The 70,093-nt window shown below is 51.6% G+C and overlaps 2 protein-coding genes across 13 annotated transcripts; one reads left to right on the forward strand and one right to left on the reverse strand.

Moving 5' to 3' along the window:
- Positions 1 to 1,175: 1,175 nt before the first annotated feature.
- Positions 1,176 to 18,104, forward strand: LOC105470601 (Z-DNA binding protein 1). 12 transcript variants are annotated; one of them, XR_011613211.1, is made up of 9 exons: positions 1,177 to 1,449; positions 5,229 to 5,453; positions 6,114 to 6,182; positions 6,637 to 6,810; positions 8,372 to 8,539; positions 9,776 to 9,979; positions 11,319 to 11,537; positions 14,074 to 14,585; positions 16,609 to 16,692. XR_011613211.1 is itself a non-coding variant. In XM_011722752.3 (8 exons), the coding sequence occupies exons 1-8, from the start codon at positions 1,416 to 1,418 to the stop codon at positions 16,776 to 16,778; spliced, it is 1,263 nt and encodes a 420-aa protein (XP_011721054.2). In that variant the 5' UTR covers positions 1,181 to 1,415; the 3' UTR covers positions 16,779 to 18,104. The 12 variants fall into 12 exon arrangements, 2 of the variants coding, with proteins under 2 accessions (XP_011721054.2, XP_011721061.2); XR_011613212.1 differs by having other exon boundaries at positions 14,074 to 14,432; positions 16,609 to 16,689; XR_011613214.1 differs by having other exon boundaries at positions 1,178 to 4,836.
- A 38,288-nt stretch (positions 18,105 to 56,392) lies between these two features.
- LOC105470606 (phosphoenolpyruvate carboxykinase 1) lies at positions 56,393 to 62,080 on the reverse strand. The gene is made up of 10 exons (XM_011722760.3): positions 61,943 to 62,080; positions 61,511 to 61,774; positions 60,892 to 61,073; positions 60,245 to 60,448; positions 59,927 to 60,114; positions 59,086 to 59,248; positions 58,422 to 58,646; positions 58,202 to 58,333; positions 57,680 to 57,775; positions 56,393 to 57,473 (listed from the first exon to the last, which is right to left on the reverse strand). The coding sequence occupies exons 2-10, from the start codon at positions 61,732 to 61,734 to the stop codon at positions 57,019 to 57,021; spliced, it is 1,869 nt and encodes a 622-aa protein (XP_011721062.1). The 5' UTR covers positions 61,735 to 61,774; positions 61,943 to 62,080; the 3' UTR covers positions 56,393 to 57,018.
- Between the last annotated feature and the right edge of the window lie 8,013 nt (positions 62,081 to 70,093).

Below are 70,093 nucleotides of genomic sequence, written 5' to 3' on the forward strand. Positions count from 1 at the left end.
CCAAACATGCTGATCGCAGGCTTGCATTCCGAACCACTCAGCTGCCGGTTCTCAGATGCTGACCCCAGGCATCTGACTCTGGAATTAATAAGCCAGTTTTATGATGAGGCTGGGAACTCCATGCCATCTGTGCACTAAGGGTGATTCACCAATGACTTCTAGGTGTTACAGATCAGGAAACACAACTGGGGAATGGACAGGACAAGCTCTGCCATGGACTCTGTGTGGACTTGGACAAGTGATCTTGCCTTTCTAGCCTCAGTTTCCCCCCTGAGAAGAAGTCAGAACTGGCCCCTACCCTGTAGATGGGTTGGAGGAGCACTTGCGATTGGAAAGCACATAGTAGGTGTTCATTAAAGACACTCACGTGGATACATACAAGAACAATCTCAGGGCACTCACCCACCTAAATGTTCTGCCCCTAGTGTGAGCAAGGGAAATAAACTGGGTAGAAGACAAGAAAAGCCACTGAGAGCTGGGGATGGTGCCTCTGTAGCACCTGTGAGTCCCCGGGGAGGAAGCACCACAGGAACCAGGGGGGCCGGGTGTGGGGGCTCACGCCTGGAATCCCAGCACTGTGGGAGGCCAAGGCAGGCAGATCGCTTGAGCCCAGGAGTTTGAGACCAGCCTGGGCAACATGATGAAACCCCATCTCTACAGAAAATACAAAAATTTGCCGGGAAGGGTGGTTTAGGCCTGTGGTCCCAGCTACTAAGGAGTCTGAGAGGTGGGCGGATCGCTGGAGTCCGGGAGGTCGAGGCCGCCGTGAGCCATGGTCACGCCACTGCACTCCAGCCTGGGTGACAGAAACCCTGCCTCAAAAACAAACAAAAACACAGAAACCGGGAAACCAGCCCCAGCTCCTGACATCATCAGAGTGATGCCACGCCCTGACATCCCCCCTCCAGATGGTGCATGCTCTTTTTTTTTTTTTTTTTTTTAATTCTCTGATGCTGATTCAGAAAATAAAAATGTGGAGGTCCAGGTGGGCTGTGTCTGGAACTGGGAAGGTGAGGGAAGTCCTCTGTCTCAAAGGCCTCTTCAGAGGATGCTCTGGTCTTGCCAAGTTTACAGCTCCTCCCTGTCAACATCAAGTCAGGGCCCCAACTCTGTCTTGCTCATCCACCCAGCTTCCAATTGTCTTTCTTTCAAAAGACACACAGAGAAGTTTCATTTTCTTTTTCTCCTGAAACCTAATCTGGCCGGCCTGGCTAGGCATCTATTTCCGGACTGTAAGCAGCTGACACCCGCCCGGTGGAAGTTGGCGTCCCTTCCTTTGCGGGTTCAGAGCTGCAAGAAGCACCAGGCTTGGCCACTTAAGCCCCAGCCTTGATCTAGCCCACCCTCTCAAGGCCACAGTGCAGAAGCCTGCACCACCTGCCAAGTCTCCCCGGCTCCTTGCAGCTGCTGTCAGCATGGCCCAGGCTCCTGCTGACCCGGGCAGAGAAGGTACAGTACTCCTTCCTTCCAAGGACCAGCGGTGGCTCCCGGGGTGAGATTTCCACTTCTCTTTCTTCCTGTTGTGCTTGGCCCAGATCATGATGACAATACCGGTATCCTAAAGAATAGTAGACCAACTGGGCATGGTGGCCCACGCCAGTAATTCCAGCACTTTGAGAGGCAAGGTAGGTGGACTGGTTGAGCTCAGGAGTTTGAGACTAGCCTGGCCAACGTGGTGAAACCCCGTCTCTACTAAAAATACAAAAATGAACCAGGCATGGTGGTGCATGCCTGTGATTCCAGCTACTCAGAAGGCTGAGACTGGAGAATCGCTTGAACCCGGGAGGTGGAGGCTGTAGTGAGCTGAGATGGCGCCATTGCACTCCAGCCTGGGTGATAAGAGTAAGACTTCATTTCAAGAAAAAAAAAAAGAAAAGTAGAAAGCTGTCGTTCGACAGCTGACTATGCCCCGGGCACCTCAAAACAAGCTTCGCAAGCATTTCTCAATGGCCTGCAGGGACAAGTGCCATGTCATTCCCATTTTATAGATAACTGAGGCCCTGAGAGGTGAAATGACACTCTCGGGGTAGCACAGCTGGCGAGCACTGGTGCTAGCGTTTGAACACCCATGTCACAGTCATATCGAGAACAAAGCAGTTTGCTTTGATGAGGTACATGTATGCCTTTGTTCCTTGTTGTTGCATTCTTTCCTCAACTAACATTTCATTCATTTTATTCCTGGAAGAGCTGCAATGAAAGCCAATAGTGTATCGAGCAATTGCTGTTCTCTAGGGTCTCCACGAAGCGCTGTGGACTGTAGGTGAAGTGTGGTTTTGCAGTTTGGGGGATGGGTTTGTTTTGTTTTTAATCCTCACCGCAATCTTTGAAGTAGTTATTATTGTCTCCATTTCACAGAAGGGGAACCTGAAGCCGGGGGAAGGTCACATAGCTAGTAGTTGTCAGGGCTAGGAGCTCAAACCCAGGAAATCAGCCATCAAAACTTTAAAAAACCAACCCAGACTGTGCCCCTGGTGGGCTAATGTCAGGGTGTGGCCAGGAGCCGCGCTGGCCACCGAGTTCCTGTGGTGCTTCCTCTTCGGGGACTCACAGGTGCTGACAGAGGTTCCGGACTCAGCCCTCGCTGGCTTTCCTTGTCTTCCTCCCCAGTTGATTTTCCTTTTGTGACCAAATTGCTGCCTACACCTGCTCCATTTTACAATTTCCCATTTTCAGACATAGGAGCCTGGGACTTAGCGGTCGAGTCCAGCCCAGCACCCGGGCTTGTCCTGCATCCACACCTCTGACCCCCATCTCCTCTTGGATCTGTGGAGCAGAGGTGGTGGCTCCCTAGGGTCAGCCTTCCAGAATCAAAACTCTGCAGCCGGGCACAGTGGCTCACGCCTGTAATCCCAGCACTTTGGGGGGCCAAGTTGGGGGGATCACCTAAGGTCAGGAGTTCGACACCAGCCTGGCCAACAAAGGGAAACCCTGTCTCTACTAAAAATACAAAAATTAGCCGGGTGTAGTGGTGCGTGCCTGTCATCCCAGCTACTTGAGAGGCTGAGGCAGGAGAATTGCTTGAACCCGGTGCGTGTCTGTAATCCCAGCTACTTAAGAGGCTGAGGCAGAAGAATTGCTTGAACCCAGGAGGTGGAGGTTGCGGTGAGCCGAGATCATGCCACTGCAGCTGCAGACTGGGCAACAAGAATGAATCTCTGTCTCAACAACAAAAAACTCCGAGAGACAAGGCGAAGCCAGGTGTGAAGTCAGGTGCACGGGGATGCTGCTGGCTGCCGGTGGGGGAGTTTGGTAGGCGCAGGAGTGGGAATTCCCAGGTCTTCTAATTTCTCTTCACCTGCACACGGTAGCCTGTCAGCATTGTAGCCATCAGGGCGAGGCACAAACTGATTTTTCCCTCCCCTACAAGTGCTGCGACCGAAGATCCCTGGGCAAACCTAGAGAATCCTCTGAACAGGAAGAAAGCCCAGATGACAAGGACTGAGTCACTGTCCTGGAAGGGGAACTCGGGTCTTTCCCAGAAGAGCTCTCCCACGCACTGCCCTCGGGTTCCTTGAAGCAGAACCTTCTGGTGACAGGTGGGGCCCCCCCCCACCGTGGCTCTCCCAGGCTGCTGGCTGCAGGTGCTGCCTGTACCCTGTGTCTGCCCCAGCCTCATCTCTGGGCAGAGCAGCTGGCTTTGATTTTTTAATCATTGTGTGAGCTAATGGTTTTGATTTTTAAGAGCTGCCTCAGGAGGAGCAGGGGCCATTTGGAGAATTCCTCCTTGAATCTCTTGGGGTCCTGCTTAGGGCTCATTAAACTCAGGGCAGGAAACAGCAGCACCTGCCAACTGACCAAGGAGGAGCTGCCTGGGTCTATTGAGTAAATGTCTGTCCCTAGAGACAGACACTCACTTACTCAGTCCTTTTTTTTTTTTCCCAGAGATGGGGTCTTGCTCTGTTGCCCAGGCTGGAGTACAGCGGTGCATTCATAGCTCACTGCAGCTGCAACCTCCTAGACTCAAGCGATCCTCCCATTTCAGCCTCGTGAGCATCTGGAACTACAGGCACGTGCCATCATACCTACCTGATTTTTTTTCTGTTTTTGTAGAGATGGGGGTCTCACTATGTTGCCCAGGCTGGTCTAGAACTCTTGGCCTCTAGGGGTCCTCCAATCTCAGCCTCCTGACATGCTAGGATTACAAGTGTGAGCCACCACTCCTGGTCCCATTCATTCATTCATTCATTCAGTCACTCATACATTCAACTGCCATTTCCTGAGCACGTCCTGTGTGCCCAGCACTGTGCTAGATGCTGACAGTACAACAGTGAGCCACGCAAGTACAGCAGGGGACACTAGGGGACCCACACACAAGCAGATCCCAGCGACTCTGGAACACAGGGACAGGCTTCCCCAAGGAAGTGGCATGTGAGGAGGCTGGAGGTTGAGTAGACATCATACAGGTTGGGATGTGGGGGAAGGGTGTTCCTGGCAGCCGGAACAGTGTGTGCAAAGGGGCTGGGGTGAGTGGGGCTAAAGGGAGCACAAACAGGCCAGCACTTGGAGGGAAGTTGGGAGCAGGTGCAGGTCAAGCTGGGTGGTCAGCAGAGCCAGATCTGGAGGGTACCCGACTGGAACTGGTGGGCCAACCGGGAGACTATTGCTGCACCCAGGAGATGGTGGTGAGGAAGCGGGTGGTGCCGGCAGAAGAGAGGAGTGGGGCAATTCCAGAAAATCCAAGAATGGCATTTCCAGGGCTCCACGACTGGGCATTGGGGGAAAGGTCTGTTTCTGATGTCTGGTCGGTTTCTGGCTTCGATGGATAATGGCACCATGGAAGGATGGTGAGCTGAGAAGAGGCGATTGATTCCCAGGGAGGATGGCAATGGGCATCAGGTACACCCAGGCAGGACTTGCCTTTGTGCTCCCAGGTCCCCCTGCCTCCCTCTGGCTCCGTCCTTCTGCCCTCTACTCCCCTCTGCCCTGAGGACACCTGAGAGCTGAGGAACCCCACTGCCCCCTGGCACCCACACCCGGGGAGGGCACAGGCGAGGCGGCACCTCCTCTGGCTGCCAGGCCATTTCTGATCAGCCTGCATGCCTCTCTCTGGGCAGGGGCAGCTGCTCTGCGGCTCTTAGGGGGCATCTGCTGGGGTCTTTGCCCTCTCCTCTGCCCTGGACACCTCTCAAAAAGGGGCCTCACGTGCCTCTTGGAGCCTCCAGCCTGGGCTCATCTGTGGGGACCCGGGAGACTCAGTCCCTAACTCTGTCCCCCGCTCACTCCCCCAGGCCACCTTGAACAGAGGATCCTGCAGGTGCTGACAGAGGCTGGCTCCCCAGTGAAGCTTGCCCAGCTGGTGAAGGAATGCCAAGCACCCAAGAGGGAGCTCAACCAAGTCCTCTACCGAATGCTAAAGGAGCTGAAAGTCTCCCTCACAGCCCCCGCCACCTGGCGCTTGGGCGGGACTGGTCCTGGAGGCGAGGGTCCTGCAGAGCTGGCCCTGTCCAGCCCTGGTAACTGCCACCCTGGGGAGGTGGGTCTGACCAGGCAGGGACCATCCTGGCAATGGACAAGCACAGATCTGAGCCTGGGTTCGAATCTGAGTTCTGCCACTTGGGAGCTCACGGGTTTCATCTCTGTGCCTTGGTTTCTTTTTCTGGTTGATGGAGCTGACAGCAGGGCTGCTTGGTAGGGGTTGCTGAGAGAAGGCCTTGCATCAGGCTCAGCCCAGCCCTGCACACAGAAAGTACTCAGCGGAACACTAACAATTATAACAGAAAATCATCATGATGGAAACAGCAATGACATGATGGTCCTAATCACAGAACACACTCAGTCCCACCAGCCCCCCTTTTCTAGCTTTACAGCCCACAGCCAGAAAGAGCTGCCATTTGTCATGCACTTAAGATTAGCTGGGCACTGTTTCAGGGTTCACCCAGCCCTCACACAACCCCAGGAGGCAAAGGAGGTTGAGCCCCGGAGAAGTAAACCAGCAGGAAGCCGCAGCTGCCAGGGCACAGGCAGGACTTGATGTCAAGTGTGTTTAACTCTGGAGTCTGAGTTTGCAACTACCGGCGTTGCAGCTCACCCTAGGGTGCTGCCCACCTTTGTGGGGTGGAGCCCTGGTGCTGTTTTCTGTCCCCCCCCCCTCTGACCCGTCTTTCTTTCTCCAGCCGAGAGGCCCCAGCAATGTGTAGCTACAGTTCCAGAGACCCCTAGCCCTCAGTTCAGCCAACAGCGGGGTAAGTCATTGCCTGCCCCTTCAGCTCCCGGGACACAGGATCCCACTCCTCAGGAACCCCAGGCCCTCCTTGAGGGTACGAGATCTCACCAGTGTTCAGGGGCCCTGTCCCACCCACCAGGTGGCTCCCAAACAGTGTTCAGAGCCAAGACCCAGCCCTGACAGCGGGAGAATCTGAATGTCGAGCAATGATTTCTCCAGTCAGACAATAGCTGACCCTCACCATGCACCCACCATGTGCCAGGCCCAGGGCAGAGCACTGCGTGCACATCCCCCACCCTCAGGGCACCTCTGCAGTGCGTCATCATGACCCCGTTATCGTGGTGCCCATTTTACAGATGAGGAAACAAGGCCTCGAGGGGCTGGGTCCAGGGCCACACAGCTAGAAAGCGGTGGGTGAGGCAGATGCAAATTCTAGGACTCCTCTCTAACCACGTGGCCGTCCTGCCTCCCAGAGGAAGACATCTACAGGTTTCTCAAAGACAATGGTCCCCAGAGGGCCCTGGTCATCGCCCAGGCACTGGGAATGAGGACAGCAAAAGATGTGAACCCAGACTTGTACAGGATGAAGAGCAGGCACCTTCTGGACGTGGATGAGCAGTCCAAAGTGTGGACGATTTACCACCCAGGTAGGCCCCCAGCTGCCTGCACCTGGGCTGCAGAGGGAAACCATGACACTAGCGCTTGGTCTTTGCTGGGTGCTCTGCTGAGCAGCTCACCAGAAACTGCCAGAAGCTTCTGGAGGTCCCACTGACAGTTCACTGCAAGGGCTTCCAGGAGGAAGGGGTGTGCTGGCAGGATTAACCAGGAACAGCTTCCTGGAGTCGTGGCCCAAGGGCTGCAGTTGCAGAAGGCCAGCGAATGGGATGGAGGTGGCCCATTCCCAATGTTCTCAGCTCTGAGGTGCAGGTATCAGTCTGGGTTTGGGAATAGTTTTCTTTGAGCACTTTGCCCAAGTTGGGGTTTTAAAGTTGGCAGAAGAGAAGGCAAGACTAGGCTCAGACCCCTACTGGGTGGAGCCCCAGGGTCGTCTTCCCTGTGAGATCTAATAGGCGCAGGGCCAAGATCCAACAGGCCCATGGCACTCTTAGGGGTCCTTGAAAATGTTTTAATTTTAATTTCATTTAAAATCAGAAGAAATGAATACTATAATAATAATGAATATCTAAAAATGGACCAGGCGTGGTCGCTCATGCCGGTAATCCTAGCACTTTGGGAGGCTGAGGCAGGCGGATCACCTGAGGTCAGCCTGGCCAACATGGCAAAACCCTGTCTCTACTAAAAATACAAAAATTAGCCAGGCCTGGTGGCCGGCGCCTGTAATCCCAGCTACTCGGGAGGCTGAGGTAGGAGAATAGCTTGAACCTGGGAGGCAGAGGTTGCAGTGAGCTGAGATCACACCACTGCACTCCAGCCTGGGCAACAAAAGTGAAACTCTGTCTCAAAAGAAAATTAAATTAAATTTAATTTAATTTAAAAATCCAGCCTGGGTTATCCTTGACATACAATGTAATTTAAATATTTGTGTATGGGGGAAGGGCCCACAAAGGCACAGGAGCCGAGACCCCAGAGGGTGGTGATGGGCCCCACACAGTCTGGGCAGGTGCCTGCCTCGACCGCCATAGGGCGAGTCTGCTACTCACGATGGGTGTCCGAGGGGGTCTCAGCATCCTAGGGCTGCTATAAGGAAGGAATAATGCATGACAGTCACCAGATTTTAAACACTAGTGACAAATTCAAATATCTAAAATGTCATGGGTGCGAAGCACAACTGATCTGGCCAATGGGCTGCTGTCTCTCGGCCACTACTCAAGGGAGAAGGGCAATGGTGCAGGTGCTCGGGGGTCGGGCTGTGGCTGCCCCCCAGGGAGAGCAGTGTGGGGCCCCTGCAGTCCTCCCAGCCAGCAATCATGGCGGCCTCCCAGCCAGCAATCATGGCGGCCCAGCCATGGGGGCAGCAAAGGACACAGGTAGGGTGACTCACAGGGCTATTTTCAAGCGAGGCTTCCTCTGAGGTACCTGGGGTGTCTGTTAAACACTCAGCTCTGGCCTCCCACTTGGCCCTACTGACTCGGAACACCCAGGGTATTTTAACAAGCTCCCCAGGAGAATTTGGTGCTGCCGACTGGTATTGGGAACCCCTGACCCATAGAGAGGGGCGAAGGGATAGAGTTGAATATTATTTTGCAGAAGGTTCTGGAAGAAGAGCAGAGTCGGCCTCAATTATTTACCAGCACAATCCAATCAACATGATCTGCCAGAATGGACCGAATGGCCGGATTTCCATTGCAAACTCCGAAGCCATCCAGATTGGACACGGGAACATCATTACAAGACACACAGCCTCCCGGGAGGATGGTGAGTCACCCGAGAGAGCCCGGGGAGGGGACCTCGGTGGGAGGCCACCTGATCCACTGGGTGGGGGCAAAGGGTAGGGATGGGGAATGGGGGAATTCAGCCCTCCAAGGGGAAAGGGTTGCTTCCAGATCCCCACAGTCCACCTTTGTGGCCGTCCTGAGAATGAGGACGCCCGGATCAAAGCTCTCCTGATTTCCCTGTATTCTGATACCTTCTACGTCATTTTAAAATTTTATTTTATTTTTATTTTTTAATAAAATTTTAAAATTAAGATGGGGTAGCTCTGTGTTGCACCTGACCTTGTGCCTCATTTTCAATGGGGTCCGGTGTTTTTCATGAGAAACGACTCAATTTCCTCTCCCTCCGGGGAATGCCACAGGGGAGGTGATCATAGCACAGTATTTGTTCTGAGACACGCAACTTTCCCCCACATTTTAACAGGCTGGAAACTGGGGTGCATCTCACCACCTGTGCCATCCTGGTTTGGATGAAATGCGGTGTTGCACTTTGAGCCCTTACCCTGTGCTGGGCACTGTGGCAAGAGGGAACAGAGCCACCTGTCAGCCCAGCCTTGTCACCTGTGAGTGACAGCTTCAGCCCCAAAGTCGGGACACTCCCTGTAACCTTGGGAGAACCTTTCCCCTCTGTCAGCCTCAGTTTCCCCAATTGTGAAACTAGGAACTTTGTTCTAGAATCTAGATCATAGTTTCCCCAGCTTTAATCCTCTGAGCCCCACATTCCCGATTCTGGCCATACCCATGTCTGATTATTTAATTAATGTTGAGTAGTGCACATTTTTAAAATTTTATTTTAAAACAATTTTATAGTATTATTTTAAATGAAAACCATTAAAATCACCATAAAAATAAATGTTGTCCCTGGCAGTTAAAACACTGCAGGAGGCTCTGAGCCTTTGGTGTTAGCACCAAAGGAGACTTTGTCTCTATGAGATCAGAAGGCTCGGGAATGACGGAATCAGAACGAGGAGCTCATTGTTTGGGTTTGTGAGTGTCCCTGCAACATCCAGGCACCAGCCCCAGTCCTGAGAACCCAGGGAGCCCCAAAATGAGCTATTCTGCCAGGTACTCTTGCTGTCTAAGCCAGAGCCTGAAGTCTTTGGCCCCCAGTTTGATGGTGTCTAGGAAGAATTCAGAGGACAGGACTGTGGGTGGTGGTGAGGAGGGGGAAGAAGCCTGCAGTAATCTCTGGTGAGGCTGTGCCACTGTCCCCTGCCAGGTTCTACTGGTCTCCGCCACCTCCCTTCAATGGCACCAGGTCATTCCTCAACTCAGGGGACCCTGAATGATCCTTGGGGGCCCCAGGACATCCACATGGAGCGGTCCATGCTCAGACGGGTGCAGCTGGGACACAGCAATGAGATGAGGCTTCACGGCGTGCTGTCCGAGGGCCCTGCCCACAGCCCCCCTAGCAGCCCTCCAGGTAACTGGGGATCTAGAGGCCAGACCCACCCCTGTCACCCCGTGGGTCCTCACTGGAAGGAACTGGAGCCAGAATCTTTGTGGGCAGAGAAGCATGATGGGAAATTCCTTTCCTTCCACCAGGCAGCTGAACCAGAGCAGAGCAGATGGGGTTTTTAAAGCTAGCACTCTAGGCTGGACACAGTGGCTCCCACCTGTAATCTTAGCACTTTGGGAAGCCAAAGTGGGTGGATCACCTGAGGTGAGGAGTTCGAGACCAACCTGACCAATATGGTGAAACCATGTCTCTACCAAAAATACCAAAAAAAAAAAAAAAAAAAAAAAGTACTGGGCATGGTGACATGTGCCTGCAATCCCAGCCACTCAGAAGGCTGAGGTAGGAGAATTGCTTCAACCTGGGAGGCAGAGGTTGCAGTGAACGGAGATCGCACCACTGCACTCCAGTCTGAGTGACAGAGTGAGACTCCATTTCAATAAATAAATAAATAAAATAAAGCTAGCACTCTGGATCCCCATCCCCTACAACCCACTGCAGGAAACCTCAGTTTCCTCATTTGTAAAATGGGCAGAGAAGCAGAGGCTGGGCCAGCTGGAGTAGGGTGATGGTTTGATACTGGAATGGTGTTTAGGGAGGTTGGAAGACAGGTGCCCTACTAGGTGCTGTGGCTGCAGTGACCAGAGGGCCCCGGGCAAAGGCCTCCCCCGCAGTGGGAATGCAGAGATGGGCTGGGGGAGAAGAACCAGCAGGGAAGCCAGAGAGGGAGGAGGAAAGCAGAGGCCCCGGGAAAGGAGTCACCAGAGAGCGGCCAGGCTGGCGAGCCCAGGGAAGCATCTGTGGGGTTCAGCGAGAGGGGTCGTGGTGACCTTGCGGGGGTGGTTTCTGGGAACCAGGGAGCAGAAGGGGTCTGGGGAGTGGAGGAGGTGAGACTCAGTGTGGATGGTTCTTCAGAAGTTTGGGTGGGAAAGGGCAGAGCCAGATGACAGGGGCTGGGGCCAGGCTGGGAGCCCCCATAAGATTTCAACCAAAAGTGGGGGCCAGTGTTCCAGTGCAGTGGGAAGCAGGCAGCAGAGGAGAGAGGAGCTGAATCCCAGAAGACACTGGCGTCCAGATCAGCTGGGCAGGATCAGTGGGGCAGACCCACCAGCTGGTGGAAAGACGCTTCCCAGGCAGCCCAACAGCACGTGTGGAGGTGTGGTGGGCAGGCACAGGCTGTGCGCCTGGGATGGTGTGGGCCGCTGGTGGGAGGTCTGGGGAGGAGGGTGAGTCAGTCTGGGGGTCAGGGCTCCGGGCCACTATCCAGCTGCTCCTGGCTCCAGGCCTGTCTCCCTTTGACCCACAGTCTCTGCCACTGCTGCCGGCCCAGAAGCTTTGTTTGAAGCAAGAATGCCTAGTCCAAGAACTCACCCCAAGGGGGATGCCGCCCAGAGAATCTACATGAAATCATGCTTTCTCGAGGATGCCACCATCGGCAACAGCAACAAAATGTCTATCAGCCCAGGGGTGGCTGGCCCAGGAGGAGTCGCAGGGTCTGGAGACAGGCAGCCAAGGGAGGACGCAGGTGAGCTGGGGTACCGAGTGGACCCCTGTGTGTTCTCTTTCTCTCCCCACCTTCCACTCATTCATTCATTCATTCTCATCGATCATTCGCTAATCTCTGGTTTCCCAGAGTCTGGAGGCAATGCTCACCCATAGCGAGGAGCAGCAGCTCTACAGTCAGAGCTCGAGGCTCCGTCCGCCTAGTGGAGGGGCCCACCCAAGTCACTTCACCCGGGAGCCTCTGTCTCCTTAGCTGGAAAGTGGGATGGTAAGAATAGCCTGAAGCAACCCCTACAGTGGTTGCAAGGCTGAGATAAAATCTGAAGGCAGAGCTCAGCCCTGCACCAGCCCTGCCAGCATTCAGGAGAGAGGAGTGTTATTGCTGTCATGATTGTTTTGGGCCCAGAAAGGTGCTGGGTTGCCATGCAAATAAGGTTCTGCATCAGGGCACAGGCTGACCTGCCGCAGTGGAGACGCCACACATGGTGGCCCCGCCTGCTCGAAGCCCAGGTCTCATGTCTGGGTGAGGGTAGCAGACCAGGGATTCTTTTACCTCAGGGATGAGTTGTCCCTGGGGCTCTATCCTCATCTGTGGGGTTGAACTTGGCACCAGCAAGCAGAGGGGCAAGACAGGGTACAGAGAGCCGCTGTTGTTTTTGACCAAGCCCACCGACCGCATCTGCGCTGTTCCGAGGGCCAGCACTTAGCCACGGGGGATCTGGGAAGTGCCGCCTGTGTCGAGGCAGCCTAAGCTCAGCAGAGACTGAGGGGAGGGGCTCCACTGCCAACAGGAAGAGGGGAGAGGGGACACCAGCGCGGTTCACCTTCCCAGCCACAGTTCTGCCCCTGGAAGCTGCACAGGCTGGTTGCAGAGCCCGAGGATCCCAACTCTGCAGAAGGGAGCTCGGGGCCTGGGGTAGGGGCAGCTGGAGAGTAGGGCAGGTCCATACAAGGTGGATCCATACAGGGCAGGTGTACCTGGTGGGTGGAACAGTGTGGACAATGGCCTGGAGGTGAGGACATGACAGTACAGGAACCCACAGGGGTCTGAGGGTGACCTGAGTGTGGAGAGCAGAGCCAGGGTCTAGCTCCAGGCGGCAGTCGATGCTAAGGCAACTGGGAGCCATGGGGGCCTTGAGCAGGAGAGGGGCAGGATGAGATTTATGCCTCCCATATGAAGAAAGAATTAGAAGGAGGATTTGCACTCCTACCCTTTTGGGATCTGGAATAAGGGGTCACACCCAATCCCACCAGTGGGTAGAAAACGTGGATTCACAGAATCTGGAGGATTGGCCAGCATCCACCTTCCAGTGCCTGAAGGCCCAGGGGACGCATGTCCTGGAAGTCCAGAGGGTCTCCTCACCCCAAGGGCCATGTCCTTGCTGTCCCGGCACACTGAGGAGACCCTGGCCCCACGTGCCTTGCCTTCAAACTCTCCCTCCAGGACCCCTGGGAGCCCCATGTGACACCTGCGGAACGGGGGCCAGGAGCACAGGCCAGGAGCACAGGCCATGAGCATCTGGGAGCACGGACTCCCTTCCAGCAGCAAAGGGAGTCTCAGAAACCTCCAAGGCCACTGGGCACCCCCAGGAGGGTATGTGCCACCAGTCCTCCATCCCCCACCTGGCTTAGGACCCCACAGCACAGGCCGTCTGCAGAGCCCTGTGGGTCTCAAGCCAGACCACTGAAGACTCCTTTTTCTGGAAAGAACACAGCTCTGTGTTGTTAAAAAATGACCACACGCCCAAATTTGTCCTGCCACATCCTGACGTTCTTCTCTGAGGTTCCAGCAGAGGAGCTGATGACATCCTTACCCCTTGTCCTGACCCACCCACCTCTCTTTGTTGCCAAGAGACATCTATAGGCATAGCTCAGAGATATTATGGGTCAGCTCCAGACCACCCCAATAAAGCAAGTCATGCAAATTTTTGATTTCCCAGTGCACATACAAGTTATAGTCACACGAGGCTGTAGTCTATTAGGTATGCACTCAATCACATTGTATCTAAAAAACAATGTATATACCTTAATGTGAAAATACCTTATTGCTAAAAGTGCTAAACATCATCTGTCTTCTGCCAGTCATCTTCTCTATGCTGGTGGAGGTCTTGCCTCGATGTTGATGGCTGCTGACTGATCAGGGTGGCAGTTACTGAAGGTTGAGGCAGCTGTGGCAATTTCTTAAAATGAAGTCCAACAATAAAGTCCGCTGCAGCAATGGACTCTCCCTTTCACGAAAGCTTTCTCTGTAGCATGCAATGCTGTTTGATGGCATTTTACTCATACTAGAACTTCTTTCAAAATTGGAACCAAGCCCAACCCTGCTGCTGCTTTACCAACTAGGTTTATATAACAGTCTAAATCCTTTGTTGTCATTTCAACAATGTTCGCAGTATCTTCACCAGGAATAGATTCCATCTCAAGAAACCACTTTCTTTGCTCATCCGTAAGAAGCAACTCATCTGTTCAAGCTTTCTCATGAGATTGCGGCAATTCGGTCCCATCTTCATATTCCATTTCTAATTCGAGTTTTCCTCCTATTTCCACCACATCTGCAGTTGCTGTCTTCACTGAAGTCTTGAACCCCTCAAAGTCATTCATGAAAGTTGGAATCAACTTCTTCCAGACTCCTGTGAATGTTGATATTTTGACCTTCTCCCGTGAATCACAAGTGTTCTTAATGGCATTTAGATTGATGATTTTTTCCAGACAATTTTCAATTTACTTTGCCCAGATCCATCTGAGGAATCACTCTGTATTGCACTTATGCCTTTGTAAAATGTATTTATTGAAGAATAAGAAGTGAATGTTGAAGTTACTCCTTAATCCGTGGGCTGCAGAATGGATGCTGTGCTAGCAGGCATGAAAACAACATTAACTCTTTTTTACATCTCCATCAGAGCCCTTGGATGAACAGGTGCATTGTCAATGAGCAGGAAAAAAACAAACAAACAAACAAACAAAAAAACTTTTTTTTTTTTTGGCCTTTAGCCCAGGATCCTGAACACCCAGCTCCTGTGGTATGGACGATGAGCAGTAAAATGTTCAAAGGAATATTTTTTTCTGAGCAGTAAGTCTCAATGCTAGGCTTAAAATATTCAGTAAACCATGCTATAAACAGAGGTGCTGTCATCTAGCTTTGTTGCTTCATTCACAGAACACAGGCAGAGTCGATTTAGCATCGTTCTTAAGGGCCCTAGAATTTCCAAAATGGTAACTGAGGAAAGGCTTCAGCTGAAAGTCACCAGCTGCATTAGTCCCCAACAAGAGAGCCTGCCCCTTTGAAGCTTTGAAGTCAGGCATTGACATCTCCTCTCGAGCTATGAAAGTTCTAGATGATATCTTTTCTCAATAGAAGGCTGTTTCATCTACATTGAGAACCTGCTCTGTCATGCAGTCGTGCTCATCAATGATCTTAGCTAGAGCTTCCGGGTAACCTGCTGCAGCTTCTCCATTAGCACGTGCTGCCTCACCTTGTACTTTCACGTTATGGGGATGGCTTCTTTCCTTAAACCTCATGAACCAACCTCTGCTTACTTCCAACTTTTCTTCTGCAGCTTCCTCACTTCTCTCAGCCTTTAGAATTGAATAGAGCAAGGGCCTTGCCCAGGATGAGGTATAGGCTTCAGAGACTATTGTGGCTGGTCAGTCCTCCATCCAGACCACTAAAACTTTCTCCACACCAGCTGCAAGGCTGGTTCACTTTCTCATCACTCATGTGTTTGCTGAAGTAGCACTTTTAATGTCCTTCAAGAACTTTTCCTCTGCCTTCACAATTTGATTAACTTTTGACCTAGCTTTCAACTTGTCTTAGCTTTGGACCTGCCTCTCTCACCAAGCTTAATCATTTCTAGCTTTTGATTTAAAGTGAGAGACATGCAACTCTTCCTTTCACTTTAGCACATAGACGCCATTTGGGGTTCTTTTTTATTTTTATTTTATTGAGATGGAGTTTCACTCTTGTTGTCTAGGCTGGAGTGCAATGGCGCAATCTTGGCTTACTGCAACCTCCACCTCCCAGGTTCAAGCGATTCTTTTACCTCAGCCTCCTGGGTAGCTGAGATTACAGGCCTGCACCACCACACCCGGCTAATTTTGTATTTTTAGTAGAGACAAGTTTCTCCATGTTGGTCAGGCTGGTCTCGAACTCCCAACCTCAGGTGATTCGCCCGCCTCGGCCTCCCAAAGTGTTGGGATTCCAGGCATGAGCCATGGCACCTGGCCCATTGTAGGGTTATGAATTTTCCTAATTGCAATATTGTTGCGTCTCACGGAATAGGGAGGCCTGAGGAGAGGGAGAGAGAGGAGGAGACGGCTGAGCAGTGACAGGTCAGAACACATAGATTTATTAATTAACTTCATCATCTTATACAGGTGATATTTGTGGCACCCCAAAGCAAAGCAATTACAATAACAACATCAAAGACCACCAATCACAGACCACCATAACACATATAATCAAAATGAAAAAGTGTGAAATATTGTGAGGATTACCAAAATACGACACAGAGACAGGAAGTGAGCATATGCTGCTGGAAAAATTGGCACTGATAGACTCGCTCCATGCAGGGTGCCACAGACCTTCAACTCGTGAAAAACAAATACAATATCTATGCAGTGTAATAAACCAAAGTACAACAAGGCAAAGTGCGATAAAATGAGGTCTGCCTGTCACTTCCTCCTTGAGTGGCAGGCAGGACCTTATCCTGAGAGGTGTAAGGCCTGGAATGTTTTTGTTTTGTTTTGTTTTGTTTTGTTTGAGGAAATTGCTGATCAGAGACTGTCAGTGCCAGGGCATGGAGAGCCATCCTTTGGGGCCCCTGGGAGGACTGGGAGAGCCCTGGGATGGGGGCTTTCTGGTATCATTTCTGCTCCTCCATTTCACTGCTGTGAAACTAGGACAGGACTGGCTACATGATCTGGGGGCCCAATGCACAGTGAAAAGGTGGGGCTCCCTGTTCAAGACTTAGTACAAATCTAGACAGTAACAACAAAGGCTCAAGCTGAGCTTGAGATCCTTCCAAGAGCGGGTCCCTGTGGAAACGCCCAGGCCACGTGCCCATGAAGCTGACCCCCCATCTTCTCTTCCCCAGGTCCTCATCCCACAGACACACAATCCAGAAGTCACTTTCCTCAAGACATTGGTCAGCCCATCACTCGAAACTCCTCGAAGCTCACCCCCAAGCTGGAAGCTATGACTCTTGGAAACAGGAGTCACAAAGCTGCAGAAGGCAGCGACTATGTGGATGAAGCCTCACACTAGGGGAGCTGGTGGGGAGGTGGGATTTCGTGCACAGCCTCACGTGGGGCTTGGACACGTGGGGGTGGGTGCATGCTAGGGACACCAGCCTGCTGCTCTCTGCATTCCTTAAGTGTCTTGTTTGTCCTGCTTGCTTCCAGACATAACCTGCATGAGTCAGTTTTGGGGGATGGACCTGGCGTGGGGATGAGTTCGGGCCAGGTCTTTTGATGGCCAGGAGCAGATGACAGGGAGTTGCTTTGGGGAACCCTTGGTGTGCCAAGAGGAGGTGGGTAGATGGGAGTGGGGCTCGGTAGCCTAGCCTGGCCCAGGCCTCTCTCTCCATTCTTTCCTGGGCTCGGGGCACCTGCCTTGAGTTACCTTCCATCATGGCTACTTGCTGTGGTTTGAATGTTTGAGTCCCAACAAAATTCATATCAACACATAATCCCAACTGGGCGCAGTGGCTCACGACTGTAATCCCAGCACTTTGGGAGGCTGAGGTAGGTGGATCACTTGAGCTCAGGAGTTCAAGACCAGCCTGGGTAACATGGTGAAACCCTGTCTCTACCAAAAATACAAAAACATAGCCAGGCATGGTGGTGCATTTCTGTGGTCCCAGCTGCTCCAGAGGCCGGGGAGGGAGGATCATTTGAGCTCAGGAGGCAGAGGTTGCAGTGTGCTGAGACAGCGCCACTGCACTCACTCCAGCCTTGGTGACAGAGTGAGACTCCATCTCAAAACAAAAAAACAAAAAAAAAAACCTTAATCCCCAGTGCAGTGGTATGAAGAGGTGTGACCTTTTGGAGGGGATGGAGTCAAGAGGGCGAGTGGGATTAGCGCTCTCATGAAAGGGTTTGAGGGGGTCTGTTAGTCCCGCTTGCCTGTCCGCCATGTGAGGATGCAGTAACAAAGTGCCATCGTTAAAGCCGAGACCAACCCCTCGTCAGACACTGACTCTGCTGGCACCTTGATCTTGGCCTTCCCAGACCCTGAAACTGTAAGCAATAAATTTCTGTTTATAAATTGCCCGGGGTGAGGCATTTTATTATAGCAGCCTGAGCCAATTGAAACACTGCCCCACTCTCTTCTCACTTGAGGTCTGACTTCCTCAAGGCCCATCGTGGCCACCTGACCTCCTTATCACCCGACCTTTCTAGAATCTTCTCTCCTCAGCCTTGATCTCTCAGGAATTTTCAGCTGAACTCCCAAACTGAAAATTCTTTCCCACCCCCACCCCTGGTCCCCAGGCACTGCTGGAAGTCATTGGCTGACCCATGGGTCAGGTGACTTCTTCTAGCCAATCAGCAGAGAGTGCTTGTGGATTAGCCCATTTTGACGCTGCTGATAAAGATATACCCAAGACGGGGTAATTTATAAGGAAAAAGAAGTTTAATAGACTCACAGTTCCACATGACTGGGGAGGCCTCACAATCAAGGTGGAAGGCAAAAGGCACATCTTACATGGCAGCAGACAAGATAGAGAATGAGAACCAAGTGAAAGGGGTTTCCCTTATCAAACCATAAGATCTCATGAGACTTACTTCACTACCACCAGAACAGTATGATGGAAACCATCCCCATGATTCAATTACCTCCTGTTGGGTCCCTCCCGCAACACACGGGAATTATGGGAGCTACAATTCAAGATGAGATTTGGGTGGGGACGCAGCCAAACCATGTCAACTTGTTATTTACCAGACCTGACCACCCCGCTAGGGGCTAAGTTCCCCTAGAAGGGCTATGGGCTCTGCAACATTTCCCGAACCACGGGGTGGGGTGGGTAGTGGAGGGATTTGGTGGGGCATGGTGGGAGGAAGATAGAGAGGGATAGAGGGAGGTGGTGATCAGCCGGGCAGGGTGATTGTGGAACAAGAGCTGTGTCCTTCCTTCAATGTGCACATAGGCACACATGTGCACACACACGTGTACACACATACATGCACACACAGAGGCATTCTGCTGCCCGCAACTCCAATGCCACACCCAGCCCTCAGGTGGGAGTTTGTCACACTCTGCTGTGTCTCCTTCACTGGCCTTGGCATCTGACATCCAAAAGCTGATGCCCCCTGGGGCTAATATCTACCTTGGTAGGGAGGGGCTGGCTCATCACAGGGCCTCAGTAAAAACACTTATTGAACAAACTCATGTCTCCTTGCCCAACTTAACTGGGAGGATCTTTAAGGCAGATGCCTTGACATGTTGGTCAGAACCTAGACTGACAGGTAGAACTTACAGTTCATCCGTTAAAGGGGATTTGTAAGACATTGTTTAAGCTCCTAGATCCAGTCATTCCTGAAGCGGAACCTATCCTAGCACTTACCCATTAGACGAACTGAAAGGTCCCCTTTGTGCTGAAGCCGGTTCCACTGGGATTTCCACTTCTGAAGGGCAGCTGCTCCCTCATCTCCCCTACCCACTCCCCTTAGCTCACTGCTACTCAACCTGAGGCATGACCTTACCGGGAGATTTCAGAGCTCCCAGCCTAGCTGGATGCCTCCTGTCTGCTCCTGAAGCCTCCTCTGCTCCCTACATCAAACCCACACTTCACTGTCCCAACATTTCCTTGTCATTAGTCTAGCTCTATGTCCATCAAGACTCATTTGGTTGTAGATGACAGAAAGCTGAGGCCTGCTTCAGCACAAAAGGGGATACACTGACTCTTCTAACGGACAAGTCCAGGCATAGAGCCTGCTTCAGGAATGTCTAGATCCAGGAGCTCAGGTGATGTCTTAGAACTCAGCCTCACTCCACCTCCCTGCTGCTTTCCTCTGTTTTCAAAGACAGCCCTTGGCAGCTCCAGGCCCCCACACCACTAGCTTAGCTACCCAGTGGAGAGGGATGACTCTCCTGACAGCAAAAGCCACAACAGATGGCTTTAATTGTATGCCCATTCCCCACTACTCATTGGCCAGAGGAATGGAAAGCAGTGATTGGCCAACTGGTATCACATAGCTTATTTCTGGAACCAGGATGGGGAGCAACCACCCCCAGTCACATGGCCTAAGGGTGATGGATCAGCTGTTTTCTAAAGTTACCAGGAAAAGCATGCTGGACAGGCTAGAACCTCAGAAGTCCGCTGCATTCCTCAGCTTCGAATGAGGAATTTACTGGGCTCAGGGGCCCTGGCTTTTGACTCTTATATCTCCAGGGTCCAATGTGTGCTGGACAAGGCCCTTCACTGACCACATCCTGCAGGCTAACCCCTGTGCTGGCCTCTTGGGCTACTGAGAGTGGGAGATAAAACCCTGTCATTGATAGTGGCTCACAGCGAGCCAGGAGGGGGACACACACAGGCAGGGAGTTCAGAGCAGGAACAATCACAGGGAATCATGGGAGTGTGGGACAGGGGCGCAGACACAGCCTAGAGGGGTTCAGGAGGCTTCCTGGAGGAGGAATAAACTCTCGAGAGCCCATTTTTCAAGACCAGGCAGCGGGAGGAGGCTGTGTAGGGTGGAAATGGTGCTCTAGGCAGGGGCACAGCTGGGGTAAAGTCATGAAGATCAGAACCAGCTGAGTTATTCAGAGAACCACTGTGGTTTGGGTATTGCCAGAGAGCCCAGCACAAAGAAGAGAGGAGGGAGGCTGGCTGGGGAGGCAGGTAGGGACCAGACCATGGCTGCTTGGGAGTTTGAACCAGACACTGCTGCACAAGTCAGCCCACAGGGAGGACTGGGTCCATACGGCCATTGTATTGACTATGGGGGATAGGGGCTCTTGTCCCATGGACTGGAGCTGCTCAGCCACACTGTAGGCAAAGTTATCTCAACCACCATGCTGATCTGGGATCCCCAGAGTATTTTCTCATGGAGTATCCAGTTTGCAAACATGAGTCACTAGGCAGGAGGGGATGAGAATGGCATTTGGCTCTCTTTCTGGGCGCGTCTTCCTTCTGCATGGAGCTGCAAATCAGTTGCTTGCCTCAAAGTTTGGCCAAACTCTGTGGATAACCAGGCCCCCTGTCAATGAGGAATCAAAATATGCAGCTTCCACCCCCAGTCTGAACCAGAATACTCATTTTCCCAGCAAGACTTTCCCTGTGTAATTAATTTGTCATAAATACGCTGACAAAGCATTGCTAGCAGTTAATGGGGGCCAGAGGTGAAGGTCAATGTTGGTCTCCTTGTGAAGGAAATTAACTAGATACCGTTAAAAGCAGAGAATGATTAAGTCCATCCGCCTCTCAGCCCGTGCTTTGGCTAGCCCGCCCATCTGCCCCTCCCTTCTGCGATGGTGTGTGCAAATGGAGCTTGCAGCCCCAAGAGCTGGATGCGGGGAGGAGGAATTTGCTCCAGGAGTTGGAAATGATTTTCTGAAACCACCAACCTGCTCACAGATACAATTCTATGTTCTCATTCCAGCTGCTCTCCTCCTCTCTGGGTGACCTCAGACAGGACTCCTCACTTGTGGGATTTTACCAGGCAACCAAAAGCGGATGCTTAGAGCAGGAAGAAGAGTCTACAGAGGGACTCAAGGGCATTTTGGCTTTGAATGGCAGAAGCCTAGCTCCCCAGGCTCAGACACAATGGTGAATATATTTGCTCATGCAACTGGGGAATCAAGGGACACTCATGTTCAGGAATGCTTGGATCCAGAGGCTTAAGCCTTCCTTTCAGGTTTCTTTCTCTCCATCCCTCTGATGAGGCTCTCTCCACAGGGCCCCAGCCACCGAAGGCTCACGGTCTGCCAATGTGGAAACCCTGGGAGAAAAAGCCATCCTCAAACCAAATGCTGCTGGGAGTATGTTGCAGGGAGGATTCAGATTGGCTGTGCATGGGTCATATGCTGATCCTTGAACCAGTCAGGGAGAATGCAGTTCCCTGATTGACTACTGTGGGGTCCAATGTGCTCTCTCATAGTAGGGGAGGCTGAGGTCCTCTATGTGGGATGTGTTCCCCAAGAAAGAGTGGTTCTGGGATCAGAAAAGGGAAGCAGTGCTGCACCCACAAAAACCAAGTGTCTACTTCAGGGAATGGTGTATGTATGGGTGTTACTTTTCAGAATTCTTGAAACACAGAAAGCCTTTCTTTAGAGAAAGAAAGACAAAACATCCCTTCATTTGAAGGACAATTGTGATGTTGAGGAACTTCACAGATTAAAGGCTCTTCCAAGGTTCCTACAGGGAGTGGGTGTCAGGCTCCCACCATCCTCCTTGGCTACAGGTTGGATGCATGGGATGGACAGTGGCCTTACACAGAGATGGCAGATGCCAGGGACAGGTGCAGCCCAGAGGATGGGTTCTGGTCTAGGTGCTGCCCAGCCCTCCTTGTGCCAGGGGCCCATCATTTGACCCTCCCTGTACCTCTGTCCCTACTTTGTGCAACACCAAGAATTTCTTCTCTGCCTCCCTCACAAAATGTGGGGGCAAGATGCAATTAATGGTCGTGGTGGCTTTCACTTTGGGAGTGTGCAAGGTGGGGTGGACTGAGGGGTCACTAGTAGCCTGTTAGTTACAGAAAACCCTACTCAAATGAACGTCTTTATGTAAAAAGGTGTTTTCGCAAGACATTTGAAGAAAGCTTTTAATATGAAGGTCAGACAAAAGCAAGCAAACATACAAGAGAAATTAGGAGGAAGAAGAGAAAATGCAGTGAACAGAAGAAAACATCAAAGCTCAGTCACTAACACCCTCCAAGGGAGGCGAGGTTATCACAACCAGAAAGCAAGAATGATTTGTTGAATAAAGGACGTTTAGGAGAACCAGAACATGCTCCTTGACATTGGAAGCATGAAAGCTGAAAAAATGTTAAAAAGGAATAGTATGGTGGTTGGAAAAATAAAGTTGAAAAAAAGCTCCCCAGATGTAAAGATTTGTTTGTAAGATGGAAAACAACAGGGGAAAAAAGAAATTACTCGATAAATGAAGTCAGTCCTACATCTCATAAGTAGAAAGTATGAGGAAAGTGGGAGGTATATATTATCTTAAAAATACAAAAGTCCCAAAATGAAAGACCATGAATTTCTAGATGGAAAGGCCCTCCTAATAGTTGGCACAATGAATACAAAAGCCCCAATCAAGGCATCCATTATGATGAAATTTTAGAAAACTAGAAATAAAGAGAAGATTCTAAAAGCCTTTGGAGACAAAATAAAACTGGTCACACACCAGGAAAAACTATTGGAACTTAAATGGCATAAGATGGCTCAGTGGCAACATGGTGGGTGGAGGAAAATGCCTTCGGAATCCTCAGGGAGATGCCTCCACCCTGGCTTTGCTATCCCCCTGCAAAGTGCTCACTGGGAGAACGGATTGACAAGAATATTATCCAATAAAATGGCTCGAAAACTTTCTGATATGGTTTGGCTGTGTCCCCACCCAATTCTCATTTTGAATTGTAGTTCCCATAATCCCTATGTGTCGTGGGAGGGACCTGATGGGAGGTAATTGAATCGTGGGGGTGGTTACCCCCATGCTGCTGTTCTCATGATATTAAGTGAGTTCTCACAAGATCTGATAGTTTTATAAGGGGCTTTTCCCCCTTCTGCTTGGCACTTCTCCTTGCTGCCGCCATGTGAAGGCGGACATGTTTGCTTCCCCTTCCACCATGATTTTAAGTTTCCTGAGGTCTCCCCAGCCGTGCTGAACTGTGAGTCAATTAAACCTCTCTCCTTTATGATTACTGAGTCTCAGGTATGTCTTTATTGGCAGCACGAGAATGGACTAATACACTTACCTTCCACGCCCCCTTTCTCAGGAAGAGACTGGTGGATGGTCCCTCTGAAAAAAAGGAGACATGCCAGGAAAGACCACACAGAAAATCAAACAAACAAAACAAAACAAAAAACCCAACAACCCTGCCTGAGGAGTTGTGAGAATCTGAAGCCTCACACTGCACAGAAAACCTACGAAGCCACTGGGTGTGGCCTGGAATGGAAGGCTGAGTGAATGTGGGAATAAAGTTTCAAGTGGGAAAAATGAAACCGATAAGATTTTTAAAAATACAGTCAGTTACGTATGTGTGGGTTCTGAGGATTGAAAATATCTGAAAAACAAGATGACTGCATCTGTACTAAACACATGTAGACGTTTTTGGTCATTATTCCCTAAATGATACAGTATAACAACCACTTACATAGCATGTACATTGTTTTAGGTATTATAAGTAATCTAGAGATGATTTAAAGTATACAGGAGGATGTGCATAGGTTACATGCAAATACTATATCATCTCATATCAGGGACTTGAGCATCCATGGATTTTGTATCCACAGGGAGTCCTGGAGCCAATCCCCTGGGGATACCAGGGGATGACTGTATGTTTAGGCATCTGTTAAATATTGTAGGTGGGATATTGCAGATCTATTGGTACTTTTGACTCAAAACCAAGAAGAGTGTTTTTTTTTTTTAGTGTGTTTATTGACTCTTGCAAACTATCAGAGTTCAGGTAAGGCCTCATCCAGAAGCTCAAACAATGTGATTCAGGACCCACCGTCCCGCCGTCTCTCTGCATGGCTTCCCACAGACTCAGCTTTTTCAGGCTCCACACCGAGACTTTACAGCCACTAAGAGTTCCTCCCTGCTGGCAACAAAGTGGCTGCAGTGGTTCCAGACCTCACATTCCCACAGGGGGCAAAAGCAATTTCTAAACCGCCCCAGTATTTACCATCTCCAATTGGGCATGGGGATGAGAGTCATTAGCTGTAGCCAATCCAGGCTCACCCCTGAATTTAGGGGTGCTTAGAATGGTGGGGACCTTCTGTGATGAGGGCATTTTCTAAGCATTCTTTAATCCTACTCTTAAGTACATGATGAGACTGGGACCAAGGGAGGCTTGCCCAAAGCCACATGGCTGACAAGTGAGACCCACGTTCAAAATTTCAGATTGAAAACCAGATTTTCCCAGTCCTGGTGGTCAGCCCATCACGGAGGAGTTAACACTCCCATCCGCCAGGGTGCTAGCTCCTGTGGATGAAAGCAGACTGGCACCCACCCACAGGCAGCCACACCGCCTCAGCTGGGGAGGGGCCAGCAGGACCAGGATTTTGCATTCCACGAAATCCCTCCTTCTGCAAGAGCTCCTGTGAAACGGGTTCCTTGGACAGCTGTGGATACGCAGCACGATGCAGCCACCCCTGCATGATTCACAGGCAGCCCACTCAGGGAGGTTGAACTACTGCCCCAGGACAGAGATAGGATTCAAACCTAGCCATCAGGCAGGCTTGCAAGCCAGTGCTCTTAAACATGTTACTGAAAAAGCTGCCTAGGACATATCACTGCGGCCTGGCTGTCACCACCCAGCCCCTGGCTGGTCAGCTCCCCCACTATGTCTCGTTCACCTGCCCCCCCATGCCCACCCCGGGGCACAGTGACCTTTGCCACAATCAGCTGAGTGCCACCAGCTGCTGGAGAAGCAGCCCAGCAGGGCCAATGCCAGCAAAGCCCTGAAGGTGGGAGTGTCAGTTGGGGGTCCGGGGGTGGTGGCAGGGAGGGAGGGGGTGTGGCACCCCTGGCTACAGAGCTCGGGACAGGCCTGGCCCTCCCAGCTGTGCCTGCAGGTCGGGGGCGTGGGGGGTGAACTGCGTGGCTGGGAGATCCTGGTGGTAAATCTTGGACCCGCCCTATTTTTGTGACTCCTCTCCGCCCCCAGCACCGGCTTACCGGCTCTGAACCTCCGCCTTTCCCTCTCACCTCCTCCTTCCTCTTAGATGGACCCCTGTGATGACATCAAGGCCACCCTGATAATGCAGGATGAACCCCCACCTCACGATCTTTAACTTAATCACCCCTGCAAAGTCTGTTTCTCCATGTAAGGTAACATGTTCCAGGTTCTGGGATTAGAACACGGGCATCGTCCTCGGAAGCCTCACGCAGCCCGCACTGCTGAGCGTGCTTCAATGTGCAGGGTACCCCATGCCCTTCAATGAGCAGCGCACCCCATGCCCCTCACACAGACATCCAGCTCAGAGTGCCAGCAGGGCCCAGACTGAGAAGGTACCGTCACAGGCGCCGCTGCTGCTGCTGCTGTTAATATCACGAATATAAAAGAATAAATGGGAAAAAAAAATAATGGGGCTTGGCATCGCAGCCCCTTGTGTGTGTAATCTGACTGTAATCTCAGCCAAGTCCCGCCACCTCCGAGCCTCAGTTTCCTACTCTGTAAAATGGGCAGAAATAGGGACAGACCCTGCCTGGTCGGAGCTCATGCTGAGGATGAAGGGAGTCCTTGCCCAGTGGTTCCCAGACCTGGGGGCTGAAGCCTAGGCCCTCCCAGGGATTGATTGACAGCCGTCTGTACAGGTGGGGTTAGGCCGGGAAATTGTCAAAACTCACTCTGTGACACCCGCCCCGAGCTGAGATGTCTGGGGCGGCTTCCAGCTGGGCACTGGTGGGCTGCTGCCCCAGCTGTGGCCCCAGCGGCCCCATTCGGGCTCCCGGAGACTTAAGGCCGAGCCAGCCCCCGGCCCGCGCCCTCCGCAGGTCTCGGCGCAGGGGCGGCCTGGAGGGGAGGAGCGCGGAGCCGGCCTCGCAGGCGCTCGGCACTTTCACAGCCTTGGCCCGAGCGCCCCCTGCTGGCCGCACGCCGCCGGCCGCCACTCACCAGGCTGGGCTCGGAAACTTCCAAGGCCTGAGGTGGAGTCAGGCGGGGTAGGGGATCCGGTGTGACCCCTCCTGTTCCTTCCCCACAAAGCAGCCAGACACACGCGTTTCCCCGACGGTTCCGGGGTGGTGCACAAGGTCTGCAGCCCGTCCACAGACCCCAGGTGAAGTTCCTGCTCTGCCCTCCCCCGGGGGGGGCCTCCGTTCCAGCTGATGCCAGTGCCCCAAATTTGGGGGAAGGAGCACAAACCCAGCACCCTTCAGAGGCTGATTTTCTTCTATCGTGGGGAGCACCCCTGCAACCTGGGTACCCGCTCAAGTCCCCAGTCCAGCTCCTGCATGACTCCCAAGGACCCTGCCTGCGAGCCCACCTGTGGCATCGAAGTCCGGACCCCTGCAGGAGCTGATGCTCTCTGGACTCCCACAGACACTCACTCACTTCATCCCCCCACCAACTCCACGAAGAAAGGAATCTTTACCCCGTTTCACATGGAGAAAAGTGGAGGCACAGAGAGGTTAAGCTACTTGCCCAAGGTCACACAGCCAGTGAATGGCCCTCTAGGATTAAACCCAGAGCACAAAATGAGTACAGACAACCTCCAAGTGTGGAAGAAAACCCACATCATCAACCCTCCTGTCTGGGACGTAGGGAGGTGGGGCGGCGCCTCATTTGCAGGACCTGAAGAGAGAGCCCATTTGAGCTCACAGTCAGCCCACAGGCCCCTCTGGCTCACCATGCGGGTGGATGCCTCCCAGGTCTACACAACAGCGTAGGGCCAAAGACACAAACTTGGTCCACCCCAGACCCAAGGTTTTGCCCAACCAGTTTCTAGTTGTGTGATCTTGGGCAAGTACCTAGTCCTCCTGTGCCTCCGTTTCCACATGTGGTCACAGCGCCTGCGGTTCCTGGCACAGCCACAGCCTCATGAATAGCAAAGGGTGATCTAACTCAGTACCCACTAAGTCAGGCCCCACCATGACCCCCAAGGAGGCATTCCAGCCCTTCAGCAGGTGACGAGAACAGGCCCCCATCCCACAGCCAGTGACGAGAACACGGGCCTGGCGGGCCGCAGTGCTCTTGTCCCACACCCTGTGGTCCGTTGAATGGTAACAAAGCTGACAGTTACCAAGGGCTGACCACAGGCTGAGCGCGCGTGGAGTGCTTTACGAAGACCACCTGTTGAACACAGACCAGCCCTGTGAGGCGTATGATCTGCCTGTGCGTCCACTTCAGGCGGTGTAAACCCTCAGGCTACCAGAGGGGCCCAGGGCAGTTCACAGCGTGAGTGGCAAGTGCCCCAATGCTCCCAGCTTCAGACACAGGGAGGCGGCAGGGGTTGGACCCTGACACCATGAAGTTTACCCCTAAATGTGGATTTGTCAAAACCCATTTTGCACCAGAGAAATGAGGGCTTTAAAGTTCCTATCTTCCCCAAGGGAGTCAAAAACAAAGTGAAAAAACTCCAGAAAACTCACCTTGCTCCAAAGAAATCCAACCTACAGGGGCTCAGTCAGCCTCAAGCACTTTCTGGCCACACCCAAAGGGCGTGCACAGCTACAGGAATGATGTTGTAAAAGCAGATTTATTGGCACGAAAGAGAGCCACGATCTAGCGGTGAGTGGGAAACAGCTTGGCAGGTTACAGACTCTCCGTGGGGTATGATTCACTTTTTGTATGAAAATGCCTGGATGGATAAAGAAAAGCCTAGAAAGAAATCCGTGCACACGTGAAGAAGGGTTTGTTCTGGGTGCGAAATTCCAGGTGGTTGCTTTCTTTCAGCTTTATCTGGGTTTTCTACTGTATCTGCAAGGTACACATATTAATTGTGTAACCACAAACATCTACAAAATCAGAAGTGACCTAAGGGGACCGGCCTCCTGAGCCCTGGCCACCCTGGACCCCGGCCTGGGCTGAAGCGGCCACGGTCTCAGCTCTAGCCACCAGGTGGCGCCCCTGATCTGCTTTTGCAAACAAAGCCCGCGGTTGAATTCCAGGGCAGGAGGGCGCGGGGGCATGGATGCAGCCCTCTGCCTCAATTTGGTTGAGGACCCCTGGGCCAGGGGCTGGTCCCCGAGGTCTCACCCAGGGTCAGAGTTTTTGATTCTGAGACCCCCTACATCCATCCCATCTCTGCAGACCCTCAAATCCCAAGTCAAGCCATTCATCTGCAGAGCACAGGTGATGCCTTGCGCATGATCATCTGCCCAGAGGTGATGGCCTCGATGCATCCTTCAGCGGCTTTGTGTCTAGTCCCTACAGGGGCTGCCAGCGTCCATCTGTTCTGGGGGCTTCCCACCCACTTCCAGATTTCTCCTCTGGCTCATCTCCCAGCTCAGGCGCTCTCTACTGTGTCCTGGTCTATTTGCCTCTGAGCACCCGGAGGGATCTGCCGTTATTTTATATGCTGTTTCTTTAATTACAGTCTCTGTTCTCTGATGACGCTTCTGTCTCCACCAGGGTAGAGGTCTCATCCATCAGCTCCCCCCGGGCCCCCCAGGGCTAAGAACTATGTCTGGCCCACAGTAGCACTCAGTATGCACCTCTTGAATGAGTGAGGGAATGAACTCCCGCAGGTGACCCTGATGCCCAGTGGGTCTGGAAACCTGGCCGATTAACCTGTCCCTCAGGGCCTTTCAGGGTCCGGCCCGACCCACCCACCTTCCTTCTCTTACATCTTCTTCCTCATTCGCTCCCGGGGTCTAATTACTGCAGCCAGGAACACGCCTCTCCAGCTTCCGGGCCTCTGTTTGGGCAGTGCCTTCCGCCTGGACGTCCTGCCTCTTCACTTGGCCCTTTGCCCTCCTCCTCCACCCTGTAGCCCTCCTGGGCCTTTCTCTGAGGCGGAGTTTCTCTCTGTGTCCTGTAAACTCTATCCCACATCTTATGGGCCCGTTGTGTTCTGCTTGAGACGCTTGTGTCTTCTCAAATGAGCAGCACCATTTCGGGGGCCAGGCCTGTACTCAGACCCCAGTGTGAGTGGCAGCTGACATCCGCCAAGGGACTGGATGCAAATCACAGCTCCAAGGCCCCGGCCCCAGGCACTGTGCGGGGAAGTCGGGTGTGACCAGGGGTTCAGCAGCCCCTCCCCAGGAGGCTCCGAAACAGGCTGTGGCTGGCAGCCTTGAGGACTCACCTCTTACTTGGCCCAGGTCCTAGCGTGAGATTAAGGACAGAGAAGGGGCAGTTCCTGACCTTAGCCCTTTGTGGGACCCGGGCTGAAGGGTAAATTGAGGCCTCCTGGTCCTCCTTGTTCCGGGGCATGTGCTCTGCCCTGGAGCTGTCTGGGTAGCTGAGCCCTCTCCCAGGCTGCCTGGCTCCGGGCAAGTGCCCACCCACCCTGTGCCTGGTTTCCCATCAGCACTGACCTCAGGGTTATTGTGGGAGTTTTAGGGAGTGGACACTCGTCGCGCTTGGACAGGCCTGACACACAGCAAGTAAGTGTTTGTTGGACAAGAAAAAGTCAGCCTCACACAGAGAGCAAGCCCCGAGTGAAGCACACTCCCACCCAGAGAGGTGGCGGCTGCAGCAGGCTCCCCCTGCTTCGCGTCCCTGCTCTGCCACCGGCCTGCGAGCGACCCTCCGAGCCTGGGTGTCTGCTTTTGTCATGGGGATCCCTCATTCCGCTTGTCCTCCCACAGCACCATGAGCTCCCCAAGGCCCGGTGTCCTCTTCCCTTTGTGCCCTTAGCTGGAGGCCCCTGGATGCCATCTTTTCCCTTCCTTTCTCTGGCCCCTGTGCCCAGGCAGGCTGGTCCCATCACCCCAGCCCACTGTGATTCCTGGACCGGGGCCATGGCAGCCAGGATGCATCTCAGATTCCCTGGGGGCCACAGTTGGGCCCAGAAAGATCAAGGTGCCTGGTAAGCCCCATGGCCTCTGAACCCACTTCCTTGGCTGCCACGCACCCCCACGCAGAACCAAGTGCACGATCTCTGGACCTCAGCTGGGGTTTGAATCCCACTAACCAGTGGGGGACTTTGAACAAGGACTTCACTCCAAGCCGGGGTATTTACGAAAACGCAGGTCTGGGTCCAGGTTCCGAGGTGGTGGACGATATTCCTCTTGAAGTCACCAGATTAAGCATTGATTTTCTGGCTGCTTCCAGTTTCGGACAGGGGATATCTAAGGCCAGGGCTGGAGGTGTCATAGACCATCCAGAGACTTTCTTCCTGAGATGAGGGGCTGCAGGATGGGTCTGGAAGTGACAAGCTCCCCCCCACCTCCTCTGCTGACTGTCAACGTCCAGACAGAACCGCCTTTCTGCCTCCACCCAAACCCCGAACCTCAATCCCAGCCCGCACATCCAGAGGGGCCTCCCAGCTGGCCCACTCCTTCCCCGCCAGCTTGCTTGTCCTCCCCTGGTAGGGGATGGCAAGGCCCAGCACAGCTCCCGTGTCCTCCTTGCCCTTCTCATTGCTCTGAGGGCTTCCAGCTGCTCCTTGGTGAAACGGGAAGAGCCTGTCTCCCCAAAGAGGAGGCAGGAGCCCTCAGAGCAATGAGAAACGCAACAGGGCCCCTCCTGGCACCCCAGCAGCAGGGTAGGGTCCCCACATCTTCCCTTGGGATTCAGGAAGATCTTCTCTGCTTCTGGTGAAGCCTCCTTGGGGAGGGTCCCATCAAAACCCACTTGTAGAATCCTCCACTCACCCATTCTCCCCAGTTCCAAAACCACCTCCAGCCAAGCCACCACCTCTCTCTTGGCTATGGAAGGAATCTCTCCACTGGCCTCCCATGTCCCTCTGGCCCCTCCGTCCATTCTCTCAGCATTCAGGGGATCCTGGGAGCTACAACTCCAGTCCTGTTACTCCCTGGCCCTAACCTTCAGTGGCTCCCTATCGCCCCCAGGATCAGAACACTGAACTCCTGAACTCAGCCTTCAGTTCGCCAGACCCAGCCCTCTGCTCCTCCTCCTCCTCCTCCTCCTCCTGCTCCCCAGCCAGAACTCAGCACACCGTACGCGCCCGTGCAGCCAGTTCCAGGCGCACCTGGCCTAGCCCTTGTCTCTGAGCCCCGCCATAATGCTATTCCCTCTCATGGAGCTCCCTTCCCGCTTCTTCACACACTCGTGCCCTCAGGCCCCCAGGCCCCTTTCAGATGCCCTGTTCTGGGCAACCTTTGCTCATGGGCCTGTAGTGTAGGCTGCTCTCCTAGGAGAACCGCCCCGGCCCCATGAATAGCTGCTCAGTTGGCTGGACAGAGGCTGTGGGTGTCCCTGTGAGAGAGGAGAGAACAAAACAGAGGGAGAAGCAGAGGAGTCAGTGGGTGCAGCTGCCCACCCGGCTTGGTCCCTGCTGGGCCCTCATGGGGCCACACTGCACCCACTGCCCCAAGTCCCTGCCAGTGACGTTCCCTCCACTCCAGCTAGTGGCGGTAGGTCTGGATCCTGGCCTTGGGGTCTGTGATCCCAGGATCTAAGAGTTTACAGCCACCCCTACACCACATCATGGGGAACTGGCTGTTGGACCGGGGTCTCTGAGGGGACATGTGGACCTCGCCCCTCTCCACCCAGGCCCGCTCCACACCTGGCTCGGATGTAGGTCCAGCCTGCTCTGCCATTTCTTACCATGGGGCCTGGGCAAAGGTCTAACCCGATGGAGCCTCAGTGTTCCCCCTGAGAAGTGCATACAGTGACAGTCCTTACTGCTCGCATGGCGGGAGCATTAGACAGGTGGCTCCTGGGCGCTGGGCATGGTGCCTGGCATACAGTATGTGCCCAGTAGGCCTGAGCCTCTCCTTGTTGATTTCATGCACCTGTTACCATGCTTCTCTTTTCTTTCTCGTGTCTGAATCCGGCATAGTCCACTCCGCAAAGTACGCATGGGTGTTTAGGAATACACAGAAGCCTGCTCTGTGGGCTGCAGGAGGACGTCTCTGCAGCTGTCCAGGGTCAGTTTCCCAGTCCATTTCTCATCTTATCCCGTCCCACCCCTCTGACTCTGGAAGGAGCATGGTGAAGGAGGTGTGAGCAAGCCCAGGGGAGCACTCCTCCAGCATCACAGCAGGGCCTCCCTTGGCTCTGTCCAGCCACAGGGTGGGCGTTCGCTGTCCCCACCCCTGCCCCTGCCCCTTCCCTGGGCAGGTCACCAGAGCACCCCCATTGGAATGTTTGTGCCCGTCCTCATGCTGGGCCCGGGCCGTCCTGTGGCCTGAAAACTCTATCCAGGCCGAGTCCCGAATCCACGGAGAATGATTAACGGAGTTGGCTCGGGCTGGATTTCTTGCTGGAAACTTCCAGCTCTCAGAGACTCTGGCTATGGGTTAGTTGGGAGCAGCCCCACCCCATCTGAGCTCGTCCCCTCTGCTCAGGACTTTGGTCAAGAAAAACAAGGCCTTGCAAAGCCACCTGAGAGGGAGGTGGATGTTGAAGGGAACACACGGGGGACACCCCCACTGCCGGGACAGCAAAATCCCTGGTGCTGGTTGGTGCTCACTGGGGGCAGGGGGCCTGGTATTTTTCTCAGCACATGAGTGTGTTTAAATCTGGAGGCATTTCCGGGGGAGGGGGCTATTTGCAAGCCAGGAGCCCAGCAGGCCAGAGGCTCACAGAGGGCCACCCCCCAGACTTGGTACCTCTGCCCTGGATACCTCCTCTCTCCTGGGGAGCCAGGCCCTGGTCAGAACACAGCCCAGAGCAGAGGGTGGGCAGCAGGGCTGTTCGTGGCACACAGCAGGAGTGGGGCTTGTGAGGAACCTGCTGTGTGCCCAGCGGTGCTAAGAGCCTTACATGCTTGACCTGGAGGCAGTGGGTAGCAAGAAGTTGGGATGGACTGAGAGCCACACTGACTGGGTTCAATCCCAGCTGTGCCATGTGCTCTTCTCTAGTTATCCAACTCTGAGCCGGGTTCAGAGCAGCAGACACAGGCTGGGATCACACAGGTGGCAAGTGGCTGTGCAGGACGCCAGCCCAGGCAGTGAAGCTGCGGGGTCCTTACGCTCCCCATGACACCCTCCGGCCACCAACAGCCTTGAAACTGTGGCCACCTCCAGGTGTGTCCTGGGGGTGTCAGCAGAAACGGTGCAGCCTTTGGGAGCCTGCCTCAGGGGGATCCTGCCTTTCTGCCTGTGAGAAGGAACCAGTAGGGATGGTAGTGTTAAGCCCTCATCCTCTGCTGTTTGAGAGACCTGAATTCAAATCCTGCCTCCCTGTGTGGCCTCAGGCAAAAAGGTCTGGTCTCCCCATCTATACAATGAGAGCACTGACAGCCCCTCCCTAATAGGGCATGCTGGGAAAACACCGCTGTCTCCACGTGCACAGCCTCATTTTCATCCTCCTTACTGGTGCCCTGATTCCCCGGACACGTGTTCGGGGTCTGGGCGGCATCCAGCATTCAAGTCCACAAGGATCATGGGATCAGGGCTCCAGAGGATCAGTCATAAACCCAGCTTGGTCACTTATCCTCTCTGGCTTCAGTTTCCCCATCTATAAAGTGGGACTCAGGAGAAGCTTGCACCTGTCACAGATTGCCAGTCACAGGGCCCCATGCTAAGCCCTCCACATGTGTTTTCTCATTTAATTCTTACCGTGACCCAAAGAGCCAGCTGTGGGCATGAGAGGTGGCCCCCACCTCCCATGGCTGCAGGGATGAGAGCACGGGCAGAGCTTACAAGAGCTGGAGATGCAGTATGGGTGGCTCTATCACCACCGCGAAGACAGTGAGGCAGAACCTCCCCCCAGGCCTTCCCAGGACACAGTGGGGTCCGCAGGGCCAGCTTGAGGGTCCAAGCACACTCAAGTGGGTGCCCCTTTTCCATCTTGCTTCCTCCTCACTTCTGCTTAATGTTGGGCAACATCAACCTCAAAAGCCTCCTTAAAAGACCAGGGCTGTTCAGGACAAATCAGGGGAGCCCTGCAGGCTGGTGGGGGCTCCCTCCCTGTCTGTGTCGCTGAGGTGGCGTGTATTAAGAGGCTGGGCTGGGCAGCTCCCTAAGGCAGCAGTTTCACAATGGAAGCCAAATGAGCTCATCCTGGTTGAGCATTTAACACAGTCCCTGGCTTGTAGCACCCGAAACACATTGGTTATTTTTTAGAGATCCCTTCTGGTCCTAAATCGAATGATTCTGTGGTGGCTTTGTATATGTGAATAGCATGAAGAAAGGACACCCAGGTGAGAAAGTACTGAAGGCTTAGCATTAAGTGAGACACCAATTAAGAAGTGAGTCTAGATGCTCCCTGGCCCCAGCTGCTTCATTGCTGAGACATCTGTGGGAGTGTGATAAGATGGAGAAATTCACATTTATCCAATCCCCTCTCAGGGTTAGTGTGTTTATGGTTGCAAGGAATTCCAGGATAAATTACTTGAACTGGAGATGAGACCTCTTTCCTGAAGATGTGCCAGGACAACAGCAGATACCACCTCAGACATCTTCTAAGGAGGTACAGCCATGCCCCAAAGGGCTTTGGTTTGGCTAAGCAAGTTTGGGCTGAGCAGAATTGCCCAGGCCAAGAAAGGAGGCTGAAAATTCTGACAGCTGCCTTCTCCACCCTTGGTCTAAATTTATTCCATGCCTCCTGTGAATTCCGGATACATGCTTAGGATGCCCGAGGAGCCTGGGGGGCACCCTCCCCTCAGTCTGTCTGAGATTCAGCCCCAAATTGAGAGACTCCTTTCAGTATGGAGAAATATGGCAGAAAAGTAGGTTCCTTGTGGCTAAAGTTCCACCAGCAGCAAGAAAACCTATCTTTTCTTTCCAGAAGAATCCACAGGGTAGAGAGTTCACTACCCTCTGCTGAAGCTGCTCACGAGGGCACTGGGGCCACCTGGTGCACCCACAGTGTGTTCCCAGGAGTCCCTGCTCAAGGACAGGCTGAAAGGCACTGGGCTGGCAGTCAGGGCCTGGGACTCTGATCCAGCCCTGTGTGACCTTGGCAGGTCCCTCACCCCATCAGGCGACACCAACACAACATCACGTGATGCTCTCTAAGCTGTCACCCTCAGAGTGTGTGCTCTATGGACAGGGCCATGTCTGTCTGGTTCACCATTGTATCTTCATGCGTACAATTGTGCCTACACGTGGTAGGTGCACAATTAATATATGTTGGATCAGACTGAGTAAAATCAAAGATTTTATCCCCTTCCAGAAACAAGTGTCTGTTTTCCTTCTCTACCTGCCAGCCCTGAGAAATCATACTCCTGTGCTCAGTGAATCCGCACCTGCCTTTCCAGTCAGACCTGCTTCTTTACCTGGCCCATCACAGGTATCTCCTACTGAGCTCAGAGGGCCATCTTGCCAGCTGATGGCCAGACACGGTCATTCCCACCACCATCCCTTTCTCCGTGGCAGTCCTCCTGCCTGATATGCCGTCTCTTCAGATCCTTTCCATTCTACAGCTCTCCACTGAACTCCATATTTCTGCAAGTCCTAAGCATTCCCCTTTCCCCCACCACCCAATCCTTGCCCATGCATCCTTGTGTTGTAATGGAGATTGCTTTTCTGGGCATATGAATACTGCATACAATTAAATGATGAAAATATTTTAAAATGCTATTTTAAAAGAATCGCCTACTTCTTAAATCAGTTGCTGATGTTAGGATAACTCTGTTCTCCAATGTGACCATTCACAGGGAGCCCACTGATGTCCCAGCCAAAGCCCTTTTTGCACAGCAGGGTGACCTGCCTTGGGGGCTTCCATCTTTGGGTGGCAACCACTGTCTGAAAGCTTTGAAATGCAATGGTGAAATGCGGCTATCTTTTTTTTTCCCCTGAGCTTTAGATGTTTTGGAGTCAGGACATCACAGCTGGGGTGTGGGGTGAGCTAGCCTCTGCCTGACCATCCCTTCCAGGAACAGAGGTTCCTCAGGTACCACAGTTGTTGCTCCCTTCACAGGCCACAGGACTGGACTTTGCAGTGTGTGCACCACCCCTCCCCCCTCACCACCACCCAGTGGCCCCGGCTCCTGCCCCAACCCACTCCTCCCAAAGCTGCTCAGCCAGGCTTGTTCTCAGAGGGAGTCAGGTTCCCAGAAAGAGTCTTGCTTCTGTAAAATGCAGGGTTGGGGAGAAGGGCAGCTCCTCTTCAATGCATGCCACCCCCTCATTTTCACATGGATCCCTCAGCCCTGCCCAGCCAGCTTCCCCTGGTGTTCCCCACTCTGGGGATGTTGCTGAGATCCACTTGCTGACAGAAGCCAAACATCTAGGGGTCATGTTTGGTTTTTCCTCCCCTCACCCCCAACACCCCATCCACCTCCAAGTCTGTTGGCTCAACCCCCAATGTGGCCTGAATCTGACCCCTTTCCACCCCCCGAACCCCTTCTCTCCCCTGAAGCCTCTCCTCCCGGGGATGGAGACCCCTCTGCTGCTTCCCATTCCTCTCCTGCAGGTCATGTCTACACCACTCTCCTACACCAATGGTTTTCAAACTTGAGCGTGCACCAGAACCTCCTGGGCCCACCTCAAGACCCACAGAATCGAGCTCTGGGGGTGAGCCACCCAAATCACTCTTTCAGACAAATTCCCAGGTGCTGCTGCTGTCGCTAGGGAAGAACCACAGCTGAAGAACCTCTGGTCTGCATGGAACCCCCGCCTACCTCAAGTCATAGTCAGGACCAAATATAAACGATGCTGCAGACGGGGTGGTCAACACACAGACTCAGAGCCTCCATGGAGTTCAAGTCCCAGCTCTGCCATTTCCTGTGTGTCCTGGAGCAAATGACTTAATGTCTCTGTGCCTCGGTTTGATTTTCTTCTCTGCAATGGGAGCAATGATAGTGCCTCCTCTCTGGCATCACCATGAGGACTAATGAGCAAATTCTGTATTTCAGGTTGGGTTGTCCCAGGAGCAGACTGGGAGACAAGAACATGAGCGATCCCAGGAAGCCCTAGCAGAGGAGAGGAGAAAGTGAGCCAGGGAAGGGGAAGGCAGGCAGCAACACAGGGCATCTCAGCTGGTAGGTTGTCCCTGTGGGCTCAACTCTTCTTGGGAACTTTGGGAGCCAGTGAAGAGTGCACCATCAATAACCCTGAGATCAAGTTTATTCCAGCCAGGAGGTGAGGGAGCTGAGGTATTTATCCACCCATCTTGGCAGACATTGGTTGCAGGATGCTTCTAGCCAGGGAGTGTGTGAACAGCCTGCCGGTGCATGGGAAGAGCAGCTGCAGTGGTCTGAGAAAGTCTCCGAGCCCAGGAAGTCATGGGTGTTTGCTGCTGGTCACCACTGGATGAATGGTAAGGGCACACAAGTCGGTACCAAAAATATCAGCTATGACATGCAAAGCACTGAGTAAGAGCCTGTGTAGTACCAGCTCTTCTTATAATTCCCTGAACAGGGTCCACATGGTCTGATCCCCTCACCAAAAATTATTCAAGACTGGCCCCTCCCATTCCAGCCTCCCCATCCCCTGACCTGCCTGGGCCACCCGCAGCCTATAACTTTTGCACTGGCTGTTCCCTCTCCCTGGAGCACCGTTACCAGCTCTCACAGCCCTCAGTCCCCACTTCTTCACTTCTCAACCTCACTTCCCCTGATCAGAGCATACTTTCCCATCTCTTCTCTCTGAAGCCACCCTACTAGTCACTTTCAATTCCATCTCCCCTTTTGACTCCCTGCCCAGTGCTTTGTAATCTCCATGTCTGTTTCTCTGTCTGGTGACTCACAGTCTATCTCTACCTACTAGTTTGTTTCACTCCAGGATTCTAGAAGCTGTAGTGTTTACTACCCTGTCCTCAGCATTTAGCAAGCATAGTGTGAACACTCATTGAGTGAATGAAGAAATGGATGGATGGATGGATGGATGGGCATGACTGAAGGTCAGAGGCAGCAGCGTCATCTAAGGAACACAGGTCCAGGATCTGGTACCACTGGAGTTGAATCCTAGCTCATTACTTCCCCTCACATCCCTGTGACCCTCAGCACCGCACCTGTCGCCTGGGGGCACAAATGATCCCCTGACCTTGGGAGATGGGCAGATTAGCCTCAACAGTGCATATGCGAGCTCCTTCTATAATAATTAAAGAACCTCATGGGACCCACTTATTTGAGAACAGCCTGGGCAGAACCAACATCTGCTCCCTTTTCCATCCTGGGCAGTCTCAGAGCCTAGAGGACTGGATAGGGTTCAGTGTGGTGCATGGAGCAGAGACCTAGGGGCAGCATGGCTTAAATGAAACAGAAGATGACTTCACCCTCATGTAACAGAAGCCCAGCTCGGCATGGTAAGGCAACTTCTAGAAGTCTCCAAAGACCAGAGCCCTTCTACCGTGTTGACCCTCCATCCTCAACACAGAGCTTCTACCTCATTGTCCAAGGCAGCTGCTTGTGCTCCAGCCATCACATCCCACCTTCAGTCATCAGGAAAGAGAAAGGGATAAGCAGGGGCTTGCTTCTTCCTGTAAGGACACTTCCCAAAAGACTTCACACAAGACTTCTACTTACATCTTACTGGCCAGCACTTGGTCACACTTCCATATGACCAGGAGCTAAAAATCAGGGGCCTTGTTAGCAAAAAATATGTGGAGAATGAATGGTGTGGTGCAGCCAGCAGCCTTGCCTTGGGAACCTTTCCAGTGAGCCATTTGATTGCTCTGTGATTCGTCTGCTTTGCGCCAAGGCCTGGAGCAACAGCAGGGAGCACATTCAGGAACCCCCCACCTTGAGGGGCCCACAGGTCAGTGGGGGACAGTGAAGTGGACAAGTCAATACGCACACAGTCACGATGCTTGCTAGGCCAAGTCCTGTGGGGGACACGGCAGAGGGGTAAGAAAGAGCATCAGAAGAGCAGGGGCAAGAGCCTACCCTAGCACAGGGAGACAGGCAGGGCCCTTCTGAGGAGGTGACATTGGGACAGAGACTCGAGGGATGAGAAGGGGCCACTGAGCATTCCAAAGACTTGGAAGGGCCTTGGGTACCCCAGGTCAGCTGCGGGTGCTGTGTACCCCTGGGCAAGTTGGTGTGCCTCTCTGAATCAAAGTTTTCTCAGCTCTGCCATGTGAGCAGCAGCTATGCTCTCACCGGGTTGTGGGATAGAACCCTTGCTCATGAGAATGTGTGTCTCCATGAAGAAATGGGGCTCAGAGAAACTGAGAACCCTGCGCTACATCAGGAGATCTCAGCTGGGGGAGATTTTGCCCACCCGGGGCCATGTGCCAGTGTCTGGAGACATTTCTGATTGTCACAACTGGGGAGGGGGCTGCTGCTGCTGACATCTAGTGGACAGAGACGGGAGTGAGGCTGAACATTCTCCAGTGCGCACAGCAGCCCCCACCCTGGACAGGCACGCAGACCCTCAAGACCGCAGCCCTGCGGCAGAGAAACCCTGCCCTCCACAGCCAGGGGTAGACACAGGGTCGTTCACCGGAAGCCCACTCTTCCCTGTGTTCCAGAGCCCCCACCCCAGACCCCTCAGCCTGTGCCCTGGGTAACAGGATCTGTCTGCTTTGTAAACAAACATCTCCGATGACTCAGACATCCACTGAAGTTTAAGGAGAACTAAACTTCTTTGTGTTTATCAAGTGCCAGGCACGTAGTAGCCACCACCTCCCACCAAACCAAAATCCATTACAAGTTTAAAGTACAGCTATTATTTTTACAGCATTGCTTAGAAATGGCTTGCGATCTCTAATTTGCTAAATTGATGTGTATATTGACTAAATAAATATTCGGCACGAAGCCCGAGTTCCCCTCCACACTTATTAATCCTCAGGAAATGGAAACACAGGACACAAAATGAGCTTTTGCTCAGAGCTGCAGACAGGAATACATTATGTTGTTTTTCAAGCGTTCGGGGACTTGACTCTGCAGCAGAGGCGGCCCAATCACCAACCTCCAAGTTTTCCATGACGCACGCCTCTGCCCAGGAGACGTGCCTGTGTTGCTAAGGTTTGTTCTCGGACTTTAGAAGTCTGGGAAAATAAACTTTTACTTCAACGGGGAGAATCTGAGGTGACTGTTTTTTGGGGAGTTGATTTGAGGGGCGCTGATGGATGACAGCAATATTAGATATCAGTAGAATGATTTCTATTTCTATCAGTAGACATCAGGGCTGCTGGCAGGACCTAGAAAGTGAAGACCCTGGGACAGGTCCCTTTCTTCAACAATTGAGGCTATCAGTGCTCTCGGCTCTGGGGAGAGAAGGCAGGGCTACCTGCGCTGCGTGGGGGGTCACCGTGTCTTCTGTCAACAGCCTGCCCCGGACAGCACAGCATACAAAGGGACTAGAGTTCGTGAGACAAGATTTGCTCTGGGTTGACCCACCTGCGGAGACTTTGACCTCCAGGATGTTGATGAGTCCTGGGGGCCGGTCTTGTACCAGGATGGACAGGGGCTCCAGATAGTAGGGGAAACCCAGTGGTGCTGGCCACCTCTCTCCTGTGTTAACTTTTAAAGCCTCTCCATCCCACAGAACACTTGTCTGTGGTAGGGGCTAATGGAGGTGAAGCAATATGGCCCAGAATTAGGAAAGAAGTTGATGCTGAGTTGGGAAATGGGGAAATGTTCTCCAGTAGAGGAAGAGGCACGAGTGTGCCTTTTGCCCTACTGGGGGAGTGTGGATCCCAAGAGGGGCTGACATTTCATATCATCTAGCCTGTGCCCGAGGCCAGCCCAGAGCTTCCTTCCCAGACAAGATGCCAGGCCACTCCGGAGGAGGGGATGGTTCCACAGGCTTGAGATGCAGGCGGGTCTCCTCTCTGCCCCTGACCTGTGGCATGACCTTGAGCAGTTCCAGTGACCTTGCTGGGCCTCAGTTTCCTTGTCTGGAGGATGAGGTTGGTGATGGGACCCCCTGGTGAGAGTGCCCAGCATCTCGCCCACAGCAATCTCATCACTGTCAGAGGCAGTGGCCGTTCCTTCCACCTGGACACAGCTATCAACAGAAGGGGCTGGAGAATAGAGTCCAGGCAGAAGGAACAGCCAGGACAAAGGTCCTGGGTGGGACCTGATCCCAGGCAGTAGACCATGGTTAGCAGGTGGGATGGTGGCCTGGGGTGGCGGCAGAGAGGTGGCCAGGGTCAGATGACACTGGGCCTCGTGTCCACCGGAAGGAGAGTGCATTGCCTCCTGAGAGCAGTGGGCAGCCATGGGAGGGTTCTTAAAAAGGCAGCTCTGAGTCCCAGCCTCGGCAGCCCCAGGAACATGCAGCAGCCCGGTGGGGAGGGCAGATCCTGGGGACTCAGCTCCTGAACTCAGCCACAAAGATGAGCTACCTTCCCCAAAGGCTCGTAAGAGGACAGCAAAGGCTGTGTCCCAGGACCAGTGGAGACTTGGTGAATTGAGCAAAGGATGGGGGGGGTCTCCTGGTGAGCTGCCACTGCACTCAGCTGAACAGGTGTCATAAACACCGCTGGCAAGGATGAGGACAGAGTGCCAGAACTCTGGTCCACTGCTGGCAGGAATGCAGAGGCACAGTCACTTGGAAGTCTGTCTGGCAGTTCCTTAAAACGGTAAACCTATGTCTGCCCTGGGACCCAGCCCTTCCACTCAGCCCTTCCACTCACAGGTGTTTACCCGAAGAAAAGCTCCCAGAAACACCCTTGCAGGAACTCACAGCAGACTTTCAGAACGGCAAAAGTGGAAACAGCCCAGGTGGCCACGAAGGGTGGAATGGCCCATACCATGGTGGCGGATGCTTGCCATGGGGGACCGCACAGCGGAGCAGGACAGGGAGCTGCTCCCAGCTCAGCCACACAGAGAAAGCTGAGCAAAACAGGCAGACAAGTCCACATCCTCAACAAAAGTCCACATACTCCAGTGAGAGAAAGAAGAGCAGTGGCTGCGTGGGGCTCGGGATGGGGGGTAAGCAGGGAAGAGTACAAGGGAACTTTCTGGGGTGATGATGGGGTGTTCTAGACCTTGATCTGGGTGGTGATTACACACAGGTGTCCAAACTCCTCCCACGTTCCACTTAAGACCTCTGCATTTTACGGCAAGTAAATGATGCCTCAATAAAACATAATCCTCAACATAGGGTCCACGTTGGGGTCTGGGGTCCATGATCTGCTCTCCTCCCTCTTCTGAGCTGCCCAGATTTCCCAGGCAGATGCAGAAGTTCTGAGCAGGTGCGGTGCCTCATTCTGGGGCCAAGGGCTTCTGAGGCCACCACGCCTGCCTTCCTGCCCACATCCATCTTGTTACTGTCGGAGCCAGGGAATTGCTCCCGAGGCGGAATCTTGAATATTCATTTGATTTACGGCCCGCTGCCGACAGCTTTATGAATCCACCCACCAATACCTGCAGCCGGTCATCAATCTTCCCTGGAGATTGTGCTTCTGCCAGTAACTCATGAATTAAAGAGGCCCCTGACGGCCCCCACGCCTGCCTCCCCTCCCTTGCCGGAGCGTCGTGATGGAAGAAGGACCTGACCAGAAGTCAGAACATTGTTGTCTTGCCGCCGCGGCAGCTCTGATGACCTTGGGTGACTCTCTTAGTCTGTCTGCGAGAGGAGGAGAAACTTGGGAGCCCTCAGATCTGCCTCCTCCCGGCCCCGAGCCTCAGTTTCCCCATCCATAGAGATACAGGGCGCAGCACCACGTCCCTCTGCTTATCTGGGCCGGGGGCCAAGGCAGGATGGACTGCCAGCTTGTATGAATGTGGAATGCCTGCCACTATTGTTATGATTATCTGACTTGGAGATGTTCAAAGGGACAAGAAAGATGGTGGTGCTCACAGCTAATTCCCTATGGGTTTCTCTTTAACAGCATGCGAATGAAGACAGCATTTCCCTCAGGGGCTTTCAGGGGAGACCGTGGGAAGGGGCTCAGTACAGCCCCTGGCACCTGGGGCAAACTCCACAGGGAGTAAATACTCCGATTTTACTCCACGAGGAGCAGTGGGGCAGACTTTCTCTCTGGCCTTGGGAAGCAGCTCCAAAGTGTTTCCATAGTTGACTCCCAGGCAGGTGCCCCTGACAGAAAACCATAGCAGGCGCAGTGTCCTCAGAAGCCCTCAGCCCCAGTTGGGCTGTGTCTGGCTTTCCCGTGAGTCCCCCAGCCCCTGCCATGGAGACAGCACTCAGTAGATGCTCCCGGGTTGAGCAAACCTTTGCCACCGGACACTGGTAACATTTGCAAAGCAGTTGGGGGTCAGCAGATGGAGAGAGTGGTGGAGGCAGTGCCTCTGGGGCGGAGCAGACACACTGGGGTTCAAATCCCACTCTGTCCCTTGGGATCCCAGTGACCTTGGTTATCTTGGCCCCCTAAGCCTGGTGAGCAGGACACAGGAGACGGCTGCCTTAGAGAGTAGACTGGGCTTGGAGAGGCAGCCTGTTGGAAATGCCTTATCTGCTGGTACACAGGAGCCCTTGGGAGGGTCAGCTCCAGTGGGTATCACCAGGCAGTGTGCTGGGCACCAGAGTCAGAGGAGATAAGGACAAGACAGCTCCTGCTCCTAGGAGGTTCACTCAACAAATGTTCATTAGATGGATGACAAACAGCTCTTAACACCTGTCCCTGGGTTTTGCCTGTGAAGAGGGTTGTGGAGGGGAACCACCCGCCCCCAGGGACCGGCTCCCACCCACCCCTCAGCAAGGTGGCAGCCTCTCCCGGGACTGCAGTCTGCAACAGTGGTGGAGGAGCTGCCACGCCTCGGGGTGCTGTTGCTGGGGCTGAATGACAGCAGATCGATCCTCTCCTCTCCCGGTGTTTCAGCCTCTGTGATGTGCAGCTGCAGCCCTCAGCCAGCACGCAGCCGTGGGACTCTTCCGCACAACGAACTTCTCCCTGCAGAACTCCAGTACACATGGGAGACAGTTACCACATGGAGCCTGCATTTACTGAGTGCCCAGAGTATCCAAAGCATTGGTGTACACCCCTTCTGTGAGTCTTCTCAACCCTGAAAGTAGAAAGAGGGAGATGAGGCACAGAGAGGTTAAGGGACTCACTTAGGGTCACCCAGCTCAGAAGTGACTGGCTTACAGTGGAGCCCACTTACTCACCCCTAGGCCCACTACAGTCTGGCTCCAGCTGCTGCCTGCTGATATCAGGGTTCAAGGTGAGACTTCTCTCCCTGAAACTAACTGTGTGACCTGGGGAGAGTTACTTTGCCACTACGAACCTCAGTCTCCTTCTCTGCAAAATGAGAAGACTGAGACCAGTCCCCAGTTGGGATGTTGACTGAATTGACTATGAAGAAGCACCTGAAGCCCCAGCACAGTGCAGCGCCGGGCCGTGGGGTGCTCAGCTGCACACCCCTCTCTCCCCCTCCCCACCCCTTTGATGTGAACCTGGACTCCCTGTGCACGGGGAGTCAGGGCCAGAAAGGAGGCGGCCAAAGTTTACTGGAAGAAAGGTCTCAGCTTCTGGGAACAGCACTTCCCAGGGGGGCCAGGTTTCTGATCCATGGACTTTTCACCTTGGCACCAGCAACCTGACCACGCTGGCAGTGTTTACCCTGTGGGAAGAGGAAAGGCCTAGAAAAGTGCAGAAGGGTGTGCTAGGGCAGGAGGTCAGGGCCAAGGCAGTTGGACCTGGGCCACTGAGAGCCCCTGGCCCCTGGAGCCTGAGACGCAGGTCTCTTTCCCAGTGCTTCAGCCAAGCTCTCTGTCCCCACCCTCCTCCACATCTTGTTCTCCGGGCTCAAAGATGCAGAGATAGATGATGATAAAACCCACTGCCCCTCTCCTAGGAATCTGCACCCAGGGTGCAGACAAGAGTTAAAATCCAAGCTGTCACCTTTGCTAGCTGTAAGAACCTCTCTACTGCCTTATTTCTGGAATGGGAATAATAACTCAAGTCACAGTGTTGAGGAAAGGATCTAAAGAGATTGTGCCTGGAAAGGCCTTGACATACCTTATCACTCAGTGAGTGGGAGATGTTGTCACTATAATTATGGATGCTTAGGAAATGTTTACTTACTAGATGGATGGGTAGGGGATGAACTGATAGATGGTCGGATGGAGGATGGATGACGAATAGATGATGGATGTATGGATGTGTAGGAGGGTGGCTGCACAGATAGGTAAATGGAGATAGGTGGACAGATGGATAGTAGCTATGCACTCATCCACTATCCGTCTGTCTATTCTCCGTCCACTCATTCACCCCTCCCATTATTCATCCATCCATCCACCCATCCATACATCCATCCTTCCATTCATTGACATGCCCATCCATCCAGCTGTGTATGTGGGGAGAGTGGGTAGATGGATGAACAGGTGAACAGATAGATGGATGAGTGGATAAACAAATACATGGGTGGATGGCTGACTTGGTGGGTGGATAGATGATGGGTAGACGGATGTTCAGAAGGACAGTTAGATGAATGAACAGATAGAGAGATAGATGAATAGACAGATGGATTGCTGGATGGCTGGGACCACAAACTAAATGCTAAATTGCCTCCTTCCCGAAGGTGGCAGAAAACGATTGCTGAAGCTCTCTCCTGATACCACATACATTAACCTGGCCACAGGGGGCCAGAACACTGTAGCCTTCCCGATCTGCTCATTAACTGACTCATGGAGCTTTCACCTATTCGAAACCAACAGGGTAGCAGCGTGACATTTCAGATTTGCTTTCTGTGGCCTTTCACTGAGCACGGCTCACAGCTGTTTGCTGCTCTGCCTTCTCCTCCAAAGGTGCCTTCAAGGGCCCCACATGCAGTAATGGATGTAGCTTCCCCAGAGCTAAGAGGATTGTGTGCCCTAAAAAGTTGGGGGCTCCTTCTCTCCGGCTACGTTGCCACATTCTCTCTGCAGCGGTGCCACCAATTACCTTAATTACCTTTCAGTTAGGGGCTTAATTTACAACATGGTGGCAAGGAAATATTGGAGAGAGAGTTTCCTTGGCAACCCAAGTTTTTAAACATAAGATTCTCCATGTTTTAAAAGCCACTTCTCATCTAATTTCCTCCCTGAAAATTAGCTTGGAACTTTTCAAATACTGGAAATTTTAGCCTAACAGCAGGGCAGCACTTACATCTGAAACTATCAAAGACCTCAATTTCTCCCCTGCCAGAGGCGAGACCCTGGGAAGGTGTTTGGTTGCTTCTGCCCCTTTGTTCTGAAACGGCCATTAAGAAATGACCATGGGGAAATTTTTCTGAGCTCCAAACCATCAGTCAAACTCTTGACAACAGCCTGTTTTCTAGACTTGTGCTGTTCAAGTTCCTTGTTGGCTGGAGTTTTAGCCATGAGCACTCGATTGATGGCAGACTGCAGAACAGCCAGAGGGTTGGGGCCTGTACTCCACAGTGTCTCTGGCCCCAATATCCCCAAGTTGAGAAGAACAACACTGATCACCACCCCCGTGCAGAGGGTATAGAATACCAGAGGAGGTTTTGGACAAGGCCACTCTCCCTGGGAGCTCGCTCGTCATCAACAAGCTTCTCTACCTCCCTGTCTAATAAAATCAACCTTTGCTCAGTTACACGGCCTGGTTTTTCATAATCTGCCCTGGCATGGGAGGGGGCTACACTACCTTTCTTCTGTTCCCACTCCCACACCTTTTAATCTGACCAAACCACTCATCCATCCCTTCAACCTCCAGCCGTCTACACAGCATCTGCCTTTCTACTCACCCTTTGTTCATTCTCCAACCACTCTACCTCCATCCACCCAATCCTCACTCAGATCCCATAATCCCCTGGAATGCCTACACTTTTCCAGTTATATCTTGACTTTCCAAATATGATGTTATTTTATGATTGTACTCAAACACTGCTTCCTCTGAGGAGCTTTCCCTGATGCTCTTTTCCTTCCTCTGAAACTTTGAAACAACCTGTCTATACCTCTCAGGGCACCCAGCTGGTCTGCTATGTCCAGGTGCAGTTTTTTGTATCCTGAAGGCATGTGGAAAAGCCAGGCAGGGCTAATTCGAACTCTGGCTCTCACAGATGGGGAGCTATGTGTCCTTAGTGATAAGATGAAAGGATGGATTGAGGATGGATGCAGGGTTGCTGATTGATGAACTGAATGGAGATCAGAAGAGTGACTTATTGGAGGTTGATGGACCATTAGATGGATGTACAGATGGAGACAAGCATCCAGAGGCATAGATAGTTGGCAAATATGAGAAAGAATAATTACATGGAAGAATAAAGGGTTGTAACAACGAATAGAAGGATGGATGAATGAATGGATGGATAAATGGATGGAAGGAAGGAAGGAAGGATGGATGGATGGACAGATAGATGGACAGATGGATGGATGGATGGATGGATGGATGGACAGTAGATGGATGGATGGATGGATAGATGAATAAAAGGATCAATGGACAAAAGTATGGATGGGTGGATGGATGGATGACTCAAACGAACAGAAGGATGGATGGATGGGTGAATGGGTGGATGGATGGATGGATGGATGGATGGATGGATGGATGGATAGACAAATGGATGAATGGATGGATGGATGGATGGATGGATGGATGGATGGATGGATGGATGGATGAATCAATGGATAGGATGATGGATGGATGGATTGATGGACAGAAGTATGGATGGATGGAAGGAAGGAAGGAAGGAAGGAAGGAAGGAAGGAAGGAAGGAAGGAAGGAAGGAAGGCAGGCAGAATGCAAATGCACCTTCCCTCACTGCCCAAGCAGAATTCCAAAATGTGAGGGGATGGAACAGGAGACTGACCATCAGGCAATTCTGAATGGGGCAGAATAGTAACATAGATTCTCCTTAGACAAAATATTACTCCTTATACCTTGAGGCTTGAAGTTTTTCAGTGACCCTGGGAAAAGGACAGGGCCCCCTGTGGGGCTAATTCATTATGAAAGACAGTCCTGATCAGCTCATCTAAGCACTTGGACTGACTCTAAGTGCCAGGCAGTCAGAGGCTGTTCGATAACTATTCATTGGAAAGTGACAGATTGATCTTGGAGAATTGCCATTCTAGGGAAGCATCCGCCAGCTGGGAACAGAACAAAAATGTCACTCCTCAGAGCACATTCTCTCATGCTCAGCAACACGAAAAGTTGACCCTGCTGTTACCAGCACAGCCTTGAATCAGTAGTTGTTCTCCACACTTATGCAGTGACTGTAACCCCCATGTTAGAGGGGCCCCAGGGAACATCACTTCACGGATAGAACCAATACCCGCAGTAGAAGGAGGTCTGACTACTTCTGACGCATCTCGGGGCAGGACATGAAGGGCATGAGGTTGCATCAAGTGAACCCACAGAAAGTTGAGTTACATGTAACCCAGTTCCTGGGAGTCAGTTTGTCCATGAGGCCAGGAAGACCTAGTAGAAAGAGAACCCCTGTTCCCACAGCCTGAGTTGTTGGGGAGTTGACAGCAGATCGAGGATGGATGCAGGGTTGCTGATTGATGGACTGAACACAGGAAGTCTGTTCTAAACCAAGTTAGAAGGGCATCTGGACTAAGTCCCTTTCCAGGAAGGAAACTCTCACTAGCAGCTGATCACAGACAAACTCCGAGGCCAAAGGAAGATGGAAACACCTTCACCTTTCCTCCTGAGTCCCCATCCCAGCCTGCAAGGCTGGACTCAGAACAGCTGTGTAGTCTCTCATCGGGGCTCCGAAAGGAGAGGTACAATGCACACCTCCGGGGGTGCCGTCCACAGGGCCCCTGGGACAGAGCAGCAGGTTTCATTGTGCATTGTGGTCACAGGAGGCTTTAGGGACTCAGATTCCCAAATGTTGCCTCTAAAAGACCCAGCAGACTCTTCCTAACATAACTCAGCACTTTGGGTTCATAAAACTCGTTCTCTCTACTTCTCTCATCAGACCCCTCAGGAATGCGGGTTGGGGAAACAAAGGGGAAAGACAAATTCACTTCTGCCTTATCTATAAAGTGTTTAGTTAAGTGCTGGGCACATAATAAGCGTTCAATAAATAACCATTATTAGGAGAGGGTGAGATGGAGGAAATCGGACAGATCTGAATTTAATTCTGCCATGCTGATTTATTGTGCTTCTGCCCAAGGAAAACAGAGAAAAAGAGTAACTCCACTTTCTCTCTCCCTCTCTCTTTAAGACTGACTTCACAGCAGCGTCCTCCTGTCCCCTTTGCCTGCAGCCTGTTGAAAAAATGAAAAGAAAAAGTCAATCCGGCATGCTTGGCTGAGCCCCCACCCCTCCTGCCCACAGTTCCCTCCAACTTGATGTTTAATTTCCCTAGGTCGAGATGAAGCATTCTGATGATCCGAGTTAATTCAAAATGTAAATTTCATCTCCTATCGGCTAATGGCTCTGAGCTCCACTTTACATAACAGGGGAGCAGCTGCTGAGTGAGTCACCGGCCCCCCGGCTCCCTGGTCTCCGTCCTTAATGGTGATGAACCCTTGTTGAGGCTTCAAACAGACAGCCATAGCCTCCTCACCCATAGAGGCCAGACCTGAGTTCACCTCTGTGGGCAGAGTATTCTATTAACCAGGGAGACTATGGGGCAGGGGGCTAATGCCAACTCCAGGGGCTGGGCTCAGCCCAGGAGGCTCCAACTGAGCTAGACTTGTCTCCCAGGGCCAGTCTTGGGCAGCCCAGGCTCATGTGTCCGCTCACCTAGATTTGGGAGCCTTGGCCTTGGCAGAGAATTTCACAAACTCTTCCAGCTTCCACTGGGTGCAAGGAGCTATCTTCACCTATCCTTGAAAAATAACCTTGAACCCTCCAGAGGTTGGCAGCTGGCATGGCAGACAAGGTCTTCCAGATGCTGGCTTTACTGGGATGAGGGTCCTCATGCTGCCCTCTGGGCCATAGAACAGGTCCAATTTCATCTCCCTGGGAGAAGCCAGGGGCTTCTCTTAAAGAGAGATCAATTGTCTTGAGGTCTGAGCTAAACAGCTCACACATGCCCCTGCAGACAACCAACCAGCAGCAGGCTGGGGATTTCTAGCTGACCTCTGTGGCCTGTGGATGAACCAGGCTTTGGGCCAGAACGGAGGGGATATGGGGTTATGCCTATGAGTCTAAACCTCGTGCTCCCCACTGTCCTTTCCCAGGTCTTGGGACTGGAAAAACTCAGGAGCAGGTGGGGATAGACGGTGTCATCAAGTGGGGCAAAGAGGGGAGTGGGAGGCGTCCCTGGTGGGATTTCAGACACGCTGCTAAGCTGCAGTGAACTACTTGGGGTGGAATTGTTCCCATCATGTCTTCGTGAAGTCAGCCACACTCTCTGCCTTGTCACTCTCCCCACGCCTAGACCTGGACTCACCAAATCCTAATTCTAAGAGTCCCACCAAAGAACCATGTGACTCCAACCTCATGGCAGGGAAGACTTTCAGGGACCAAGGCAGAGTGCTCATTGTACAGCTGGGGAAATAGACTTGGAGAGGAAGGGACTGTCTTCAGGCCACCCCAGGAGCTTAGTGGCTGGACTGAATACTTCCATTCCAGAGATTTCTGCTGCTAGGGAGAGGGGAGAAGGAAATAGGACCCTCCTGCCATATTGGAGCCTCTGGGTCCAGGGCCCCTGCCCTGTGTCTAGACCCTCCCCTATGCAGTGACACGAGCCAAACCCTCCCTGCAGCTGCCTAAGCAGTTTGTGTGGGTTTCCTGATGGGCCGAGAGGCTAGGGTGGGGTTCTTGGTCTCCTGACTCAATGCCAGTGGGGTCAGCCTAGAAGCTGAGGCTCCTGGTGACTCCTACTCTCCCACCTGCTAGCCAAGTAACTTTTGCAGGTCTTTGCTCTCTGTGGCCTCAGTTTCTCATCCAGTTGCTGGTGACATGACATAATTTTATGGTATTTGTGGTAGTTTTAGGAGGATCATTGGCCTGGCATTAAATGACATTGAATCTATAAGGAGAAAGTCCATCCTTTTTCCATTTTTTTTTACTCCTCCAGATTCAAAGGAGAGGGTCTCAGTGGGGTGCATACACCTCTTCCTTCCTCAATTCTCTTTTCAACAAGGTGAATGCAGGCCTCTAACTCAAAGCCTTTGGTATATTTTATCTTAGTTATATTTATTCTTTTACTTACAACTTTATGGAGCTATAATTTACCTATCATAAAACCCACCCATTTCAGGCTGGGCACGGTGGCTCACGCCTATAATCCCAGCACTTTGGGAGGCCGACGCAGGCAGATCATGAGGTCAGGAGATCGAGACCATCCTGGCTAACATGGTGAAACCCCATCTCTACTAAAAATACAAAAAATTAGGCGGGCTTGGTGGCAGGCGCCTGTGGTCCCAGCTACTCGGGAGGCTGAGGCAGGACAATGGTGTGAACCCGGGAGGCGGAGCTTGCTGTGAGTTGAGATGGCGCCACTGCACTCCAGCCTGGGCGACAGAGCTAGACTCTGTCTCAAAACAAACAAACAAACAACCTACCCATTTCAAATGCACAATTCAATGGTTTTTAATATATTCACAGGATTCTGGAAACTCTACTACAATCTAACCTTAGAATATTTTCATCACCCCCCACAAAACACCCTGCGGCTATCAGGGTCAGGGGTCAGCAGTCCCTTCCCATTGCTTCCTTCCCTGACCTCCGGCAACCCCTTAACTACTTACTGTCTCTACAGCCTTCCCTATTCCAGACACTTCATATCAATGGATTCATGCAATACAGGGGTCTTGTGTGGCCTGCTTCTTTCACTTCGCATTGTCTTTCTGTGGTTACCTTGGCAAGGAATGCTGGTTTTGAATCCAGTTGGGATCTAACGTCTTTTTAAGCAAATCTCTTTCAATCTACTAATATTTTTCCATTTGAGTGAATGAATCATTGGCTCAAGTTACCAGCTGTCCGTGGAATGTGGAATGTGTGTTGGACATTTGGAAGATAGCCCGAATCCTCAGGGAGGATCTGCGAGACCCCACACTGGTGGTCCTCTGATTCTGGGACCTTTCCACACCCTCGTCTCCCCCACAGACAACCTCTTTCCAGTTCCTTTCTTCGTTCTCCCTGTGAAGAGACGGGGGCCAGAGAAAATCTCTGCAAACAGTCAGTCCCTCTATTGAAAAAGCTCTGAAGGGCAGCTGCAGGCTGGGCCCTCCTCTGCAGTTACTCTGTCCGGAAGCAACATCAACAACGAGTTTAATTATGCAATTAGAGTCATTTTCCCAGGCTGAACAAATATTTACAGCATATTTTGCTGCAAATTGCCTCGCCTGGAGAGGAGTTTTGCCATTCAGACTGGTGAACATTCACACATTTACATATCCCATTACCAAGGGGCTCACAGACGAAACAGCTCTGGGGCAGCTCAGGCTGCGTAGGCCCAGCGCCCCCAGGAATAAGTGTCCAACGCAAAGACACAAGCAGGTGTCAACAAGGCAAATGTGTTCTTGGTCCCACTTCAGTGCTACTGTGGACCAAATGACGTCCGCTGCTCCTCTGCGGCATCCCTAAGTCCCGGCTCTGCGGCATCGGAGAAACCTCTGAGCTTAGTCCTGGAGCTAAGAGAGGGCCCAGAAGGTAGAGAGAACATAGTGCGTGGAAACAGTTCTACAACAATCAGCCCGGCATCGACCCGGTGCCGGCCACTCTTCCTGTAATCTGCCTGGGGGTCCTGGGAGCGGGGCCTTCACAAGTGCCTGTGTTTTGAACCCCTCTCAAGGGCCCTCGCTGTGCTGAGCTTCCTGTGTGAGGAGGAGCAGAAAAACTCCAGACAAAACTTTAGGAAAGCAGAAACAAGTTCATCTGCTGGATAACCCATCTGAAATTCATCTCTGTCTCAAGCCCCCATTTCATCCCGTGGAAGAAACTTTATCTTAGATCATTGGGGTAAAGTCAGTTCCTTCAGGGTTTTCTCAATTTGGGGGCACCCCCTGCCTCTGCCAAGCTCCCTTTTTTGCAGCAAAGTTCTGGGGGTAGTTCGTGTAGCCTGAATGACAGGGTGAAAATATGAATGACGCAGTGCACTTCCCCCAACCATCCAACCCAGGACCCAGCTGCTACTGTTACCATTGTATGGTATTTTTAAAGGTTTTTTTTTCTAAGCATAAATGTACAAATACTCGATACGCTTTCATTATCTACCTTGACAGGTGAAGCAGGTGGCAAATATTGCATGTCAATAACTTATCTTTTGCCGAGTCATTTTAAATGACTGCCTAGTTGTCTGTTCTCGAAAGAACTACAGTTTCTTTTAGGTAATCTCCTATTGTTGGGCATTTAGGTTGGTTCCTAAATTCGGCCTTGATAAACAACTCCATAATGAGCATCCTTGAAATGAAATCTATGCAGACTTTCATGATTTTTCTCTTAGGACATATTTCTTAAAGGTAGAATTCCTGGACCCAAACTCTGAGTCTTTTGCTAAAATGTTTGAGAAGGGTGAAGGTGGCTCTCTACAGGGATGGGTTCACTACACCAGGAGAAAAAATGCTTCCGATATTCCTGATTGACTTCGCTCTTCAGCTCCTTTTCCTGAAATGCACAGTGAAAGTAGGAGTTGTGGAGGCTGCACCAAGGACAGATTTCAACTCCAGAGCCACAGCCGGTCATCAGTGGGACAGCGGCTTGGTGGGGGAGCGAGCTTCCGAGCTCCCATAGCCTGGAGAAGTGGGGTAAAATAAAAACAAGAACAGCCGCCCCCACCAGGCCCAGCTGTGTGCCAAGTTCCTGGCTGGCATCATCTCATGCTTTTCAACAACCCCCTGGAGAAAGTAATCATCACGCCCATTTTACAGCTGAGGAAACTGAAGCTCAGTATTTCCTGCACTCACCTAAGGGCACACTCCCAGGGAGATGTAGGGCTGTGGCTCACACACAGACCCTCCTGACTACAGATTCGGCACTGCACTGGGCTAGTTTATTTCATCCTTATCGGACTCCACCAGAGGTATTATGATCCCAGTGGCACAGAGGAGACAGAAGAAGACCCCACTGGCCAGCGGCAGAGCTGTGATATGTTCAAGGTTGCCAGTGTTTACTGCCCCCAGGGAAGGAAAAAGGGCAGGAGGGAGGAAGCAGGTGGCCAGCTCTTTCTTATAGATGAATTCACTGGGGCCATTGCTGCAATTGCTGACAGCGAGGACAAAGCAGAGGCTACTCCCCTGGCTTGGTGCCCTCTGGCAGGGTTGCAGGTCAAGGGAGCTTGGTAGGGCCCATGCCCTGCGGTCTTAAAGCCAGAACCGTGCACTCTGGAAGGTGCAGGCTGTTGGCACCCAGAAGGCCGAGTGAGCAGCCCAGGGGGCTCCAGGTTAGGGTGGGCCCCAGGGGAGAGAGAGAGAAGAGAGAGAGCCCTGTAATTCCTGGCTCCCAAGTGTGCCCGGCTCCACCTAGCCACCCCACCCCACCTGCCTACCTGCCAGTGCCCCCTAAATGACTCGACTGGGAATAAGGGCAGGTTTGTTGTCCTGGTTCAATATTTGTTGCGTAACTATTGTTTTCTGGTCTTTAACCCAGACTCCAACACAGCTTCCTGGAGGTCAGGGGGCAGCTCTTACATTGGATTCCAGTAGAGGACGTCAGTTCCAGTGTTGGTTTTGGAGCCATGTGGTCCGGTGGTAGATCAGGAATCAGGAGACTCTGGGCTCTCCATCTCACTCCAACCGTATTTTCAAGTGATGAGCCAGTCGCCCTCTATGAGCTTCCTGCAAATGGGCTTAGCTTATATACTTTGAATCATCTGAAAGCATGACAAGAGGACATTGAAGAATGAGCTCATAGTATCCTGTTTATTGTAGACAGAGGTCCCCGCACAGAAACCAGGATTTGGAGACAGATGGAGCACTCAGGAGGCATGGCTTGGGGAAACTGAGTCAGGAGCCAATGGCATGTATTGAGTCCTTTTGGTCCCCTGAAAACTCTTATGCTGCGCATGTAAGTCACCACCTCTAGGCTGTCCCCCAGACCTGCAGGGCCTGCTGGCAAATGGTCCAACATGAGGCTGCTTGGCAGGTGGGTGACGCTGTGCAGGAGGGGAAGGAATTTGGGGATGGCCAGTGTCTTTGCCTGCTGGGGGAGTGAAGAGTACCAAAAGCCCATCATATGACAGTGGGGCACAAGGCATGCATTTTAACAAACTTTATCCTGGTGGCCCCTTTCAGGGGTTCAAGGAGCTGCCCAAAGGCCCCCAAGGGGTGGGGAAATGGAGGCCAGGTGGCCTGCACTCTGGACTCCCTCCCCAGCCTCAGGTGGGCTGCCTTGAGCTCTGTCTCCTTTAGTCGTGGGACTCTGAGTCAAGTACATGTCAAGAACGTGTTCTGCAGTGAAAAGGAGAAACAAGTTTGAATGCCACTGATTTAAACTAATACAGCAGATAGCATTGAATTCCACTAAGTGGTTTTTCCCATCAGTGGTTTTGATGTTAGAACAAGCCAATGAGTCTGGAGCTAGGACTCTCAGCTCCTTAATGGGGAAGGAAATCCTGGCAATTTCTCAGCCCCAATAGGCACTCCTGGCCTCAGTTTCCTCGCCTGTAAAATTGGGGTGATCTCGGCTTCACCTTCCATGTGAAGCCATCGTAAGGAGCAGAGGAAGTGAGGAAAAGAGGCAAGTTTTCCAGTTGAGGAGACTGGAGGGGTGGAGCGTGACATGAGAACAAGCCTGTCCGCTGGGGTGTGGTAGGGGTGAAGCCAATTTCACAGCCTGGACCCAAGAAAGAAACTACAACTTGAAGATAATAGTATTTACACAGAATGAACCTGTAATATAAAGTTTATGGTTTGTTTGTACCGTTCTGGAATATCCAATAAACACTGGTAGTAGAGGAGAGCAGGTGAGGTTCAAGGCAGAGCTGGGGTCCAAACCACCCACCTCTCTTCTCGGGCTGCCCATGGTGTTGGCATGATGTCCAGGACACAGAAGGCGCTCAATTAATGCTTGCTCAACCCAGATCCTGTCAGCTTTTCCTTCTCAAGAACACTTGTCTTCCCCACTCCCCCGCGGGGATGACAGTTGAGAAAACTGTTGCTTTGAAGAGTTAAAAGGCAAAAGCCTATGAAACTGTCCACAAAGTAATTTTTGTGGAAGCCTAAGCCCCCTCCAGACCCAAATTGTCAAAAAGCAGACATTAAACCTTCCCAGTCCAGCCACAGAAGCCTCACCATCTAAAGGTTTGTAGAATTGTTAAAGGGCGCCAACTAGTGGCTTCAACAAATTCAGAAAACCCCAACCACGGTTCCCAGCCTCATTCCTCCCCATCTGCTCCTTCCTTCTCCCTGGGACCAGACAACCCACCCGCTCTTCAAGTGTGATTCTGAACGTCCCCACCTTCTTGGGGAGGGGGCAGGGATTTAAATCACAAGATGCTTAATCAGAGTTCACTCTGCTTGGTAGCTCAAATAAGAAAAACCGAGCAAAGCAAATCCATCTTTTCTATAAAACTTTATTTTGTAATTTTTTTCCAAGAAGTAGTAAGGGGGAAATATTGCAATTATATAAAGGTAAGGAACAATGGTGTATAAAAATAATTTAAGCACACTTATTAATAACAAAGCAACTTTTTTTCAAGGAAAACTAGTAGGTCATCTTGCCCAAGATTTTTCCAAAGGTATTAAATATATTTTCGATAACAGTACATACAAATACACATACACAAATATACCACACAGACACATGTGGACGTACATGCACACACATATACACACAGACATATATATACAGCTCAAGTATTTTTTGGTGTGCATTCTAGCTAATCCACATAGCTAAAGTGAAAAAACACTAAAAAGATCAAATGCCTGAGTAACCTTAAATTTGAACAAACTATGCATTGGGTGTGAATTTCTGGAGGCATGCCAAGATTTCCCTTCTCATTTTCATTAGCTACTAGCTGGTGTTCTGTGGTTCTTCCCCTTAAAAAAATCAAAGTGTGCCTTTCAGATCTGCGCACGGCGGTGATGATTATTATGGTGGCATCAATTTGGGAAAACTTGCCCTCTCTCGCTCCTATCGCACCTTATGGATGGGAAGGGGGATGATTTTAAATCAGGCTCTGATTACATCTGGCTTATTCTTTGCTTCAAGGCAAGGATCTGTCTCTCGATTTCACAGGGGAGGTCAGCATTGACCTGATCCTCCAGATACTTCTCAATGTCTTCCACCTCCTCCTCCCAGAATTCCTTGGAGATGCTGAAGAGCTCCATCACGTTGATGTGCCCCAGGCCTTTCAGGTTCAGGGCATCCTCCTTGGGGATGTAGCCTATGGGTGTGAGCTTGGCACCGGCTTTCCCATCGATCCGGTTGAACATCCACTCCAGCACCCTGGAGTTCTCTCCAAAGCCTGGCCAGAGGAATTTGCCTTCCTTGTCCTTCCGGAACCAGTTGACATGGAAGATCTTGGGCAACTTGGCTGCTGGGTGCTGGGCCATGCTAAGCCAGTGGGCCAGGTATTTGCCGAAGTTGTAGCCAAAGAAGGGCCGCATGGCAAAGGGGTCGTGCATGATGATTTTGCCTGTTAAACAGAGAGGGAGCTTCCATTGGTAAATGATGCTCTCCTAGGCAAAACTGGCCCCATTGATTGTTGACATCAGCATGCTTTGTTCTCCTCTCTCTCTCTCTTTCCCCACACACAGACACAGAGAAGGAGAGAGACATAAGAGTGAAGAAGAGCGCTCTAATCCCACTTCTCTGTGGTTTCAAATCAGGACTTTGACTTACCTTTATATTCTGCAGCTGCTGTGGCCTCTGATCTCATGGCCGCCCCCACAAAGACTCCATGTTGCCAGCTGAGAGCTTCATAGACTAGAGGGACACCTTTAGCAGGAAAAAAAAAAAAAAAGAAACATTCATTAGAGGCTTTAAAATTCAGCCTCTACAACCAGTGGTGTTATTCACAACATGGAAAGTCATGGAAAGACAATAACTTTGTAATCGAGCTAGTTTTGCATTCACCAAGCTAAACTGCAGAAAACTGCTAAGTCAAGGTTACATGACTGAGGCCACAAAGTAAAAAGTAAAATTTGATCAAGCTGTGATAGATTAAGGAATCAGAAAGGTTCCAGGCGACCAGAAGGGTTCTACATTTGAACTTGCCAATTATTCTGGCTCTTTGGAAAGGAAGCTCAAGAAAGGAAGCCCCTGGACACCCTCTGACAAGGTCATGGAAAAGCAGAGATTTCACAGATGCCCTTCGGTACCCAGCACACCCATGTTCCCAGCCTAAATGAACGAGAACCTCACCAGCAGGTCTACGGCCTCCAAAGATAATGCCTTCAATGGGAACGCCTTCCGGAGACTCCCAGGCAGCATCAATGATGGGGCACTGGCTGGCAGGGGTGCAGAACCTCGAGTTGGGGTGGGCACAAGGTTCCCCTATAAGATGGAGAAAGGCCCATGAATGCCTGGCTCAAACAGGCAGTCCCTGCAGCCCAGCACACCGAGGCCTCTGGCGGGGACGCACCATCCTCTGGGCTCCATTCCTTATTCTTCCAGGAAGTGATGGTGACGCCTGAAGCTAGCGGCTCATCAATGCCTTCCCAGTAAACGCCCCCATCGCTGGTCTCGGCCACGTTGGTAAAGATGGTGTTCTTCTGGATGGTCTTGATGGCATTGGGGTTGGTCTTCACAGAAGTCCCAGGAGCGACACCGAAAAAGCCATTTTCTGGATTGATAGCCCTTAAATTACCTGGAGATTTAAACCAGAGAAGTAGTAGTGGGTGCCAGGCAAAGCAGAACATATACTCTTATATCTTGCCGGACTAATTTCTATGCCAACTTCTCAAATCTTTTTTCCCTCCCTAGAATGTACATTTATCTCTTTTCATCCAAGCATCATATGCAACTTTGAGATGTTTACAATTCTTGCTTCCTCCACAATTTTCCACCAATACCATTTAAACAAATGTATGTATGTAAACAAACAGCAACATATGGCCCAGTTTCAATCCAGATTGAATATTAAATTGAAGAATTCTTACAGAATACGTATTTCTAAGGTTTGGCCAACTCTGGACTAACAGAATTTAAAAATCCAAACACTGGATCAAGGAGAACGTGGCATGTTTTGAAGGCCGATAATTCACTTGAGTCCAATCGTTACCAACAGTTGGGTCTAAAAGAGTCACCTTGTGCGTCAAACTTCATCCAGGCGATGTCATCCCCAACGCACTCCACCTTCCACCCGGGGAGGCTGGGGTTCATCATGGCCAGGTTGGTCTTCCCGCAGGCGCTGGGAAATGCAGCTGCCAGGTACTTCTTCTCACCCTCGGGGTTAGTTATACCCAGGATCTGTTGGGGACAAGGTTCATTTTTTTTTTTTTTTTTTTTTTTTTTTGAGACAGAGTCTGGCTCTGTTGCCCAGGCTGGAGTGCAGTGGCCAGATCTCAGCTCACTGCAAGCTCCGCCTCCCAGGTTCACGCCATTCTCCTTCTTCAGCCTCCCGAGTAGCTGGGACTACAGGCGCCCGCCACCTCGCCCAGCTAGTTTTTTGTATTTTTTAGTAGAGACGGGGTTTCACCATGTTAGCCAGGATGGTCTCGATCTCCTGACCTCGTGATCCGCCCGTCTCGCCCTCCCAAAGTGCTGGGATTACAGGCGTGAGCCACCGCGCCCACCGGGGACAAGATTCTTTATTGTGATCTTTGTTCCCTTCTCCCCGAGGTTGGTACTTCAGCCCAGAGGTTGGAATGTAGGCCCTCAAGATCTATTTCTTCAGGTATCAGTGCAAACAAACATTCCCAGAATCATGAAGTCCAAAGGATCTCGATGGTCCCCTGGTGTTTGGGGCCCTTCAAAAGTGACGTATACGTGTGCACTAATCATTACTGGTGGGGTTTCCCAATCTGTCTGGGAACCTGCATGCTCGGAAAGGTGTACTGGGTCTTGCTGGATGGGAACTGTAATGCTGTTTGTTTCTGCCACCCCCCGGGCCTCTCATCTGCACGTCAGGGCTTCCTGCAGACTCACCAGCATGTGCTCTGCCAGCCACCCTTCCTCCTTGGCCAGCCGGCTGGCTATCCTGAGAGCAAAGCACTTCTTCCCGAGCAGCGAGTTCCCGCCATACCCACTGCCAAAGGAGATGATCTCTCTGCGGTCAGGCAGGTGGGCGATGAGCGTCAGCTCCGGGTTGCAGGGCCAGTTGTTGACCAAAGGCTCTGTGAACAAGGACCCCTCCCACGTCAGTGCGCCAGGGCCCTGTTTGGGGGTCCCCGAGGCACCCGCTGGGGTTTGTTGTTCAGCTTTCTTTTTTTATTTTGACTTTTGATTCTGAAATAATACACTTACTTTGTAAAGGCAGAGGGCATCCCACAGAATGGAGGCATTTGACAAACTCCCCATCGCCCAGTGCTTCCAGGACGGGCGTGCCCATCCGCGTCATGATCCGCATGCTGGCCACCACGTAGGGCGAATCCGTCAGCTCGATGCCGATCTTCGACAGAGGCGAGCCCAGCGGCCCCATGCTGAATGGGATGACGTACATGGTGCGACCTACAGGGTGCGATGGGTAGGCACTGGTGAGAAATGACCTTGGATTTTGAACACAACCAGCATTGTTTTCCCAGGTAGACCCATTTTCACAGTCTTCCACTAACACCAACACACCCTGCTGGCCACCAGCCCCCCTAGGTTAGGAGAGGCCACTGGAGAGTGAAGAGCCTGCCGAAATTACAGAGTTTTCATAAATGTGCAACCAGGTCCCACCAACCTATTTAAAACCCACATGCATGGAACTAGTTTCCACGTTTGTATAAGACAGTCTGTAAAAGCAGAAGAGGGATGTGCATTTTCGATACATTGCCAACTTCATGTGTGGAACTGAAAGATGTCTGAGGTGGTGGGAGCTTCCATTACACTTTGAATTACCATTAGGATAGATGTAATAAGAAAAGGTTCTCTGCTATTTTTCCCAATCAAATCAATGTTCCGCTCACCTTTCATGCACCCTGGGAACCTGGCATTGAACGCTTTCTCAAAATCCTCCTCTGACATCCAGCGACCGAGCTGGCTGAGGCCTGTTTTGGGGATGGGCACTGTGTCTCTTTGCTCTTGGGTGACGATAACTGTCTTGCTTTCAATCCTGGCCACATCCCTGGGGTCAGTGAGAGCCAACCAGCTGTAAAAATCACAGGCTTCCTTTCAGCCAAGCACCATGGGCAGCGAACCATCTCCTTCAATACCGTGGCTTTCCATGCCTAGCAGAGCACTGAGCATGCTAACAACAGTCCATCCGTGTGAACACACAGACCATCTAAGACATGGCCAGGTGGGCGTTTACTCAACTAGGAGCTAGTCTGTAGGAGAGGGGCTGTCTTTCGTTTTTATCAAGAATCTAGTTGGCAGAGCTTTTGTGCACACCACCTCATTTAAAGCTTGGGCTAGCCCACTACTGTCACAAAACTCAAATCTGTATGGTTCTGACCATTGCATTCAACTTCTCAAGAGTCTGAAACTCCCGAGAGGCCTTCATTCACCTTTCTCCACCAACTTCCAGGAGACGCAGGGGAGCCCTGCCTGCAGGGGCCTGGGGCAGGCAGTGGGGGCCGAGCTTACCAGTTGTCATACTTCTTCAGCCGCCTGAGGATGCCCTCCTCTTCCATCTGGCCCAGAAGCCGCGCGTTCTCCTCCTCGGAGCCGTCGCAGATGTGGATGTGATCAGGCTGACACAGCTCAGCACTGTTCTCAAGAAACTCCCTCACTGCCTTGGGCAGGCTGTCCAGGGTTCCCTGGACGACTTTGGCCGAGAGGTTCAGGCCGTTTTGCAGTCGAGGAGGCATTTCTGCAGAGTGCTGCTAAGGGGCACGAATGTGAGGTCACCTGAAATAGAAAACGCAAGTGTCCTGAACAAAAACAATAACAGACATCTTCAAACACATTCGACGGCCTTTAGCTGGGACCGTGCATTGCCAAATAGTTATTACTCTCAGGAAAAAAGTGAGTTCATCTTTGTAATTTTTCGAAATGTAAATGCAAAGCTCTACTTACCTTTCTTCTCTTTGGACGATCTCGAAGGGAGATCCAAGGTTTCTTTCCGGGTTCTTCCTGCTGGCGAGTTTGTGTTCCCAGTGGGAAGGCCGTGCTCCGTGGCAGAACCTCTCAGCTTTAAATACCGTGGAAAAGAATAGTCCTGCCCCTTGGCTGCACCCAGGGAGGCTCGCCACTGATATCAGGGGGCAGGTCTCTGGATCATGGCCAGGGTCAGTTATGCTTTGAGCCAACTCACTGCAACACGCCCCAGGGAGATAATCATTGAACAATAGTTGTTAATGAATGCTGGGAGACTTCGGGCCCTCAACCAACCGTAGTGAGTTTTGACACAACTTCCAATTGACTAAACCTTGACCCATTTTACTGCTGATGCAAAACACAACACTCTTTTCTTAACAGGCAGGTGGGGTCGGGGACAAGGCTGCCCAGGTCACCTACCGGACTTCAAGGGCTGCTGGCAGCACATTTTGTGTGCCAAGAGCTGCTGGTTGGCAAAACACCACAGCTATAAGATGTCATCCCACAGTCAAAGTTCACAGTCAAAGTGCATGGGAAGAATGCAACCTAACTTGGGCAAATATGTGGCTTATAGGCAAAGATTGGAAATACCTAACCTAACTGGGGGCTAATCACTCTATTGATTGTCTGCTGTGTGCCCCCAACCGCCTCAGATGTAAACTCCATGAGGGCAGGGATTTCTCCCTATTTTGTTCATTTTTCTATCTATAGTGCTTGGCATAGAGTAGGCACAGAATGCACACATACTGAGCACTGTTCTAAGGGCTTGGCATTATTACTACCCTCTGAGGTGGAGACTATGAACAACCTATATACAGATAGGGAAACTGAGGCAGAGACTGTGTAGCTACTCCCAGCTGGCTGGTGGGTGGCAGAGTGAGTATCTGAACACGAGGAAGTTGGGGCCTGGAGCACCATGTCCCTCCCTGTGAGGTACCATCAACTTTCCAGAACCTTCCCTGTGTCCTCCAGGGAGTTCTGGGCTGAGTGCAGTTACTCCTGCAGTCCACTAGACACTGTTCACTTCCCTGGCAAGTCTTAGAGTTTAGGGAGTGGAGGCGGCATGGCAGTTTTGCTAGATTATATGCTTAAGCAATGAAACCTTTATAACAGTTTTAAAGAATTTGCTTTGCAAGCCATCAGACTTTCAGTCCAATTTAATGAACTATGGAAGCTGCTTGCTGGAGTTTGGAGAACACGGGGTGAAACGTCAAAAGAGCAGGGCTAGGCCTCAACTCCCCACAGCCAGCCCACACTTCCGTGGAGCCTCTCTGCCTAAGATGAGGTCAGGTGGGGACTTGGCCCATCTTCCCGCTGGGATGTGGGATGATCCCGGAGATAACCCCAGGACTGGGCTTAGAAAGAGCCGCTCTGCAAATGCAAGGCACTGTGAATGGCAGCCTCCAACCAAACTCACTTAGAGGACCTTCCCAGGGGGCTTGGGTCACACTGTGTTGGGCATGCACACATCATCAAGTTCCACCAAAATTATCAACCCATTGCTAGGTTTCATTTAATCAGATTTTATTCAGCCAGTTGTGTCTTTCAGGGTAAATACGATATAAGGTGCATTTTGTTTCATTTGAAGTTATTCCCTGTTTAGGTCACTGGCATTCGTTATTAGTGGTGCTGTCATCCATACATAAGTTCGTGTTGTGTCTAAACCCAGCAGTAACGTGATGCTCAGTAGCTGAGGCCACTTCCTTAGCATCTGACATCAGGGAATTAGCCATTCCAATGCACAACCGCAATTCCATGACACACACATCACTCCTGGCGAGGCTCGTCCCACCAAATTGGTAGAAAGTCTCATTTTGCTGATAAAATGGTAACAGGTTTGAGTCCCTGAAAGAGCACATAGATTGAAAACAAAAATGGGAAAGCAGAACTCATTTGGAGTCCTAAATGCGACCCGTCCATTCAAGGTGCTTATGTTCTGAGTCTTCTGGGAAAGAAACAGCTAGTTCAAGTAAAATGTCGGAGCAGCGAGTCACCACCGACCCTCATCCAATCCTTTCGTTACCTGCGTTTACAGCGTGGAAAGACGATGTGACTCCCCCGCAACTGTCCCTTGTCGAAATGTTAAAAAGCAAACATTGGTTTACAGACTTGCCTCAAAGGACAGAGGTCTCTGGAGGAAGAATCACGATAGAGAGTTTTGAGGACACACAGGCAGAAGTATGGGTGCAGGTGCCTTAGGTCTCGGCAGATGATACCCTCGGGCCCCCATCTTTCGCTGTCCTTAGAGACCCCTGCCCCAACGGGGACTCATTGACAACAGTTTCAAGGGGCTGGCCGGAGGCATGGGTCTTGCCCATCTGACCGTCAGCTTATTTGTAAGTAAACCTCAAAACTAAGTACTCTCTGTTGGTTTCAACAGGGACTTGAAGAAGCAGCCGAACAGGCACCCTGCTGGTGGGATCCCTGAAGACCCCCGGTGAACCCCCGAGTGGACTTTGCAGCGTGTGCTCAGTGGGTGGGGCGTGGAGGTGACTCACTACGCCTGTGAGTTGCGTTGGTTGTTTCGGGGCAGATGCTGTAGAGACCTCCTAGCTTTTTGGAGGCTCCTTAGGCTCAGATTTTCTTAGGTCCAACGCTGCTCTTCTTTTGAAAAATGTATAAAAAGTTGAACCCAGGTACAAAATTAGGGAAGGAAGGAGAAAGAAAGACTGGACACTAAAAAAGTTTCAAACGAAAAGGGACTTCCTCCCTGCACCTTCCTGGGGCCACTCCATGTTTTGCTGTTACTCAGGTATATCAATTGCTTTTTCCCTGCTTTGTGACCACACCAGCTATATCCTGATACAAGATAATCAGACGGATTTAAAAAGATAAAGAGAAGTTTTACATCCAACTTGCTGCAATCTCATATTCTCTAGGAAGACTCAGCTCAAACGTTTATTAAATGTCTGCTATGTCTCTAGCACTGGGCATAATAATCTTGATAATACTGGGCTTTCTCTGCATGCCAGAAATGGGATGCATTCCATGATTTTCTCTGATGTACATACCTTTGTTATCATTCCCATTTTGTAGATGAGGAAACTGAGGGTCTAAACCCAGCTGGGTATAGATGAGGGTCGAGAAAGGAATCATTCATTCCTTCAACAGGGAATGAGCAGCTACTATCGCCAGTTCTCTAGATGTGTCCTCAAACTGAGAGCCCTTCCCTCTCTATACCCCAGCGCCTAGTCATCAAGCACTTGCTGAGCACCTACTGTATACTGATCCCAGGGTCCACTTCATAGTCAAGAGCATGCCTCACTCTTGGAAGGGGGCTCCTCTCTTGGGGTTTCATGCTCTGGGGTCACTGTCTGAAATTCATAGTGATCTTCTAAGTTTGTGTCACTTCTACATTTGAAGGGATGATGGGACATGCGGCGTGGCTCTTGCACAGTTCTGCCTCCCTCAGCCTTTCTGCTTCTGAGGATGGAGCCTCAGCCGCCCGCTCCCCTGTCTCTTCCTGCTCAGTGACCACTGCCACCCTCCACCCTGACAAGGGTCTGAGCACAAGCGCAGGGAAGTCAGGTCAGGGTTGTGCGCCCGTGAGGGTCTGCACTGGTTTCCCTGCGTATCCCCTGCCCAAGGGAGTGCAACATCAAACAGCAAATGCAAAATATGCCACAACAGATAGACCATGGGAGAAAGGAATATGGGTTTTTTGTCCTTTTTGAACAAGGGGCCCTACGTCTTTATTTTGCACATGATCCCACAAGTTATGGAGCTGTCCTGCATAAGAAACAATTTCCTTAAAGACTTAAGATGGGGAGTTGGGGAGACCCACACCCTGATGTTAGAATATTTGGTTTTTCATCAGACCCACATGATAGTCCAATTAAAGAAGTTGTACATGGCCAAGCGCCACATAGACAGTTCCAGTGGGAGAGCCAGGGCCACCGTTCGCTATCTAAAATGTAATCAAGACATGGATTTGTCAGTAATCAAATTTAATTTGTCTTGATTTGTAATCGAGACAGAGCTTTGCAGTTAGTGAGAAACTTCCCTGAGCTGCTCACACGTGGCCCCTGCAGGAGGGGGCCAGACAGTCATGGCAGACCTAAGGAAGCAAAGGGAGTTCCAAACACAAGTCCTCTGGGTCCCCTGGGCCAGGGTGTGCCTGTCCACCACACTTGGTCTACTGAGCATGTGTTAGGGAAGAAGTGGTCAGTGGCAGGGCCACCTCTCAGGTGTCATTTTGCACCTATGATGGACTGTAGCCCAGTTTCTCCCAGCAGGCTACCGTGAAGCGTTCTGGAACAGTGGGCGAACTGGACTTTGAAGAGCCTGTAGAATGTCGTGCAGGATGGAGCAGTGACAAAGACAGCAGAAAACACAGGCAGGGACAGCCAAGATGCAGCAGATGTGACCAGGGGAGGTGGGTATGGGGAATGGCTGCATTCCAGGTGAGCAACAGAAAACAAAGTCATGACTTTGGTGAGGTCTCACGGTGGAGGATTCAGGGGACAGTCTGATTGCAACACACGTTGGTGTTTCTTGGTTACCTGGAGGCCAATAAAAGAACAGAAATTCCAGGCCAGGTGCGGTGGCTCACGTCTGTAATCCCAGGACTTTGGGAGGCTGAGGCAGGTGGATCACCTGAGGTCGAGAGTTTGAGACCAGCCTGACCAACATGGTGAAACCCCATCTCTACTAAAAATATAAATAATTATCCAGACATGGTGGCACATGCCTGTAATCCCAGCTATTCAGGAGGCTGAGGCAGGAGAATCACTTGAACCCGGGAGACGGAGGTTGTAGTGAGCTGAGATCTCACCACTGCACTCCAGCCTGGGCGATAGAGTGAAACTCTGTCTCAAAAACAAAAACAAAAAAAAAGAACAGAAATTCTAAAGACTCTCAACAGCAGTGCTTGGAGGTTATGTAAAGTCAAGGTCCATGTTTTCCCAGCTGGGTTCTCAGTGATTTAGGGTGATTCCACTCACCCTTCACAGAGGAGAGAGAAAGGTTGCGGGAGACGGGCTCTAAGCCCCCCTCACCCATGGCATCTCTGATTTGACCTGTTGCACATTTTCAGCTTCCATATTGGATGTTTGTAGTACAAGGAATTTCACAGCTGGAACATGTTGAAAATCCACACAGCACAACCAAGTTGTGCTGAAGAGTCGAGAACCAGAGACGGCAAAGACACCATTTTCCCAAGCTAAGGCTCTCAAACACACAGCCACGACCTCCTCATTTCACCCCAGCCACCGATGGCAGTGACAGGGACACCCAAGGGATGACCACAAAAATGCCCCTTGGTTCAGGAATCTGAATTTGCAGGAAAGCCTGACTCTTATCCGGTAAAGAGAAAAAGGGACAGTGGTTTTCCTGAAGGTGATGAGAAACACACAGTGTAAATCCTGTGTCCTGGGACGAAAGGTATTTACGCAAATCCGCCTGGGTCTCTGTTGCCAAGGATACTACTCACTGGACACCCGACTGGCCCCATCGTGAAGCTTCTGACAGCAGGAAAACACCAGTCAGCCTTGTAATGATCGGCCACAGAGTCATCCACCAGGGCGATTCAGGTCATCCACCCCACCTCAATTGTGTTTGTTAGGGACAAATATTTAGAAGTTTCACGTTTGTGGGGTTATCTCAATGTCTTTGCAGTCTGGAGGGTATCTTCACAGAGTTGAATGAGTCAAGTGCCTATTCTGATGTCATAAAATCCTATAATTGAAAATGTCCTTAAAAGATGACATTACTCCAGCTCAATGGGTAGGGATGTCTCCTCTGGGGATGATGAAATGTTTTGGATCTAGACAGAGGGGCATTACACAACATTGTGAATGTAGTAAATGCCACTAAATTATGCACCTGAAGATGGTTAATTTTATGTTGTGTGACTATCACCTCAATTTTTTAAAAAGATTATATTGTCCAGTCTTTAATTTTGAAGATGTGAGAGCAAGGGGTTGGAGGATGGTATCCAAAGCCCACTTAGGGTGCAGACAGGTCCCTAACACACCCATCACCCTGTCCAGCCTTCAACCTAATCATTCCCATTTCACTACACAGCTTGTGCTGTCGTAAGACAGTGAGCTCAGGGCTGGATGTACCCGGCAGAGACAATTCACATCCTCAAGAACTCTTTCCCCAGAAGTGTTGTGATCTTGTTTGTTCTTGTATTTTTTCCCACAATAAAGAAATAAAAATGAATCTAGACTTACACCACTTTGCTTGGTGCCTGTTATTAAAGCATGATTCTTGCTGCAAACATGTGCCCAGAAGACAAGTTAAATATCCAGGTGTTAGAACCTTTGGGAGGCCTGGGTGTCTCCTGTTTCAGTCACCACTGACCCACAGCAAAGTGACTCTGTAAAAGCTGGCTTATTTTCTTTGGCGCTTTCTCTGTCAGATTTATGGGGAGGCCTAATGGTGCTCCAGCCATGAGAAACCACGCATGTGCCACAGCCCAACATTACACGCCACCTCCATCCCAGGAAGGATCTCGCCCTTCAGAGAGCCATGTCACCTCTCTGTGACACTGACCATTCGCTTATATGAAGGCTGCAGCCCAGGGCGATAATAGGAGAATCAGCCTCAGAGTCAGGACAAGCAGATTCTAGAGCTACTCTCCTGTGTTAATCTTCTGGGTACTTCATAGAGTATGAGATAGAAGCATCCCTTGTCCTTTAAGCTGTTTGGAGTTTGATGGCCTTGTTGTTTGCAGCTAAAAGCATCTTAATGAAGACAAGATCCCATAGTCAGTTTACAAGGAACAAGACTCAAGAGACCTGGGTTGGTTCCAGTCTCAGCTCCCCCAGAAACCTGCCCAGGCCTCATTCTCCTCACTTGGGCGGTGCAGACATGGATGAGACATGCTCTAAGGTCACAGCCACTGGGGATGTCCTGTCCCTTTATCTCACTGTACACATTCCCTGCCGTAGATCCTGAAGCCCATGGTGGGTTTGATGTCTGCCTCACTCCCCTCTCACCTGTGCTGGATGATTGGCGGCCCAGTGTCTGCTAAGCAGCCCTTCTTGTTGGAAGCTCGGGAGGTCTTTGCTCCTGTGCAGCATGTGCATGTGAAAATGGGCTGCTGAAGAAACCTTCCAGGTAATTTAAGTCCACAGCTACCTTAGGTGGAGAGGGATGACTAAGGAGGACAAGATGAAAAGCAGTGTGAAACTCAGGCTTGCCCCCATTTTTTATAGGCCTGCCTGAGTTCTCTCCTTCAGTTTGCATATCGTAGAGCATATCCAGATTTTTATTAACATCTTTCCCCATTCCCATTTTTTCCCAACCTTTGTTTGCATATGACTTTTAGAGTTGAGGGCACTAGGTGGCTACATGCGGTCTTTTAAAATGTGTGCATCATCTGTGTTAGAATCTAGAAGGATCGACGGAAGATCTGGTACACAAACAGATGGCTCCATCATGGCACTGCTGGGCATGAGGTGTCCGTTGGGCAGCTCACTAGGCTTTGGTTTCCGTTTCCTCCTCCCTAAAATGGAGACGGCCCTGGGGATCCACAGTGCCCTTGATTTCAGGTATTACAGAGTAAGCAAGTCCATTCTCTGAGTGAGAACAAATTTGCCACCGAATACTGTTTCAAACACACTCACAGAGAAAAGACAGCAGCACCAGGCAAGGCATGAGCAAAAAAGAACTAATTGCATAGTTACCACAAAAACAATCCAATGCGCTTATTTTGCAGTGAGAAAATGGATCCACTTTGCAGTGCAGTTAACTCTATTGGAAATAAAGATAATTGCTTGAGAACTGAACGCTACCCTTCCCCGGAGCTCCCTGGTAACTATGCAAATTGTTCCGCTTGCCTGTAATAGTGCAGCGCGGAACAAAAATGTCTTTTCTGATCCACGCTGGGGACAATTCCAAAAACTCGGTAAATCTAAGTTACCCTGTCAGCTCCTCTACCAAGGAAGGTAGAATTCACATTTGTCAAGGCTTGGGCGATTGGACACATCTCCCAGGGTAGGGGTCCGGCCTCTGCATGTCTTGTCAGGGTCAGGGGCCTCTATCTTAACTATAGAAACCTGAAATATTTCCAAGTTGAAATCTAGTGGAAATTGAGCATCCTCGGGACTGCTGTTCTTGTAGCCTGGTGCAGAAGTAAGGTCCATTCTTCTGCACACAGAAAACACGATTTGTCTGAAAAAT

This window comes from Macaca nemestrina, chromosome 15 (assembly GCF_043159975.1).
Source record: "Macaca nemestrina isolate mMacNem1 chromosome 15, mMacNem.hap1, whole genome shotgun sequence".
Classification (NCBI taxonomy): Eukaryota; Metazoa; Chordata; class Mammalia; order Primates; family Cercopithecidae; genus Macaca; species Macaca nemestrina.

Bases quoted from the DNA above. Each gene is read 5' to 3' on its own strand.
- LOC105470601 (XM_011722752.3), top strand. From the start codon at position 1,416: ATGGCCCAGGCTCCTGCTGACCCGGGCAGAGAAG. The intron at 5,454-6,113 runs GTAACTGCCACC...TTCTTTCTCCAG, and splicing joins GCTGGCCCTGTCCAGCCCTG to CCGAGAGGCCCCAGCAATGT. The intron at 9,980-11,318 runs GTAACTGGGGAT...TTTGACCCACAG, and splicing joins CCCCCCTAGCAGCCCTCCAG to TCTCTGCCACTGCTGCCGGC.
- LOC105470606 (XM_011722760.3), bottom strand. From the start codon at position 61,734: ATGCCTCCTCGACTGCAAAACGGCCTGAACCTCTCGGCCAAAGTCGTC. The intron at 60,115-60,244 runs GTAAGTGTATTA...CCTTGTTCACAG, and splicing joins ATGCCCTCTGCCTTTACAAA to AGCCTTTGGTCAACAACTGG. The intron at 58,334-58,421 runs GTGCGTCCCCGC...TCCATCTTATAG, and splicing joins GGAATGGAGCCCAGAGGATG to GGGAACCTTGTGCCCACCCC.